This window comes from Enoplosus armatus, chromosome 23 (assembly GCF_043641665.1).
Source record: "Enoplosus armatus isolate fEnoArm2 chromosome 23, fEnoArm2.hap1, whole genome shotgun sequence".
Lineage (NCBI taxonomy): Eukaryota > Metazoa > Chordata > Actinopteri > Centrarchiformes > Enoplosidae > Enoplosus > Enoplosus armatus.
In genome coordinates, this window is record NC_092202.1 from 12539302 (window position 1) to 12609611 (window position 70310).

Below are 70310 nucleotides of genomic sequence, written 5' to 3' on the forward strand. Positions count from 1 at the left end.
ACAAACAGACTCTGAAATGTGCAGGAGGAACTTGTTCAATCCGCGCGTCTGAATCTCCAAAAAATGACGGGGTTTTTTTTTCTCCCCCCTGCGCGTCCACGGCCGTACTATTTCAGTGCCAATCCCATGACTTTCCCATTAATGTGTCATTAGTCCCCCTTTTCTCCACAGCAGTGCTCCTCGGCTCAAATGTAACTCCACCGAATCGAGTTTTACCGAACGTATCGCCACCCAGGAGCTGTTTCTGCAGCCTTTTCGGTGCGCCCTAATTGTCTTTTTCCGAACAATGTTCCCTTGTTCTCTGTGCCGACCCTGCGTGCTTTCTCTCTCCCATTACCTTGTTTTCTCGCAAGAAGATCTACCTTCCGACATGTCAGGCTGAGCCGCAAAGAAACACCGTCAGTCTGCTCGGGCCAAACACTGCGAGGGCAACGCGTTTTAAAATGGAAAAGATGTCACTCGTGTCCACGGCTCCATCCTCATGAAGACATGTTGATGCTCGGTGGGCTCAGTCAGTGCGCATCGCAATCCTTCTTCTCCTCTTTTTGTTTTTTTTGTGAAACACACAGGTTGTAAATCCGCAAATCCTTCAGCTGCGGATTCGTTGGAAATTAAAATAAACCCCCCCAAAAAAAACAAAACCAGGATCCAAATCGACGAGAAGTCCCAAGAGCTCAAGCAAACTGCGAGAAACAAGCCAAAGAGCTAGAAAAGCACCGCCGCTCTTCACTGTCGCACAAAGGCCAACGTGAAACTTGTGAAGTGATTTGTTTGTTTGTTTGTTTGTCTTTTTTAAAAAAAGAAAAAGAAGAAGGTGCGACTTGTGCGCAGAGGTCCCCGTCGTGAATTGACGCCTATCTGGCGCAGCGCATCATTCGGGGAGCGGGACGCGTCGCTTCTCGGCCGGAGGAAAGCGCTTCATTCGTTATCTCATCCGTCTCTCTGCCTCACGGTCCCACCGGTTTGACTTGCCCTAATGCTCGCAGCGCATTGACAGACCGACTGGCTTGTTTGAGAGAGGGAGGAGGGAGAGAGAGAGAGAGAGAAAAAAAAAAAAAAAAAAAAAAGGGGGGACGTGGATGAATGGGAAAAAAAAATCCCCATCCTCCGACTGGCAGGCAGGGCGCACTGACGGGGCGCAGTTCTTCCAGGCTCTTTCGTGGGGGCGGTATCGAGTCCCTTTCAGCACCTCCTCCTCTCTGAGTTTCGGGGGAGGGGGGCGACTCGGACCTCTGGACTCCCTAGCGCTCTATTCTGTCTCCTTTCAAACGCTGAAGAAGAAGGACCCCCCCCCCCCCCCCCCCCCCCACCACCTCCCTCAAATCTCTCTAGACGCTCAACCCCGCGATGGAAGAGCAAGAGCGCCCTCCGTGCATTTAGTGGGCATCACATGTGGCACTGGAAGAGGACTGAAAAGAATCCAGCTGGGATTTTAGGATATTATATAAATATCACAGCAAAGCTATAGGTCCCTGTAGGAGTGTTCAAGGTTTATTAGAGATGGAATAAGGCTCAAGGTACACTATGAGCTCATGATAGACATATTAAAGGAATATTATGACAATATTTGAAAGGATAAAGTAGAATTACACGGTCACACTATGAGGAACTTGTATATATATATATATTTTTTGGAAACTATTGCTAACCATATAAGAAAAAAAAAAATACTTCCTCCAAAAGAATGCTGTCAGGCATGATCATTGGACTGGGTTCACCTCACAAGTCTGCAGCCCAGCCTAAACAAAAGAATCCCCTCTCTCTGTGTGGGAGGACAAGGCCCTCTGTCTCTCTCTCTGTGTCCTCATGTTGACAGAGCAGGGAAAGAGTCCCAGCATCCAGCACCAACGCTTCAAAGTGGGCCGTTCAGCTTGATGAGGTACAGGACGAGCCGGGTGACAGGCCCCGCTGAGGGCCACACACACACACACACACACACACACACACACACACACACACACACACACACACACACCAGTGTTTACACTGAGGCCCCGGCCGCCAAGAACACTGACACTGATTCACTTACACACTATTACACACACACACACACACACAGAAACATGTATGAGGTTGGGAATAGAGGACTGCCAAATCTGTGGCTGGACTGCCCCCATGTGGTCGATACAGTGCATGACCCTGGCCACACTTTTATCCGTCCCACCCTTTGTGACCTTATCGTTTTCCGTCCAGAGCTGCACCTGTGAAACAACAAGTGTGTGACGCTGCTCTCACACACACTCCAAACCTCAAACCTACGACTGGGACTCAGACGTCCTGAAAGGAGCAATACACCGGTTTGATGCACATGAAGTTCAGTGTACTCATCAAGCACTACTTAGCCAATAAAAGCAGTTGTATCATGCATTTTGTGGCTCTGGAGGGAACTTTACAAACAAACAGATGATGTCATCGGGATGTCAGCAGGGTTACCTTGGCTTTGAGCTTGATACGGGAAACTTCACAGTGAGCCTGCAGTACAAATTGGAGGCGTGGAATTTGAAAGTGGGCATTCAGGAGGCTATTGAACTGCTTTATGGGAAATGTAGGATCCGTTTCTGGAGTTTGACCGATGCTAGAGACTAAAAGTCACGATATCTCGGCCTCTGATGCTTCCGGACGAAATGTATGGGAGTGCCATGTCGTTAGAGGACCCCTTTAAAAATGATGACATGGATTTGGCTGCTTTGTCCGTAAGAAGGCCAAACTTTTTCTCAGACTGCCCGCATGACGTTTCCATTTAGGGAATTCATCCTGTGCACAAGCTTCGGACACGGCCCAGCCTGCAGCGCTTCAGGATAGAAATCCATGGGTTCCCCAGACTGTAGCCACAGCATGCAACACACTTCCACGAGCACACGGAGAGAGAGAGGAACAAAGAGGGGAAGAGACCTTTAATGCGTTTCATCGCTCGATGCACCACGAACACCTCCTGCTGTTCCTGCACAGCCAGGGGGAGAAAGGTAATGAAAGTGAGAGAGAGATACCTCTCTCCACCTCTGTGGACAAAAGAAATAACCAGAAACATGTCTTAATCATTGGTTTTCATACTATTTTTATCCCTTGTGTTTATTTATTTTGTTGACTTTTATCTATTTTTAACATTTCATTGTTTTATTGTTGTAATTTTTAGTCCGGCAAAATTCTATTTATTGTTGTCTATTTTAGTTTTTTTTACTTTTTGGCCTGTGCTGTTTTCATCTTGCTCTGTGAAGCACGTTGGGCTGCATGTTTGTATGGAAGGTGTTATATAAATAAAGTTGAGTTGAGTTGAGAAAGAGGAGAGAACAGGGAGGGAGGAACCAAACTGATGGAAAAGTCAGGTCTACGAGAGCCGCAGACCTGAAGCCGGCGAGGCTTTGGCGTCTTGCTCAATGGCACTTCAGCAGAGCAGATGAGGTGATCTCACAGGCCCGCCGGCTGACGGACAATCTGCAAGTCAGACAAAAAGTGCAGACATTTCCCCTGCGTGGCAAAATTACCGCACGCTCTCAAACAAGACTTGTAATTGCAGGTTGTGAGACCCAAACAAGAAACAAATGCAGCGGGGAGGTTTTATAGAGCTGGTCAGAGAGAGAGCGAGCAGAGACGAAGCCGTTTCTGTTGCGCTGACCTCTCGGAACCTTGGCAGGGCAGATGACAGAGCTAAATGTAGTGGAGGCAGGCAGACTGGTTTAGAGACAACAGCAGTTCAGAGGTGGAGCTGGCATGAAAAACAAACCTTCTGCTCTGTCTGGGAATCTATCTGTGTGGGAAAACTGGCTGGTTTGTGTGTCGAAGATGACTCAGTTTTTAAAACTGCAGAGCTACTGTATAAGATACCACCTACACCAGGTCTGTCATAGTGCTGAATGCACTTTCTGGAGTGGTATGTGAGCGGAAGGAAGGAGCTCGAAGATGTTCTTGTACGCTTAATATACACTCACGGCTGCTATGTCTGTATTTATTGCTGCTTATTTATTCATGCTGACCTCATTTACTGCACCGACCTTCAACTCGTCTTCATAACCGCATCCTCTCCCTGGTGACTCTCTGGCTACAGTCTGCTCCAGCTGCCAGACCTCACCACACACACACACACACACACACACACACACACACACACACACACACATTTACACCAAATTAAGCTTCACTTTCACACAGCATGTATAGGTACATGGATGGTTTGCGTTATGCATGTCGTGGTAAGGGTTAAAGATTTACACGCACAGCCACAAACCGACACAGGCACCCATGGTGGCGGCAATACAAAAGACCTCAGACAGGAAAACATGCACCCTGATGAGAATGAAATTCACACCGAGGGTGGTACAGAAATGTGTGTGTGTGTGTGTGTGTGTGTGCGTGCATGAGGATGTGGGTCGGTGTCAGAGCGTGGCACCCTCGCCCGCCTTGCAGACAGTTGATAGATCTCAGCTGCACGTCTTTATCCTTCAGCATCTGTCTGTCCCTGTGAGCTTCCTTTTCCTTCTCTCTCACACACACACACACACACTGCCGCAGCAGACACTCCTCTGCAGCCAACACACACACACACCCTTGTATCTTCCTGTGACAGAGACGGGGGTGTGCAGATCACACATATGGATGGTACAGAGTGACTCGCTGATTCTGCATCAGTAAACAATTTGTACCTGACAGCTGATCTCCCTCACACACCTTCTGACATTTGCATACTGTGCAGTCTGCGTGTTTGTGCTTTCTTATACTTATGAGGACTACAGTCATTCTCTAACCCCTGATTCCAGCCCTTCTCCTAATTTACCCGAAATCTAGTTCCAATTTTCCCCTTAACCTCAAATCAAATAACCGTAATCTTGGAAGTGCATCATTTGTAAAGGAAGTGACTTGAACTCTTCATCTCACCCTTTTTTTTTAAGTGTGTTGTTGGACAGTATTATGCCACAATGCAGTGCACAGGCGATTGAGAAGCTGCACACAGCTGGAGGAAATTAAACAAGCTGTGGATTGTGGCAAAACACCACGGAAAACAAGAAAGTCTTAAATATTTGGATGAAAATGTTGCATTCTCTTGGTGAAGTTTAACTGAAAGTGGCATTCCAAAATCGCAGTTCAAGTCTTTTTTTCCCCTTGTATCTTTCTGGACGGGGAAGGGATCATAGTCATAGACCAGGAGTCACTGGGGGGGGGGGTGCTGGAGAAAGACCAAAGAGGCCATTCACACCTGACGCCATGAGACCATCCTTTGACAACTGAGCAACTCCATCCACTGGGGCTTTGGTCACACCAAGTAAGTGGACCTTGTGGTGAGAAATCTTTGCCAAAAAGTCTTATATCGAAAGCAAAACAAAGGTACATTGGTTTCTTGCGTAGCACCTGTAAAAAGGGAAATTAAAATGAGTTTAAAGTATTTGTTATATACCAGTGGATCCCATTCTTTTTGGCTGGCAACCCTCTTAAAAAAAGAAGTGTCTGCTTGCCGCCCCTTACAGGTTGCATACACAGTATTTATCAGTTATGAGCACTTAATCCAAAGAGTGATTTTCTCCTCTAAACCTCTCATCTCAATACTTGTCAGGGGCCTAAAGAAATAAAAAAAATCCAGTATTTCATAAGAAAGCAAAGATTAGTCATTAAAGTCAGAAAAAAAGAATCTAAATTGAATTAGCAGAACATAATTCATACCAACCTCCAGGTTTGTAACCACTGCTATAATATACTACGTAGCACTGATTTTCAGGCATTGATCGCAATCAACTGTATTCACCTTGTTTCTCAGGTGCTAAAAGACCAGTACTGAAATCACAGGCTTGATTTATACGAACTTGAATCCCTAAGTCCTATCCTAAAGTGACCCCTTAAGAGGTGCAGGCCACCCACAGTGTGTCTACTTGGATTTGGAGGATTTCCCTCATCTTTCTATCTCCAAGAGGCAATTTGGTTCAAGAACACACTCACACACCAACACACATCTATCCTCACTTGGACTTTCATATCCTCTGCCCCCCCCCCCCCCCCCTTTCATTTTATCAACAGGGAACCTCCTAATCTCCTCCCCTCCATCTGTCTCCTCAGGTCCCAGCAGAGCTCCTCTGACCGGGCCCTCTGCTCCACCCGCTGCCCTCTTGACACCACTCCGCCTCCAGCCACTGCGGAGAGGGGAATGCGGGAGGGAGGGTGGTTGTGGAAAGGTGCGCAGAATGGGCCGGCGCTGGGACGAGAATTGTCCATGCAGCCTGAGGGCAGGTAGAAGGATGAATTTAGGCCCTACTGCTCTACCTTTCCCCAGAGTACAATTACGCAAGCAATTACTCTCCCTGGGCATCACACACCCCGCTAAACCGCCAAGATCACATCCAATCTGTCAGGGCCGGCTGGGATACTGGATGCTTAACGTACTTCAATAGGCTCACCCTCATGATAAGTAGCTACAGGGATCGCCAGAGGGAATGTGTGGAGAGCAGGATGAGATGATGAGAAGAGGATGAGGCGAAGGAGAGAGGGATGGCAGAGGCACACATGCGAGTACATATCTTAAGTTGATATTCTATATGTATTAGGGCTTATATATTCGTGAGAGAAATATCAATGCGGAGCTACTCGTCTCTACCTGTCAGCAACAGTAGAATGTGATGATATGACACGTCTTTTCTCCGCATTAAATCTTCCCAGCTATTTCAGATAGGTGTCCGTGTGAGTGTGTGTGTGTGTGTGTGCCTCCACATCTGGAGTGAATAGACGAGGATCAGACTCCACAGCGAAATGGAACCTGGTGCTTTCCCCTGGCTTCAGAGCATGTGCAGGAATACAGGTGCCAATTATTTTCACATCTAATGTAAACCAGAGAACAAGGACGCGTCAATCACCGCTGCTGCCTTTTGGGATGGAAATGGGATGTGTTCATAGGAGCGCGGCTATTTTGGCTGATGATGAAGTGGGTTGGTTGGGACTTGTAAAAATATCCCAGCAGGCTTTGTGAGGGGAAACCTCATCTGAACTTCAGACTGGTCCGTCTATAATGAGCAGAAAATGTGATGCGATGTGAAAATTACGTTCGACTACTGACTGTGAGCAATGAGGGGTTTCATTTTTGATACATGCTTGAATTGAGCTCCTACCCTGACTAGCGTTAGCAGAAGAAGTCACTGATCATCTGCAGGTAGGAAATGCGCGACGCTAAAGAAAGGAAAAGGACAACAAGACTGTGTGCAGCCACTCCGGCACCTCTGTGAGGCTCTACCAGCTAAATGCTAAAGTGTAAATGCAAACATGCTCGCAGCGATGATGCAAACATGTCACGGTATTTCTTCCAATAGCTTTTGAGATATTTCAAGTCTGCAAACAGACTACAAACAGACCTACACTGCAACCCTAGCATGGCTGACATATTACAGTACACCAGTGAAAGTCCTGCATTCATCATTTTACATGAGTAGTGCAGAAATATTATCAGCAAAATGTACATAAAGTATCAAAGTTAAGCACTCATTGGAATAGCCTCTGTTAGACTGTCATACATATTACTGTAATATTTGTACTGATGCTTCACTCTATGAAATGGAAATACTCAAGTATAGTACAAATACCTCAAAACGTACCTAAATGCAGTACTTAGATGTACTTTGTTACTTTCCACCACTAAAAGTCAGGAAACTGCATCCATTTTTGACCATCCTTTTTCTATTCCCTCTACCTAGTCCCTCAACTTTATGAAAGTGCAACACTAAATTGCTGAAGTGCTCTTAAAAGCCGCCCTGCGTGTCCCCAACTTCATACTGCTCTGACTGGGGGTCAAACAGGCTGAAAACCTGCCTCATGCCTGGGACTTCAGGAGCGAAGACTGGAAGATAATCCGTCCTCCTTTCAGTGTCGGAAATAGGCCGATGACCGTGATGATGACTGTGGCCACTTCAGTACTTGCAGATACATCCATCTAGTAGCAGGTATTAGTAGCCCATTTATGGCCCCGGCACAGCCTAATCCGGGAAGCATGGCTTCAACAAGGCACTGATGATCTAATGATCGCAGCCCAAATTTGACCAGAATTTGGACATCTGTCTGCGTGCTTTACACTTAATTTAGGTGACACGTTTCCCAAAAGCCTGAGCTGCAAAGTGAGAGGTGCACCTAATAATGTGGCAGCTGTGTATATGAAGCACATAACCTATTAAGTCTGAAGAAAACTGGATGTAACAACTCTACTCTGCTGGTGTGTCAGAGCCGGGTCAGAGCGAAGCCCTGTGCTAAGCGCCTGTCAAACACATCCAAAGTCTCTCGGAGATAAAGGAGCCGTCCCTTTGACATTTAGAGAAATGCCATGTATGACAACCTCTAAAAGCTCCAGCAAATCTGTTCCCTCTGCTTCATGTTCTAAAAAGCCTTTTCCTTTCAGGCAGCACGAGAGTGACAAACCAGAGAGCAGTCTAGACATTTTAGCATCTCAAACTTCAGAGCCGTGCGCTCCTCTTTCCCTCCATGTTAATTCAGCCGGGGTCACGCCGCCGAGTGTTTGCTTGAGTGCTTCACTGTGGGATTAGGAGATTCAACAGGAAGACAGGCATTTGAATAATTGTTTTCAAATGTCTTTCTTAATATCAAGATCCCATTACTTACTATTCCGCGCACTCTCTGGTGATGAGCGCTGGGACCGCCAAGTTTGTGTGTGCGTGCGTCCGTCTAATGGAAGGCACTTATGCAAGGCCATGGAGACTCACTCAGGATGCGCCATAAATGGAAGTGCAGGAACACAGAAACACAGAACACTTGATGTGGATTGGCTCATTAACTGCACAAGTGGAAAGAGTACACTTCAGCCACCTTGGGATGAAGATAATGGCTTCGCTGTCATCTGTGCGACAGCACTAAGGTTTGGCGGACATGGCTTTTACCGTTTTCTATACAAACGCCATTTAGAAAGATGCTTAAAAAAATTAAAGATGACAATTGGATCAATGGAAGCGCTTGAATTTCATTGTTGGCAGGGTGGATTAGCCTCTGACAAATCATTAGGCAATGGGGCTTGAACACCGACAACCACCACATTTAACTTTGAAATCCATCTTATATCAATTGGTGTGGTTTTAGCCGAGGGGGGAAATGTTTTGACAATCAGAAAACAAGCTTAATTTAACATTTAGGAATAGAAACCCTACGCCTCAGAGGTATACAGCAATTACTTACAAGGTTGGCATGACGTGCCTGATATGGTTTGTCACAAGTTTATCATGAAATTCAACCAACTTTGCGGCTAAAAATAAAAAAAAGGCAAAAAAACAGGTGGACTAAAGATCATCGCAAAAAACGAAAAAGTCTGAATGTGCAATGGGTTAGAGCCTTGAGGCAAGTCTGATTGCAAAAGAAATTTGTAGCCAGCCATGAATACTGTATCATCATATTACAGCTGGGCAGCACTGACTCGATGAAAGCCCAGATTTTTTTAATCAGAGGATAATACCACGCCTGAACAATGGACACCTTTTCCACACTTTGTTATAGGCAACATTTTGTTGTTGTCAATCTACACCCCGTATACCTTTTTAGTAAGTTTGCGGTAGCGCAACAAGCTGGAAACACAACATGAACATGACCTTATAAAATTGATATTGCGTATGTGTTAGCAAAGTCACCTATTTACAGATCCAGCAGACACAGAGCGTTAGTGTTCATTTGGAGACACGCTTGTCTATCTGACGACTATTAGTCCAACACTGACTCTGTATTTAGCTTTGTTTTGCTCTCCACGTCTTCAGAGGAAATACAGTGTCTTCTGCGTTCTGTCCCTGACGGCCAACAGCTGACACCCAGAGGTGATGAGGACCTACATCTCACTCATCACCAGCCACTCACTTCACTCTCTGGTCGGGCTGAGATTAAGAAAAGCCGTCAGACAAACAAGTAGCAATCACTTACACCACTGGGTTATCTATTACACTTGTTTGGCGTTTTTTTTCCTTTCTCTGCCCCCAATTTTCCATCTTGTCGTCTTTATACCTACTTTCCTCTTCCAAGGCGGAGACGGTTGCTAAGCAACCCGCACAACACAACAGTGCAGCTCTCCAACTTGGCTCTCTGCTCGGTGTGCCCCTGTGGTTTCAGACAATCAAATCCACGAGTGTGCGCATTCTCACAGACTGTGTGTGGGAAAGGTGAAAGCTATGAATAGTTTCCATCTCATAAGCGAAAGCCAGAAGTCCCTTTAGCTTTAAAGAGCTGCCTCTTGACTCGAGAGTAACATCATCTTGCATTCATCTGGGATTTATTACAGGCCATCCAACTCTAGCCTGCCTTAAACAGAGAGGACAAAAATGAACAAGACCGTGAATCTGTGAAGAGATATACGTTTAATTCACTCCAGCTTGAATAAAAACACCAGAAAGCCACCAGTCGTAGACACAGTCATCTATCTAGAGACGTATGTGACATCAAGGCCTACATGCTTCCTAATGCTTCCTGGTAGAGCAAATTTGAGTAATATTGTGTGATAGTAGCTACACAATTGTAGCTGTTATCACTCGGCAACAAATTTGAGTACCAAGAAGTGAAACCTGGATCGGCGCAGTTTTCAAACTTGATTCCTCAGTGTCTAAAGACACATGGCTTCTGATCAACCTGCAAAGAAAACCCGACAGCAAAGTACACCCCACTGATGGCCACACAAGCATTGAGCAAACCACTGCAGTACATTATTAATGCAATTATCCAAATACAATGCGTTTTGTGCTGCCACGTCACCACTCACACAGGTACAAATGTAATCTGAGCACAGTCTTTAGAAAAAATTATCACTGCTGCACCCGCTGACTTTCACAGATTGTTATGAGGTTACAGTAATCAAGCTAGCTGCTTACAGAGTATACATTCGAAAAAATTAGAATGATCATCATGGCTTTACAAAAATATACATTTGTGGGCATGCACAGAGCGACACAGCACTTGGTGCGTCCAATAGTTTAAAAAAGAAGGTAAAAACAGGAGATCCCCATTAGTTTACAAAAGCAAAGCTCAACAACAAATGGCACTTACTGTAACTATAGCAGTTAGGAATCTCCGGGGCAGCATTACAGCCACACACACGTAAACAAATACTCCTACAGATACAACTTAGATTGGAGGTGCGATCAGTAGACAGACACTTCACACCACAGTCAAGGCTTTCTACTCGACCAAATTCATCCAATTCAGGAAGTAGATTCCCCATTGAAATAAAAGATGAACAAAAATTTCCTAAAAGATATTTCATCTTGACTGGATTAAAAAAACAAAGGGCCGCTCACTACTTAAATAACAAAACTGAGAAATATCGGGCCCCAATCCACTTCTTATGCAACCCACATCTTGTCTCACCCAGAATTTTAAAGAAAACCTCCTTGCTTTCAGCATTGACCACAATCTTGGCATATAGTTCTATTTCCCCAAATTAGCATTCCAACAATGAAGTCTCCAAAGACAGAACCCTGAAAATCTGTTCTGTACCAATCTGGTGTGCAATGTTTCAAAATCCTTTAATATTAACTTTGCCAGTCAGAGTACTCTGTAAATGCTGTAAACTTGCAGGTGATATGTTATGGAACTAATGTTTAAGGTAACCGGATGTTTAAAAATGATCCAGAAATGCTTTTCCACCTCGGGACTTCATGTTGCTGATGGCAAAGAGAATCTGACTAAGCCATAATCAGCCTTTATCCATACCAAGCATTCCCGAAATAAATATCACGCGGCAGGTGCTTTAGGGCTCCACCACCGCTGCACTTGGCTCTTGGCCCCCCTCTGTGGCAGGGCCGAGCGGTCCGGCCCACCACAGGGTCAGGGCGTTGTCTTGTCGGATCTCCAGCGGCGTCATCACGGCGTCACCGCCCTCGCCGTCAGAGGCCGAGTCGCCCTCGCTGTCGCCGGGCCACGGGAACTGACGCTGGCCGCTGGATGTCGCCAACAGCGGCATGAAGGGATGAATGCTGTAGAAGAGGAGGATGGAGGAGCAGAGGGGGGTGTGAAGAATGGTAGGAAATGAAAATGATGGAGTGACAAGGGTGCTCTTGCACCTGTTATGCATTTAAAATACATTTGGATGTAAACACCAAGAGGAAATAAGTGATCTAAAACGACTGAATTAATTGAGATTTGAAGTCATTCGCAGCTATGACACATCATTCTTAGTTCATCAGCAATTTCATCTCTTCTACACATTAGATAATGTGAATTGCTACTAAGCAACAGAGCCATTCACTGGATGTTTCATAAACGCATACTGAAGCTGTAATTATTGCTCTCTGATCTCACAAAGCTGTAATAATATATGTTGTGCAATATCACATCTCTGTAACTGGAAGCCGTTTCTTCTCTTATCTGAAATATTCTGGATGATTTGTTTGCATCTCTTATGTTTTTGTGTCAGTGATTGGGGGACCCAAACAGTACGACGCAGCAGGACAATCAGGCTGAAAAACAGCAACACAGTCACCGAACATGATTGAAGGACCTAAATGTGATGATTGCTTACTATTCACAGTTGGTGTTCTGCTGTCTGTAAAGTCCAATATAATCTTAATTCTAAATGTTTGTGACTGTTTGTACTATTTAATAGAAGTTAGTTGAAGACTAATGGACCTCCTGTGTGCTTGTAATTGACATCTGACAATTGGGTTTCTTCACTTTGTACGTCTTTTAATCCTTCTACTCCATGGCAAGCAATCATGATGAAAACAAAACTTGGTGATGGCAGTCAGACATAGTTTTGGGAAGGATCATTTTGTCTGCCCCATCATAACCAAACCTGAAACAGTAATTCATATCCGCTCCTCATACCTGATGCCGTTGGTGCAGTCCCAATGGGTCTGGAACCTGAGCTGAGGTTGCAGTAGCTCCTCATCACCATCAGGAGGAGCCGTCTGAGTGTCCCATACTGACACCATGCCCTCTGTGTCGCCGCTCAGCAGGTACCTGCCTGACCTATGTAGACATAAAAACAATAAAAAAAAATATTCGTACACAATTAACAGGTCACGGGTAATTGATCAGCATTCATACACCCATGTCAAAGTCCAACAAATGGGTCAGTAAACAGACAGACAGTCTTTAGGGCAGTATCGCCACCTCATCACAGTTGAAGCTCACACACACACACACACACACACACACACACACACACACACACACACACACACACACACACACACACACACACACACACACACACACACACACACACACACACACACACACACACACACACACACACACACACACACACAGAGAGAGAGAGTTCTAGTTAGAGAAGTAAACTTACGGGTCCAGGTCAAAGTAGATGCGCTGGTTAGTGGCCACGTTTCTCTTAAGTGAAAACACAACTTTGTCCGGCTCTCTTAGGTCCCAGCACAGGATTTCTGGATCCTAAACACACACACACACACACACACACACTAAATTAATGAATTTCTCACTTAGCTCTTAAACAAATACACATCATTCACCTGTATCGTTACACCTTCATAAATACCACCCCAACCAAAAAACTACAACTGAAACTAAATATTGAATAACAAATACTGAATAAACCAAAAAGGTAAAAACGAAACTAAAAACTAACTATTCATTATCAATAAAAAGGTCTGTGTATTTCTAGTTTTCTTAGTTGTGGGTTAATTTACATTCAGATCTTCCATTTGGATTGCTCATGATGACTTGATATTGATTTCACATAGATCTGCAGTGTACGGTAAATCTATACTCTTGACCCCGTCGCTAAATTGGAAATTCATCAACTGGCGGAGTGACTTGCATGCTACAGTGCAACTTTGGAGATCTGAACGGGGTGAAATAAGATAACAGGTTGTCCGTGGAACATTGTGGACAACTTGTGCGATGTCAAACTAGACGCGGGAGCAATCGGAGAACAGAACAAGCTCCTGTGATGGCAAACCTCTGCAGCCCCCTTGTGAAACACAGTGAAAACTTTAGACTTTCACTTTTGGGGGAATGCCATAATGCCTAATCAGATTCATTACATGCTGACTCATGGCATCAAGACAGGAACTTAGCATATAAAGCTCTTATCCAAAAGCTTTGATAATGCTTGTGTAAACCAATTTTCCAATGCAACAGAGCAAAGTCATTTGTTACCTGCTTAACACACAAAGCCTACTGTTGATGTGTGTGTGTGTGCGATTATTCAAACGAAGCAGCATTGTTACCCTCAGGCCTCTTCTCTGCATGCTGCATTATGCGAGTGTGTGTGTGTGTGTGTGTGTGTGTGTGTGTGTGTGCGCGCATGTGTCCACCTTGCGCCCGCCGGTGTACAGGTAGTTGCCATCAGGGGAGAAGAGCAGATGGGTGAGGCCTCCGTGGTGGCGGGTCGGCAGCAGAGCCAGCAGGGTGCCGTCTTGGCAGGAATAGAGGCCAGCGCAGCGGGAGTAAGAGCCACAGGCGTAAACAGACTGGCAGGGGCTGAAGCCAAAGCAGGAGATGATGCCACTTTGGCCCTGCTTCTTCACTGCAGTGAAGACAAGAGAGTGGCATTTGGCAGGGCTTTCAGCCTTTTAAAAGCTTCACAAGACAACTTCTACTCAAAGTTGGATTTTTGGCAACTCCGCCATTCCTGATTACATCTCTAAGAGGAAAAATATTTCTCAACAATGCACACACACAACTCACATTTGGATTATCTGTTTTGTTTTACTGTTTGCTTCTTTCCCAATCATCCTCTTTCTTTTGGGCTTTTAGCACATTTTTGGCACCTAATAGCAGGAGTGAGGGTTTGGCACAGTCCTGACATGTGTTACATAACCGTTTTTTGAGATTAACCATACATTTCTGCATAATTTACAGTTATTAATTATCAAGCCATAGCCAGAAGTGATCTATCAGGGCAAGATGTTGAGCTGCCAGCATAGCAGAGAAAAATTCTTATTATTTCAGGCATTTTGCATTTGTTGTCAGGTTTGTTTGTTTCCACGTGAAAAGTAAGCTCACATGCTGCACACCTTGCCACTGTTTGCAATAAATAATTGAAAGAAAATCAAGAAGGTCAAGTTGATCCTTGTTCAACTCAAGAGTCATTTTGGTGGTTTCGAATAATTCAGCTCTTTAACTACAAGACAGACTTTACAAAAAACCTGCCTGCAGCGGACTGAAACTTGTTTGAAGTGTGTGACAAAGATTAGGAATTCATTACAGTAAACATTTAGTTCCCTTTATTCTTTTTGTCAGAAGGACATAATAAAAACTCTCCTGGTTGGTTTGTTCAAGGATATTTCAGCATAAGAGATTTGACAACCAGCTGTTGAAAAGCAACTTTTTGTATACAAGAAACCACTGAGTGACATTATCCTGTTTGCAACGTCCCGGGTTACTCATTGTTTGTCGTGTGGGTTTGATTGTACAGGACCATAGCTTGTGAATGCAATCCTTTTTGTAATTTATTCTTCATTCTCAGAGTTTGGAGTGTCCTTGAACAACAGGGACACTCTTCAAAACAGTACCTGCTCTCAAAACAGAAAACACATTTTACATAAGTCATAATTCATTTGTTATCATTAACATTATATATTTCCATCACTTTCAAGAGAACTTTTGATGTAAAGAACCAAAACTAACATGTCTTTAAGTTTACACCCTTGTACGGTGATTTGCAGTTAATCAGCTACAGCACGCAAAACCAATCGTGTGATGCTTTAAAGCTGAAACCGTGTGAGAGCAGCTGATGACTGACCTATGGTGGGTCGCTCCTCGCAGTCTCTGCCAGGACGCTCAGTGTAGAAGACTCGGACAGTTTTGTCAAAGCCGCAGTAGAGCTGCGTTCCATCCGGCGAGAAGCAGAGGGAGTGGGCTGCCGTCAGTTCATCCAGGTGATTATAGGGTCGGAAGCTGGCTCGCAGCTCCCCGTAAAACGCGTCCCACACGTGGACCGGGTTGTCACGGCTACTGCTCGCTAGACTGCGAAAGAGGAGGGAGAGGCCAGACCGGCAAAGAGGGGAGGAGAGGGAGTTATTAAGACATACAGGGAAAGGGCTGAGAGACAACCGGGAATAGAGAGTGAATGATGCAAATTATGAAACAAGGGTGAATAAACTGCTGAGAATACTTAATGGAGTCAATCTTTATTGTCCCTGAGGGCAATTATTTTTCTTCTGTTACAGCTAGCAATTAAGAAATAACATATTTAGTGTGCAGTGAATGAACAGTGTGACAACCAGTATTTGTCTATAAAAGTAAAACAACTAGTGGGAGAAAAAAAAAAGAGTTGTGCTTGCTTCTCAGAGGATACAAAACAGATTCAAATGAAATGAAAAGGCTGAGATTCTTATGAAATATACATTATGTAAAATCAAAAACCCCCAAAAACTTTGATTCATTTTATTGTTTCTAACCTCTACAGTAACACATCCACCTGAATGTATCAATGCATCAAAACACACAGCATTGTGCTATGCCTCATTATGGAGACAAGACCACAGCACATTCTTATTGATTCAAATCAGGGCCAAAGACTGAGCCATGCCTTTTTAACTCTAATTACTGGGCGCTGAACAAATGCCGAAACATCACTGCGACTCAATTAGACAAAGGAAATTAGCCCCTACCGCTGCTGCCGTGTTCCGTTATGGCCCCTCTGAGCCGCAGCTTTATTCCAGAGCAGGGAAATGCCCAATTATAATGCTAGACTGCTGCTAGCTTGGAGCAATGCCTAGAACTCAGTGCAACTTAACCGAGCCATAACAGTGGCCCTTATTCCCTCTCTACAGGAGGGGCATCAACAACACACGGCTTTTGGCAGACAGAGAGTTCAAGGAGCGCAGGGGGAGGAATGAGAAACAAAATGGGAGATGTGAAAATAGGGGGGGAAAACAGGTTTGCTGCGTTTAACAATTACAACCATAACCTTTTATCTGGCTGCCTCAGCCCATAACGATCCACTCTGAGCTTGTCCGACCACCTAGCTATGCCCTGCAGGAGCTCCTCTCTGATATGTGGCAGTGATCTGAGGAAGATGAAGAATATCTGCTGTCGGCTCCTACTGGCGTCATCATCCTGGTGACAGACAGGTCTTTGCATGGCTTTGGCAGATACACACAGGCCTCTCAAGTGGTTCATTATCCACATGAGTCGTTTGTTGATCGTTGTGCTGTTTACACAACTCTCATCTCTGGACATGCAGCTCCTGACCCCCTCCACCCCCCCCCCCGCCCCACCCTGATCCAACACAGTGAAGGCTGTCTGGTGTTGGGGTGGAGGGGTGCCAACGCTGGGCCTTGATCAGAGGGATCTGTCGGAGGGTGGAGGCTGTAACTGGAGGAGGATGGGAGCTGAGGGAGGAGGTGTACACACAGTGAAAACTGTTGGCAACTTGACCTCAGCTCGTTAGCACGGCCCTACCTCTCTCGCCACAGACGATATGCATTCTCCACGGTGACGGCTGGGTGTTACTGATGTTGGCTTTGCTTCACAGCGCACGCACAAACACACAGTGATGTCATAATTACCCCATTTTAAAAGCCTGCTAGAGCGCGCGCCTGCACACACACGGCAAGAAAGAAAAAAAGAGAGATGAAAAGAGAAGCCCCAAGTCAGGGAATCATGAGGCCCTTTAGGTGTTGTCTGAACTCAGGAGAGCTGTTAGTGGGCTGAATCATGCTGAAAAGCACCGTGGGCCTCAAACAGCCGAGTGGATTGCGACGGAGTCAGACGAGACGAAGGCCAACTCTTCACTCATAATGAGAGACATCACAAAGCTTTTACAGCTTCTCTCCACGCTCACAGCCGGCTCCCACAACGAGTGCAAATACCACAGGGATCAAAAAATGAGTCACAAGCATACAACAATATCTCCCATATTCGGATAGTCGATTAGACCAGCTCACACACACAAACACACACAGTGTCCCACTTTAACCATCCAAGAACTAGATTAAAAACACCAATCACTGACTAACACCAGCTTCGATAAACATCACAGTACTTTTTCCGTGTATACACCCTGCACCATCTGGCAGGTTGACCTTCAAAGTGAACTTTAAATGTCTCGTCTATCCAGCTGTTAAGAGCCGGGGCTCAGGGCACGGTCTGACACAGATCAAGTTGAACTCACAAGCATGTGTCTGGGTCCAGAGAGTTCATCTTGGGGTACCAGCAGTAGTCGTAGATGGTGTCTCCCTCTGCCATTCTCAGCACTGGACTCTGCCACGGCATGAAAGAAAGAAAAGGCGACAGTCAGGAATGAAAGGACAGAAACACTCATTATACACAATTGTGATGGCCGATGGGATCCATCAGGGCTGATGCTGGTACTGAACAGGCAATTGTAAAATTCAATATCAAAAGCCAGTGGCACCATGTGAGAAATGGAGCAATCAAAGCTCAATTTTCTACCCTTTTCACAAATGGTTTGACATCTCTGTAATGGAGGAAAATGGATTATATTTCAATTATTTTTGTTCAGTGATCCCAATCTACCAGTCTGTAACACAATTAAGAGATTGGCTCACCACTTGATAGTTCCTAAAACCTAACTGACAGATTGCCCATTTCACCAACTGTTGAATCTTCAGTAATACCTCAAGCTGATGCCTTAAATTGATTGAAATGTTAGTGTTTTAGCCGATTGTAACACAACATATATGCAGAAATCAGGTTCAACAACAGCATACTGACGGCGTTTGTATAGAAGGTCAAACAACACACAAGAGGTTTTGATCCTACGTATGTAAAGGTGACTTAAAAGGTGTGCAAGAACCTTTTTGAAACAGCTTTAAATAAAAGTGTTTGTTCATGCAAGTTCTTCTTCAACTTGTTGCCAACATTCTTTTTCTATCCTCTACACAAACATCTGAGGAACCCCTGATGGTAAGATATCTGTGTGCTCACCATCTCAGGAAGTAAGTCCCAGTTGTAGCTGTAAATCTCTGGAGGGAGGTTGTACACACGGAGCACATTGTCTGCACTGTTGGTCAGGATGCAGGAACCATCAGGAGCCCTAGTTTAGAAAAGGAGGGAGGATGAGAAAAAGATGATGGTGAACTAACAGCGGTGAACTGAGAACATGTACACATTGGTTCTAAAGTACATTGGCCGTTAGGACTAAAAGGTGCTATTTATAGCATTCTTAAGGATAAATGTCACAACTGTACTTGATTGAGATACTGATTTATCTTGACCATGAGATTAAGATTGTTACTAGTGGCCTCACTTATACCAAAAGTATTGTCTGCACTCGTGTTCCCACTATGGCCTGAGGATGACAAACACAGTGGAAGTTATTTTCCTTGTTTCATTTGCACTGAAAGAATGATTTTCTCAGTAATTCAGGACATCGATATCTGTGCTTGATATCCGCCCCTAATGGCCTATTTATTTATAGTAATCATACTAATGACTCGCAAATTTAATAATGATGTGAAAGTTTTATACTTAGCACCTTCTACACATAATGCATTATGTGCCATGTTAATTTTAGAAGAGATTACCATTTGCAGCCTTTTAGGTAGTTCTCTGGAAGGTTGGAGTACTCAGTCCAGGAACCAGTCAGCATCTGAGGGTTCTGGGTCAAATCTAGGCTTAGGCTGGAAGCAAGATAGATAGAAGGGCAAGTCTCCAGTTAAATTTGTTTAAAAAGACAGGAATGGGAATCACACAACAAACTGAAAGACAGAATTTTCCTTCTTACAAATGTCGAGGGCATAAAATGAATGCAACCACAAACATGACTTGTGGTTCTGCTTAGAATTTGTTTAATCAAGTTAGGCCTGGCCTAGCCTAGGCTAGCATAGCCTGGGACAAAACTGTTGCTGTATATGAACCACAGCGTCAACTTGCCAAAGCCCAATAGGAAAACCTATGGTGAATTTGACCATTTCACTGGCAAGGACTGAGCTGCTCCATTTAGACACAGTGTCACTATACAGTGGAAAGGATTGTTAATTACATATCACACCACTACAGGTTAATTCCATCATTGTACATCCTGTGTCATCTTGCCATTGTGATGATTGACAGTATTAAATATTGCATATATGTGAGTAAAGCTTATCATTGACTAACTAATCATCAGTGTTTAGCCTGATTAGTTAACAGCTTTGTTGACACTTAGTGATGCCAGATGGGAGACATTTTATATATTTCTATACACATTAGATTATGGTGCACGGGCTGCCTTACTTACTAATATTAAAATATCATATGTAATACTTTAAAAAATCTAATTATGACATTTCAGGGGTGTCACTGTATTCAATGGTCATAGTTTGCTTTGGCCACTTGAGTGTGTACTGAAGAGCAGTAGCGCTTCTGGAGAAGAGAAGCTACCAAGCAGAAAGCGGTACAAATAGGAAAATACCAGCTAATAACAACAGGAATCATCAAGATGATTCACCAGTGGCACAGATTTGCAGCGCTTTATCAAGCTTTATTATTTTTCATACTATATGATCATCTTGCAGTTACCAGAACCTCTTGCTCTGCAGGACAGCTTCTTTCTCTATTTCAGAAACATGTGTTTAACACATCTTCATAATCATTACATAACCCCCCCCCCCAGCCCCCCACAAAACTCTGCTTGAGATAGCTCACTTGATGGTATGTCTCTTGTATATTTATCCGTAGTTATGTGGAAACAGAGGTTAAAAATAAACCTGACTTCTTCCTCCACTTACTGCTGTCCTTCACTGGGACTGTCTGCAGATCTGTTACCGTTGTGCTCCTCCTCTGGTTTCGCCTCTCCTTCTTCAAAGGGGGCATCACGCCCCCCATCTCCATTCTGATGGCATTCTTCCTCACCTCCCCCACTGACAGCCACCTCTTCCTCCTCATGTTGCAGTGTTGCTCCTGTTCCTAGCATCAAAGAATACATGTGTGCAGGTTAACTCATTAATCTTCAAGATAAACCTGAATCATAACCTGTGATATACATCCAAATGTTTTTAATCGAATGAACAGATTTCTTTCCCTTTCTTGTATTTAATTTGATACATGCATTTGCAGATACCCTACTTTGAGTTGGTGGGGCTGGGTCTTCCTGCAGCAAGTCAGCCTCTGCTGGTGTTTCTCCATGCATCCGGATGGGCTTTGCAGCCTGCTCCAGCCCCTGTTCCCCCTCACTCACTCTGGGCCGCTTAGCAGACGGAGGCGCCCCTTCCTCTGAGGCCTCACGTACCTGTAAGCTGTCACCTTCAGGTAGAGATGGCGCCTGTTGAGGGGGCTCATTATCTGCTTCTGCGTCCTGCCCTGTTCCCGCCACACCTCCGCTTTCACCACTTCCAGCTGAGTCAGACATCTCTTTGTTTATCAATCTGTCCTGTCAAGTCCAAGTGCTCTGTGTCAGATGGTTGGCTGTCAGACGTGGGTGAGGTAAGTGCTACTAGGATAATGCTTCTTCCTGCAGTGTGGGTGTTTGAGTCTGCTGGGGGTCGAGGACATCACAGCACCAAATAGCCTAGAAAACAGTGGGGCGGGCACAGATTGAAGGCAGGGGGGGGGACAAGGCAGGTCAAACCAATAATGGAAGATGGAAAACACGTAGGTCAAAACGATGCAAAAACACATTTGTCAAATAAGAGCAGTGCATGTGACGTTTTTTTGTTAAGAGGAATACATAAGTGACGCCAAACGGCACGAGCAAACACCCCACTGACACCTGTGGCTAATCGTGACGTGCCTACCACTCCAAACTAGCTTAAATGTTAATTTCGCTAAGTTTACGCTACAAATTACATCACAAACCTGTACGCGTTTCACCCCATGCACGCTCTGCTGCCGTTGTATAACTTTAATTATGTTGTAAAAGAAGGCAAAATGCTTCAATGTCCTTTAACCGTCAGTCCACAACAGAAACAGCTACCACCCCACGTTAGCATTAGCCTATGCTAGCAGTCTGATGCTAACGCTACCTACCCGTGTTGTGGCGTGCCTGGCCTTTGGTTCTGCTCGTCCAGCTATAAACACTTTTCTCTTCGACGGTGTGGAAGTTTCAGCAAAAGCAAAAGCGGGAGAGTAGCATACAAAACTATTCGACGTCCTTCTACGTCGGGACTTTCTATTCACCAATTCATTACGAGTTGTAAACACTGGGGGCGGCCATGTGTTCTAAAGTATCGCGAGAGTTGCGCCAATAAGCGGTGGTGTGCTCATGGCTGGCTCATTCTAATACATAGAAGCATAGTGCTGTGTTTATATCATGTTTGCTGTTCACTCCTTTCTACTTTTGCACTCACACACAAATCCACTTCATAGATGATACAACTCAATAAATACATTGTCAGTCACTGCTAAATGCTATTTATTTAGTATTTATTTTGTTCTTCAAACAAACAAAAGCCAAACTATTTACACATCTTTCAGTTGTTCTTTTCCGAAACAGTTTCATTACATGTGTGCTGTTATTTTAACAACATTCAAAGACTTATGAAGCAAAGGAGCTGAGCTGACTGGGATATAACTTTCATCATATATTTTACCAATATTGTTGGAAGTACAGTTTCCAGAGCTAAAATAAACCAGATGATCAACTTCATACCCTCAAGAGGACAGGCCGTGACAGGATCTTTTTAAAGGCTGCAACCAAACACCTGGGGCTTTCTGAAAACACAATATTGCAGTTTATCTAATCATAAAAGCATGTGTAGTGCAGTATGTAAAGTGCAAACAACTTTGGTTTACTCTTTTAAGACAGACTGACTCACCAACAACTAATACCACACAATATCAGCTTTTAAAAATGTCAAACATAGGTATTTTTTTAAGTCATTCACTAATAAGAGACTTTATAGTATACTCGTATGGTTAGAGTTAATTTCTTTGTTTTGGCAACTGATTACGACAACATTAAACTTAGTAACAATTTAGTATTAATTCAGTATCAATTCAGTATCAATTCAACAGTTAGGACATACTGGAGCGTACTGTGGCTACTTCAGTTTACACAGTTAGCTATAGCAGGTAACTATCCACCACAACCTCAGCTAAACAAAATGCACACATGTATTACAAGTCTGAGCCGATAGTATTCAATTAATATCAGTTGCCATTTGGATTAAAAACTGCATACTGTTCAGTTATCAAGGATACAAAAAAACTACTGGTTGACTAAAAGCATCAATCTCTCAAATCCAATTAGATATACATACATGGAACAAGACACTTTCCAAATTTCCGGGACATGGAGTTTCCTTTCAGATAACACACAACTGATTCCTTATCTATTCAGTGCCATCAGAGATGGTCAGCAGCACTACCAGGTGCACAGACAACCTTGAGGTTTAGTGTCAAAACCCACAAATATTACAAATCATGCAAGCTTGCTTGTACAATCATGCTTCTAACACAAGCCTGATGTGACATCTCAAAACTGTAAAAAGTACCAAGTAGCTTCCAAAATATTTAAGTCCCCCAGAGTGTAAAAAATATAACCAAAAAGCCCAACTTGTATCTCAATTTGAGGAGGACCTGTCCCTCTGGTTCAATTTTGCAGAGAGCAGTATATCCAACAATAGTTACCACACAGCAACAAGTCTGTGCTTTAAGCAATTTCTGTGCATCCCACCCCGCCAGCTCAGCTCCAGACAGTACAGACTTCAGCCCTTTTATTAAGCCTGCACCTTCAGCAATAATCTAAACAGGAAATCCGAACAAATCCACTCTTCATTTTTAAGGAAACCAAAAGGGCAACAAAAGCCAACCACCAGCAAAATCAGATTAATCAAAGACTGCTTGCTGCTCTATTCTGTAGCTAACTAGTAACTTCCATGGTGATTAGATGTACATGTATCAGGTTGCTTACAGAAAAAAACAGTCTTGTAGAAAGCTTTGACTTTAGAGGACAGTCAGCGAGGTGAATTCCAACTTAAATTCGTCATTTAGAACATTTTCAGATAGCCGTTCAAGACTGAACTATACAATTTAAGGCATGTTGAACAGAGAAATAAAACAAAACCCACTATGAGAGAAAAATCAAAACACAAAGTTTTACATTATTTACAAAGCTCAGCGTTTATACTGATGAGCATTGATGCTTGTGTGTGTGTGTCTGTGTGTGTGTCTGTGTACTTTGATATTGATGTAGCCCTGTTATGTGTGCAGACATGGTTCCAGAGGAGAGCCAATGAAACTGAGCGTACGTTGCTTTTGCTGTAGGTGTGCATGTAGTGTGTCTGCAACTCCTTTGGACTCTAGAATCTATGTGACATGTAGCTACGTGTTTGTGTTTTGTCATGTTTCAAAGTCTTTTTTTTTTGTACAATTCTTTCAGTTCATCCAGTTCCACAGCTGCAGGGATTTCCGGTGGTTTAGATGTAATCCAGCTGCTTCTGTCCCCGCTGGTTAGAAGACCTCCACGCAACTACCTGAGAGTTTCAGGCCAAGGTGGGTGATGACATCTGAGCAATGCGTGCCTTTTTTATCCTCCTCCTCGTCAGAGAGCGCCTGATGAAATCCCGAACCTAACACTTCCAACACAGATGGGATCCACGGTCAATGAAACCTGGAGCTTCATCTGGTAACTGTCCAACTGATAATGCCAATGGCCTGCCCAGTCCGAGGTCAAGACAGAAAAGTTTCTTAGGGTTTAAGTTCAACAAGGACAGGTTTAGGGTTAACTGGTTCATGGGTTGGCTGTAGATTAGATCCTCCTTGCAGAGGGCAGCAAATAAAGCACAGCCAGACTCCTGTGAGAAGACAGAAAGAAAGCACGAGACCATCATCACCCTCACTGTTCAAACAATCCAGCTAGAAACACAAGATTGACCAGGAGTAAATGGATCAAATTAACTCATTAGTATACAGCTCCAAGAAGAAAATAAGCAAGAATATCTCACCAATGCCAAGGATTATTTCTCCTGCAGTCACTACAGCTCTGGAGGCAGTCATCAGGTTGGGAGACGAAGCTGAAGCATCCTTGCAAACAGCTCTTCTAAACCTATGTCTGCCTCTTTACTGTGCATGTTGATCAAACCACTCTTTGTGGTGCTCTTTCTTGCGACTGCAGCATCCATTTTGATAAGCAACTATCAGTCAGTCTTGGAGCCACTGTGGCATGTCCAACACCTCAGTCAAATGTCCGTGTGGTTTTCCCTTCCGTCCCCGATTATTTCAGGGTTACTGGCAAAACTAAGGGAAACTCACAGCGAGTCTTATCTCAAACTATATTCAAAAAGATTGTTTTTTTCTTGAAGAACATTCACTCCATATAATCAATGTCTCATGAATTTTTCCTTCATCCATTTGCAAATTTTCTTTCTACTCTGAAAGGTAATACAAAAATATGGTTATATACAGGAGGTGGGAGAAGACGTGCTTCTCGAGTCTCTTATTTCAGTTTGGGAATATCTTTTCAGTGACTTTGTCAAAGTCGTAGCAATCCTCCTGTTGTAATTGTGCTCCCATCCCCAAAATGGTACCTCACAGCTTGAATGAACAAAAGTGCATAGGTGAGTTGGTGAGGGCAGGGTGTGAGTGCTTACGAGGGTTTGAGGTGAAGACAAGTGCACTAACCAGGTGTACTCATATCGCCCTCTCAGTTCCCCTCCATGGTTTTGCAGCCCCGCACTGTTTTCCACAAAACAGAGCCCATCCTCGATTTTCCTCCGCTCCGTGGTTGATCATCAAGTCTCAGGATCCACGACCACACACACAAAAAGGTCCCGTTAGAGGATCTTGTCCATGTTGTTGTGATGCCTGCAACTCTTCCTCAAACCAACACCACTCAATGTCCATATGGCAGAAGCGCACTTGCAAACCCCACCCGTCTTACGTGGGAAAAAAAAACAAAAAAAACGAAAATGAAAACAAAAAACAAACAAAAACAAAAAACTGCACCCACAGATATCCATGTGGTTTGTAAACAACCAAAGCTCCAGTATGGAATAGAAAGAGTCCTTTCTTTAAATTCTTAGTCACTATTTGTACGACCAGGATTGTAGAGGCAGTGTGTTCAACTGTATCCATCCATCCAAGTTTTTTTTTCTTCTCCACTGTGTAAATAAAAAAAAAGTCCTCGCTAAACTCTTCGAAGCTTTTTTGTATTTTGTTTCCATTTTTGAAATCTTCTGAGGAAAAAAAAAAATAATATCTGGTATCAGCACGGGTTTCTTGTCATTTTTTTGGAATACATTCAATATTTTCTTAAGAAAGAAATAATACACACACTTCACATGGCGATAATGAAACAAAAAGGAAAAAAAAAATTAAGGAAAAAAAAATTAACACACAACAAAAATAGCAGCCCCAAGTGCTCATTATCTTAGTCCAAATACTTTTTAAACTTTGTATATAATGTATATATTCATATATATTTTTCATTAAAAAAAGAAAACTCGTCATTATCAAATTGCAACAACGAATAAGTAACACAATATGCTAACATTTCATGCACCGTTCTGTGCACTTGCACATTAAGATGCTGTATTTTTTTTTTCAGAGTCAGAAACTCGACACCTTTCATTCACAAGTTCGAGAGCTGACAAAAGGCAACGTGATCACACCCCAGGAAAACAGACTGGACTAACCTTCCGATGGATCACCCCTAGACTGAACTAGAAATATTTACGATATAAACTTACATACTTTACATACACTGTGCTGAGCACTGACACACATCGCACTCGCTCTCAAAAAAGAGTTAATGTCTCAATGGCCACGCACCCTATCCAAGTTCTTAGGCACAAATGTGCATTCATACACATACAAAAAAAGCACATGTATTCAAAATGAGTACCTGTAGTCTTAACTCATTTCTATGAACAGGAAATGAACATGCACACTGAAAACACACTCACTCACTCACACACACACACAAAGTCTCATTCTGATGCACACACAGTAATGTCCCTCATGATTCGCCCTGTCTGCTAGTCCTCACAGGTCTAGAGACAGCTCCCCATGTGGAGAAGCTAAGGGAAATAAACTAGTGGTGGTCATCATGTGATGAGCGCAAAGCTAACATTTACAAATGTATGCATTTCTATTTCGTCTATCTGGGGATGAAGAGCTGGTGAGAGAAAGGATGTGTTGTGCAATTGCCCCCTCTCTCTCTCTCATTCATGCATTCATTCACTCAAAACATACAGATCAAGTCCCTGTTTGGAGAAGGGAAACACACTCACACACTCTCTAAACATGAGAATACAAAATTACCATTTGAACAAAAAAGACAAAAAATGGCCTCTTATGTTTCATACATCTTGGTAAGCAACAAAAGAAAGAAAAAAAAACAAAAAACATTGTGCAGACTGGTATATTACTGACACAAACCAACCATCACACATCAGTCACTCTCACAGTCATTCATACACATTCACAAAAATATTCACTTCTATAACTAACCCCATTTGTTTGATTTTTTTTGTTGTTTTTGTTATGTCTTTTTTAGGCAAGTGCAAATCTTCAAGTTTTTTTATAATCCATTTTTCAATAGCTTTACTTTTTATATAAACGTAAAAAAATGCTAAACAAGAGAAATATCAACAGTGTTTGTCTTTCGAGAAAGGATTTGCTCTCTGATAAGGTTTCAACTAAAAGGTCCCCCTGACTTTGAAAACCTAACAGCCCGACCATTCACCCCACCGCCTTTTTCACCGCCCTCTTCCAGTTCTGATGCACATGCACACAGATAATGTGTATGCACACATACCGTATGCGCACCAATTCCCAACACACACACACACACACACACGAAAAAAACTATTCAAATCCCATCTCAATAAAGTGCATTAGTTCAGTATAAGGTGCTTAATCTTTTGAGTGCCAGAGGATACCCATCTTCCTTTTAACCTCACCCCTCATCACCCCCATCTCCCCTGCTCAAGTGATCAACTGGTGCAGCAGGGAGCCCGTTTTTTTTTTCTTGCCAGAGGGAAGGAAAGAGTGGGAGGCGCAGATCCAGGCACCGCCACCCTGCACCCTCCCCTCATGCCTGCTCCCTTCCTACCCCCACCCCCACTCCCATCCCCGGTTCCCCCAGCAGTGCACATTCGTCATCAGGTTTGTCTGATTAAAAGACAGAAGGCCTCAGGTAGCTATTGCTGCTGCGCTGCGTCACATCAGTAATCCTCCACCATCTCCATCTCATTCAGGCTCAGACACTCGCCCGCGTTGTGGAATGAGTACCCTGCATGGAGGAGGGCAGAGAGAAGAGACGGAGAGAGCGGAGTAAGATCAGAGGAGGACGGGACAAGTCAGAATGGCTGGCTTAGACAGTGTAGGCAGGGGACAAGCCAGAAATTATGTATAAGAAGAGCCCCCTGCTCTGGAAAGGTTAAACCTTATTTGTAAATGGAAGTAGTAGTTAACTCATCACGATGCATAAATATTACATTTACATTTGCTTTGTGTACTGTTGTTTAATAATTAAAAAGGCAGAAAAAGTAGATAGTGGTCACATCTAAGCCAAGTAGCCAACATGCATCCATACAGAGGAAAACGAGTGGTAGTGTGCACACTGAATTTTATGCTACCCATTCACTGTTTCAAGCAGCACAATCTTCACCAAGCAAACCTGTGTTAGAAACAGCAGGGTTTTACATCAGTCAGCTCTTGGAGGGCTTGTAAAATACAGCGTGCAGACAACCCTTTTCCCCTCCACTGCTTTCTATTTACACAGAATAAAAAGGCTGCATGTATACCACAGATTATAATATCCAGTTTTACCTATATCACATTTGTTTGGTTACCCGTTTACATCTAGTGTGCCATATCCCATATGCACCAAACAGCTCACGGGTACATAAATAAACTCCAGACATAAGCCTACCCTGCGAGCACATCCTATTCACCAGCTGGGTGGGAGCAAACAAGTCATCAAGAAGATGTGATACTTTCTGCCGCTGCTCCAGAAAGATGCGCTTTTATTAGGCCCCATTTGATTCCAGGTGATGAATACATTTTCCACTTTGGCTAGTTTTTGTATATTAACGTGTATTAACTTTGATGAAGAAGTGTCTTGCTGGTGTATTTGTTGACAGGATGTTTTGTATAATCACATTGCTGATCTGGGGTCAAGCTATTTAAAGATTCTGACCATTTGCAGACAAATGAAGTCAAAAGGAAGAAATATGAAATTCTGGCACGGTCATGTACCTAAGATGCTGGGGTCAGAGTGCAGCATCATGGGCTGTTTCTTCTTCATCTTTCCCCCCTGGTTGTCATAGAGACCAGCCTTGCCCATGTGGTTGGTTTGAAACATGGACTGCAGGGTGCTTGGATTCATACCTCGCATTGAGTCCTAAAAAAAAAGACAAAAAAAAGAAAAATGAAGACCATTGTACAGTTGCTAGTTTAAACAAGAAGATATTCAATCAAGAGTTCATCTTTTTATGAAGAAATGTCCTTTCTTGTCATACCCTTCGGTTACTGCTACTGCTTTAATGTTTTCAAAAGACCTGATTGTTAACTTAAATTTGACTTGACTTGCACTCATGACAGTGATGCTTTGTTGGCATCTGTGCTTTCTGGGAGTTCTCCCAGTTGCTTTGAAGGACCTTGTGTCCCAATTAATGATTTTTGTTGAGATATTTGATGTTTGATATTTAGCAACTCAGTTGACAATTATAAGATATAAGACATTTTGGAGGAGCCTTAAAGTCCCATTAAACGCTACACTTACGTTCGGTAATGTTATGGTTAGTTAAAAAAATAAAAATAAAAATAGAGAGCTGCTGTTGTCGCAGCGTGCGACACAAAAAGACGCAACCACAATCTCTGCTGTCTCCACTAACAACTCAACTCCATGTTTGCATGCACAGCACAGAGGCATATCTGCATTTACCTGCAGAGGGAAGTTCATGTTCAATCCAGCCACTTCCTTTGATAACTGGGACACAAAGAGGAGTAGAGGAGGACTTTACAATGGTCACAATGAAATAAGACACTCCAAAGGTTTCTCTTACAGTCAGTTTTAGTTAATAGTATTATGCTCTTATCTCTTTATCAATAGTCAGTGTAACAGGACAAATTTCTCAGATTTGTCACTATTACTGGGTATACAGTACTTCCTAGTCATGGTTTGTTATAATTTGTTATGTTTTTTAGTACATATTATTACTGCAAGTATATGGTTTCTTTTTGGGTATGGCGCAATTATTAATTTAAGAGTTTCATGTTAGGGCAGAGAATGAGAACTGTATTCCCCAATTAAATGACACGTATCTGATGTTACATCAAATACGGGCACAGGCAGGAATGTGGACAGCAACCTTGATTGCTGCATTAATTCCTGAGAAAACTTTTGGTCAATCTGACAGATGCAAACTCATTACAAAACCTTCACTTGAACTTAAAAGCAGTCTGAGTACCGCTAGAAAATCTAAATAAAAATACTATCTTTAGTAGCCATTTAAGAAATTAAGTTAAAAACTAGACTTTTGGAGCTTTGGCTTACCTGCTGCTGCTGTCTCTGTTGGTTGGCTTTCTGTTTGGCACGTCGCTCCAGAAACTGTTTGGCGAACTCTTTGGCTTCCACTGTGTCCCCTAGGTAGGACCGGATGAAGTCCAGCACTGCATAGGGAGACTCCACCTCCTTAAGGTATGCCACGATTGTGGCAACTTAATAAAAGACATACAGTTTAAATTATTAAACATGCTGAAAATGTGGGGAAAGATAAATATAAATAAAATATAAAATGTGTTGCAATCAACTATCCAAGTTGAGGGTAAATTCTCCTCACACTTGACATTGCTAAATACATAAAAGCTAAGCAGCCTACCATCCAGAGAGGAGGAGGAGTTGTTGGCAGAGGTGTTGAGAGCATGAAGCATCTGTTCACACCAGGTGGTGAAACCGTCCTGAGGCTTCATGCCCTGCAGCAGCTTCAGCAGCTTCTCCTCCTCCTCCGTCCGCTTACGACGCATCATGTACTGCTCACTGCAAAGGACAGAGTTCAATGCATGTTAATTATGTTAATCAACTGAAAGACGCACACATAACTTAATCTTACAATGTTATTTGCAATAGTATGTGTAAAAAAAGGGAGTCATGTGTGATGGTACAGTATTTTTAAACAGGCCCTCCAATGTTCCTTTGCCATGCATAAATATGCATTTTAGTTTATTGACCCTGGTCTCACGTACCTGAGAGAAGGGCTGCTGCGGCTGTTCTTCAAGCCCATGTTGTTGTTGCTGTTGCCACGCAGGCCGGCCTGGTTCTTCACAGCCTCGTCCCACATGCCCATGCTGCTTGAAGAGCCTCCACTGCTGCCCTTACCCTCCATACCTCCAGGCCCACCCCACATGCCAACACTGTCCACCCACTGCCCTCCCATGGAGGAGCTCCCCATCGACATGCCAGAGTGCTGGAAACAGATAGAGAAATCATGTCATTTTCTATTTGCATTCTGTACAATGGGCTCTCCATGACTTTCTGTATGAAAGTGTAGAAACATATAATTTAAGTTGCTGAAACTCACGCGTTCTCTCTGCTGCTGGGCTCTCTGTTGCTGCTGTTGCTTCAGGAGCCTCTCTGCCTCCTGCTGCATTTCCAGCAGAGCCAGAGCCGGGGGCTTTCCTGCCTTGGAGAGCCCAGAGGAGGGAGCCCCGCTCCAGCCTGAGCCGCCTGCCCCAGGACCCTGTTGCTGGGGGTTCTGCTGTAGCAACTTCATGATCAGTTCCTGCTGCTGACGACACTACAGGAAGATAATGACAGAGGTCAACACTTTGCAGCAGTAACGCTCATTTATTACTTGGGGAACTGCCACTGAACAGCCATTCTTATTGCATTTCATCTTCAAACTGTTGCATTTAATTTGATGATAACAAACTATGATCTCTAGCTTAATGATACTAAGCATATGTAAACTGAAAATACAATGAGGGCAATGAGCCATGCCCTTAATATGAAAGGTTAAACAATTCTTGATACCAAAAAAGGACATTTCAATTTTCAATGTACAAATCTAAAAGAAAAGAAGAAAAGTCTTGATATTTGTAGCCTACGGCAACAGACCGAGGAAAGGGAAATGCAAAAATATCTCCTTCCTTCATCTCACCTGCTTGCGTCTGAAGAGCTCCTCCTCCTCCCTCCTCTTCTGCTCCTCCTGTTGCCTCCTCTTCTCCTCCCTCCTCTTACGCTGCTCCTCCTCCTCACGCTTCACCCTGAGTTCAGCGTCTCGCCTCTCCTGCTGGAGCTGAAGGGAAAACATCAGGAGTCAAATAGAGTAAAAGGCACAAACTGAGATTATAATATATATATATATTAATTTGTTCAATCCTGGCCTTGACACAGTCCTTTTTTTATTACAGTTATTGTGACAGCAATAAAAAGTGCTTTAAAATCATTTTAGTTGAAACATTTCAGCTGTTGAAAACAATGAGATACAATACAACTGATATGACTGACCGTGTAAAACATCTACATATAACATAAAAAACTGGCAGACATAGAAGATGAATTTGTGTTCTAAGGCTGAAAATCTCACCACTAAACCCACCTTTTGAAGCTGTTCGAGAGTTGGACCCTGAGTAGAAGGATTCATTGTTATGTCCCAAAGACTGGCTTCACCGCCTGCATGGAGATAAGATTGGGTTATTTCAGCATCATTAGGTATAGTGTTCATGTGTTGTCGTTGCCTGCACATGCACAACCAGGTGCAGTCTAGAATGTACCTGACGGCTGTGAAGCTGAGGTATGCATGTCCCACATGGACCCTGTATCTGGCACTGACATCGACCTGTTCATCGAAGGCATCATACCCTGCTCACTGCACCTGCAACACACAAAGCAAAGCGCAACACAGAAATGAGTCCAAAGTGTAAAATGACATTGAAACTAGGACAAAATGCAGACATGTAAGATGAAGCCTCCACCCCCTCCCCATAGGCCTACCTGTTAATGAGCTGGAATAGCTGCTGCTGTTGGAGCTGCTGATAGAGAGCTGCTGCTGCCAGCTCCTGTTGCTTTTTCAGGCGCTCCTGGTCCAGGTTTCCCTGTTGAGAGGAGAAGAGCGACCACCAGTGAATACAATGCACCTTCAAATTCAAGATACTAAAACACAGCTATTCATACACAGTGGGCTAAGTCTAAGAAGCAAGTGCTTGTGGTAGGTTTTTCCAATCACATATTTAAATGCAGCCATCTAACAGGGAACTGTCCATTCTTTGTAACCACAGACGGTCCTCTACAAACTAGTCTGGGTGTTTTCAGCATATACAGATATGTTACAAATTGACTATACAGGAATTGATCACTTCCACAAGATGATGTAAAAAAAAATAACATGCACAAAACTCAATGATCAACTGTGCCACGTTCATAGGTAATGAGGAACATGTGACAACATCTGTAGTGTTACACTACAGCTTTAAATGCTGGCATGGACCCTGCCCTGTTATGCTCCACTAATTTGAAGCTTACACGCAACCAGTGACTTTTACTGGAGGCCGCTGCATAATATGTTTAAGACATTGTTTTTTCTTTCCCACTTACAGGAGGGAATAAAGATATCAACTGTAACACATTTATAATGACAACAGAAAGTTTTGTGTGTTAAAATCAAGCGGGGCCAATTTCAGAAATGGAGCCCCTCTTGTTAAAACTGAATTGGAATTAATCATTTGTCTTTTACCGTGACCTGTCTATCAATCTTCCCTCTCCTCTGCATCCTCCCTTCCCCATCCTCTACGTTGGCTGAGCTCTGACTCACAGTCCCGGCGGGCCCCCGGGTGGGCTGCGGGCGCTGCGTTGGTGGTGGCTGTCTCACCAGCAGGGGCGGCGGGGAGGGCCCTGGGGCGAAGGGCACGCGGCCCCACATCTTGATGACATCCCCCAGGGGTTGGAAGCCCTCGTCGCAGCCCCGCTTCACCAGCAGGGTCATGGTGAAATAGCCAGCCTGGAACCACTCACACATCTCCACTGTGGTGAATGGACCTGGTGGTGGGTAGGACAGAGAGAGAGAGTTTAAATTGCAAACCCAATAATTATGTAGCTGACATTGTGTACCTCTTTTAAATGTATTCAGACAACAGCAATATTTATGAATCAATATGCTATAATTGCATTTCTGAGTGTACAAGTGACTGTGTGCCAGTGTACCCTGGATCTCTCCCTGTGGGTCCTTGTAGAACCACTTCATGGCGGCCTCGTGTGACAGCGGCAGAGCGGCTGCTGTGTTCCTGCTCTCCTGCTGCTGCTGCAGAGCCTGGGTGAAACACTCCTCCTCCAAAGAAGTGTCCTGCAGTGATGCCACCATCTTCTCTGCCTCCTATACACATACACACACACAGGTTATCATTACAACCTTTACCTTTAGCTTGGGACTTTTAATTCAGCTTAACCATCAAAATAATCACTGGTTGTAGCCCACCTCTCAGGAAAACAGAGTGTTCACTTGAGTTAAATGTACTTCCCACTACAATTATATAATATTTCTGAGACAGCTGCTTGAAATGTGCCTCCTGATGTTCTTACCTGCTGCAGGTGCTTCATGCCCTCATCGTCCTCGGTGTCTCCTCCAGATGGAGGGAGGAGAGGAGCAGCAGAGGAAGGGGGTGGGGGAGGCAGATTGGAGGAGATGGGAACGCTGGGGCTCAGCTGGGCCTTGGAGCCCCCTACCGGAGCCACATCTGACACAAAAACAACAACAAGAAGAGGAAACATAAGTAAAACAATGGGCCCTATTTTTAGTATTTCTATTTATGGGATGGTGATGTTGGATGAGGGGGGGTAGAGCCACCTACTGGCTCTGTATCTGATACAGCAGGAACAGCGGGTTCAGTAAACAAGGTATTAAATGACTGGAGCTAAACATATTGTGTATCAAATCAAAATATCAACGTGGCTAAATTTCCTCCCACACACACACACGCTGTCCTGAGACTAAAAGAACTTGGCAGAATGCAAGAAGGTGAAAGCTCTAACGTTACACAGCCAGGTCAAGACTCTTAATGCAAATCTGAATTTTTCAAACTGATCCACTGACAGAAAGTGACAAAAAATGTGTATATCTGGTGTAGATTTTGTAGCATTTACTTTTCAGTAGTTGCATTTGTCAATGTGGCTGTTTCACAGTTGAAACCTCAACACAGCCGATAATCTGACTAAAGCAGGGTATGAATAATGGTGGCATTCCTGTAAAGCTTTTACTGTAAATCAAATGCAAGCATGTGATAAACAGTCACGACTTTGGTTAGCCACTGAATTGAAACTCACTGCTCAACAAAAAGCAGGTCTGAAGCTGGATTTACATCAGAACATCAGTTATTAAATCCATACTACATATTCATAAGTTTGATGGTGATATTTAAAGTTTGACATCATTTCAAAATACATTTTCCAGCAAACCAGCATCTTCAGGTCGATATTTTCAGTATATATTTTCGTATTTTCTCCGCATCAAGCAGTCTTGTTTTACACTTACCATTAACTTTTCACAATACAACATGGTTAAACTGATGAGTACGATAAGTACGCCTCTTTACAATAAGTCGAAATCGCCTACATAAATAAATAGGTGGATATATAACACTGCTGCTAACTGAATCTATCTTTGTGTTGCACCATGCCTACTTAAACACAGAAGACATGGAATGAGGTGTACCTTCACTGGGTGTGCTGCTGGCCTTGACAGGGTGGCTGTTGTTCAGCTGAGGGTTGTCCACCACTGGGCCAGTGTTGCTGGGCCGAAGCTCCAGGAATGGAGGGGTACAGTGGACTGGAGGAGAGGAAGAGGGTGATGCTGGCTTCGTCTCACAATCCCCTACAGCAGAGCCAGCTTCTTTACTCTCTGTGAGGTGAGAATGGAGGAAAGGAAAGAAAACAACATCAAGAAAGATGTTACAATCATTAGTAATGAATCCCCCCTCCCCCCTGGGCCTGTGATCAATTAGGAAACACTGTATGGACAAAGTGCGAACAATTTGCTGTTTTGCATGCTTCTGATACAAAAGGCTCATACATTGTGGCCCCTTTTATCATGTTTTATAAAAAGTTAAATTTTGCTTTTAAATCACTTGGGCAACAGAACAAGTCTGTAACAATAAGGCTGGCATAGAAAATATTCCATGACACCTATAGGTGATCAGATTGTAACACTGCACTGTTGCACAGTTATATGAGGCCAATACTGATTTTCAGAAAGGAGATATTTATGCATTTCCCTTTCCTCTGTTTGTTGCCTTGGGCTACACAGACTTTTTAAAAAAAAAATCAAATAACCAATATTTTTTTTCAGGCTCTGGGAAATTGTCATTTCAGTATTATCTGACTCTCTTCTCACCCTTGTCTTTGTCTCCTTCAGCACTGTTCCTCTCAGTGTCAGCGAAGCTCTCCTCTTCTTCCTCCTCCTCTATCCCCGTAAACTCCAACTCCTCCTCCAGGATTGTCTCCTTGCCACCCTTCTGACAGAAGACCAGGATAAGTCAGAAATGAAAGAGTGTAACAAATGCTCAAGGACATTCATAAGGGCTGACAATGAAAGAGATTTCATACAGTTGAAATACAAATGTTTCAACACCGTCTGCTATTATGAATGCTAATATATGTTAATAGTAATTTACCCCCACTCCCAAATAAAAAGAAACCAAACGAAACCCACCTTCATAGGCATGAAAGCCCCAGAGGAATCAAAAGTGCCCATCTCCCCGTCCTCCTCGTCTGTACACCACTCGGGCAGGCCGTCCCGGTCATCCTCGAGTCCCTCACTGCCTGCACGCCGGCGGCCACCACCATGACCCTCCGAGTCCCGGAAGTCGAAATCAAACTTCCTCCGACGACTCTCACCTGGACCATGGTCCCGCCAGCCTGCTGAGCGAGGACCACCATCTGACAAAGAAATGGACCACCATCAGTGAGGATACTGTCCCAAGTAATAATCAGAGGACTCTCAGAAATATTAATGAAACTTAGGAGGTTCCTACTATAAAAAGATACAGAAACAAGGTTGCGTAAGAGAAACATGTTGCCAAGTTACAGGAGTTGCCCAGACAAGCATGTGGTTATGTCTATCTGTTATACCTCACCTCCTGGGGGTGTTGCTCTGTCATTAACCAGCTGCCATTTAGAGTTTAAGATTAGTTTAAGCGTGTCGTTGGGAAAAGGTCATGTGGTCAGTTATCCTGACATAAACTGTGGAGGCTTTAAAGTGCAGCTCTGTTTCAGCCAAAACTCAGATTCTGTTTTGTATAAATCACTTCCCTGCCACTAGATGTCACTATATCTCCTCTTTAAGTCAGTCCTGCTGCACACATTGCCACACAACAAGATTTAATGGCATGGAGTCAGGAGGAGTATCAGTGTCACTGTCTCCAGGTATAATGTAGGATTGAGCCAAAAAACAAACAAAAAAAACACATGGATCAAAGTTGTTCAATACGAAGTGGCCACATATGAACAGGCTTTGCTTAGTAATTAGTCAAGAACTAAATCGGAAAATTTAAATTTAACCAGTTTAGCTGCATTTCAGCTGAATCCACACTTGTTTTGACAGAGCTATTGCACTGATAATAATGGAATAAACCCATTCTAAACTGCAGCTAAAATAAGCTAACGGCAACACATACTAGTGAATAGTGGACTGCCGATCATGCATTTTAAAAAAGGAAAATAAATGATGAGACCTTTGCTTTTTCTCATGTTTAGCTTTCATTTTCAACACAATCAACAGTTTGAGGCAGCAATACGATAAATAAATGTTTATCATACCGTCCCTGCGGGGTCCAGTAAGTCTCCAGCTGCTGCCCGGCTCCCCCTCGTCCTCGTCCTGCTCCTCCCGGAGGCTGCGCCAGTTATCGCTGTCAGCCCTTGTGAACTCCTTCCTGCTTGGACCCCCGGGACCTACAGTCTCTTCAAAGCCAGGACGCCCCACCTCCCGCCGCAGCGGCTTCTCAAAACGACGCTCACCCCTGAGGAAAAGAGGGAAATTGAGAGAAATCCATATCAGTTAAGTGATAAACAGAAGAAAATGAGCCCAAAACAGTAGTTTTTATCCAAGAGAAATATGCACAGCCAAAACTTGCATCTCGCCACCACAGATACCAATTCACACATTCAGGCTCATGAAGACAAACTACTGAAATAATAGGACAAAGAGAAACTTTAGTTCAGTCTAAGCAGATAAGAGAAGATGCCTGCAAAAGCGAGATAAATCATCCCATGAGAGACAAAAATCTACAAAAATACCAGAGAGGACTATTGAGTTTATTACACTGGATGACAGTTTCTCTTGGCAGTAAAGATATACGACTTGGAGCCATGATGTATTTGACCTTCAGGTAGTGTGTGCTGGGTTTTTCTTACCGGTCATCCCAGCTCTGGCTGCGGTGGATCTCTCGGACGCTGCGGCCAAAACCCACCTCCGCATCTTCAATACTTCTTTGGTAGAATCCACCTTCGCCACGACCTCGTCCTGATTACACACACACACACACACACACACACACACACATACACACACACACACACAGTGAAGGAGGTGTTTAAATGTATTATAATCATCATTTGAATGAGAAGCCTTGTGATCAGCCATTTGGGATTGTTTCACTCACTCAGCCTCATAATTTTTAAATAATTTAACAAACTCTTTTATAACTCAACAAAATGTCTTGTGCCAATATTCAATTAGCCTGTATCCCCACACACACCAGCACATGCACACACGATGAAACCCACACAGCATCATTCAGTTGTTTCCTTGGCTGTCCTGAACCGGACGGCTAGTGTTTATATTGGCCATTCATATGCGCAGAGTGGTTGTGTGTGCACAAGGTGAGTTCATACGCCCAGTGGTTTTAGACAGGTGTGGCTCGACAAAAGGAGGACTATTTAGACAGGCCAAGAGGAAGTGTGCTGCATCAAGATGGTGGAAGAAAAGAGGGAAATAAACACTTCAGTGGTTGGCTTGAATCAACTGTTTTACTTTCCCTGGATAACAGCCATTGTAGTTTCAGCCAAGGGTTTTGGGCAGCACTTCTGTTGCTGTTGGACTCATGTTAGCTTTAGCACAAGTGGTTGTGGATTTATCATGAGTGGCTGAATCAATGCTGTACTTTATTTGTTGCCGTTTTTTTTCCTCTTCTCATGGGCACGGGGGGGGGGGTTTATTCGTCTTTAGTTTTTACCTCGACCGCCTCGCGTGGCCCCTCGTCCTCGGACCACTCCAGCTGGGGGGGCTCCACCCACCCCTTTTCCCATGAGCCTCAGCACCGCCACACTGTTCACAGACATGGAGAAGTTCCTCTGCAGAGAGAGAATGGAAAGAGCAAAAGGGAGGAATGTGAGGAATGTGAGCTCACAGCCACAGATGTCGACCAACGGAACAGTTCGCTTTGGTACTGAGGTTGGATCACGATGAGATTATCACATGACAAGCTGAAACGGTTCAACATTTGCAGGTATCAGTGTACTTGTGATTGTGTGTTTGTGGCAGACCTGCTCCTCCTCAGTGAGAGGCACCAGTGCCAGTGGCTGCATGGGCTCATCTTGCAGAATAGCAGCAAACTCCTTATCCTGCATGTCCTCTGGGACCTAAAACAACAACAACAAAAACAGGCACTTAGTAGGACAAAACTTTCAAAACTTACCAAGATTTCAAAAACAGCTGACCTACAGACAGGTGTTCATTTTTGAGGATGGGAAAGTAGATGGAAGCAATCTGCATGCTGGTGTTTAGGAAGTGCTTGATCACTTTTAGCACCAATGACTTCCTCAGTGTTGCTAAACATTAAAGACCCTTCTTCTTATTCTGTGATTCACACAGTCCTGAGAGTTTTCCCACTAACCTTGTTGTCTTTGATATAAAGTGCTAACATCTCCTCTCGGCCGTAGCGGTACTCGGCCAGCTTGTACTTTGGCATGGCGGGGGAAGGAGGGGGGGACGTCACACTCCCCCCACTGGACAGTGCACGGAGCCTGCATGAGGAAGAGCACAGGAACCACTAAGAATTAGGATCATGGAATATTTCTTGTATGAATCTAAGACATCTCAGTGATGGTGTTGAAAGGTAGAACTTGGGTGGAATGTGTTTTGCAACTTTAAAAAATGCAAATGTGTATAAATATTTAACAGTATCAAATACACGAGAAATCAAATAAACCAGTAACCAAAGCTACTGGTCAGGTGTCCACGTTTCAACATGAAGGTCCTATTCTGAAATTACTGACTGAACCGTTTCATGTTTTTCTATCTACTGACTGGAGCAGACATCAATTGTGGAAAATCATGTGTAAATAACTTGGTGTAAATTCCCGTTGGCACAGAAAGCAAAAAAAAGGGAACTATTGTGTAACCGTGATAGAATTCCTTTTAATCTAAATTGCAGAAAAAAATATCTAATAGTATCCATCTTGCAGTAGGGAAAAAAAGACTTTTCTCAATGTTCTGTAACAAATCAACCATCCTCCTACGCAGGTCCCTCTGAATACACTTGGCTCGACATAGATGATATATTAGCTTTCCAATCTCAAGATTTCATTTTAAAAAGCTATTACTAGCAGGCCGGATTCCAAGGCCTGCTGTTCAACAATGGCTCCATTCACATGCCTCTACAGGCTAAGTGTGTCATTGAATCACAGCCCCACATCAAAACCATATGCAACTCTTGAGAGGTGTGGAGGTGCATGTGGGGTATAAGAGGTGAAGGAAAGCATCATGAAAGACCAGTTGGTAGCATGTGGCATATCAAAGAGGGTTAAAAATAAGTGGAGCAGCGACTAATATGCATAATAAGAGCAGAGCTGAGGAAGCATGCCAGTGGGTGGGGTACTAAGAAATATTTTAGCATATTTGTATCCACTTCACTTGTATTTACCCTTGCAAAATTTAGCTTCTCTCTCTCTAACAGGACAAAGCATGAAATCTATATGATCTTCCACACAATCGATACATTCATAATCCTTTGAGTCTTACAGAGCAAAGGTTGGCCTAATATTTGTCACATAAAACTAAATGTGAGGCAGACTGTTTTAACTTTGAATCCTACCACAATGACTAACATACTTTCTCTCTACTGCCAACAAAACCTCAAAAAAGGTCTAAATAATTCTGTAACGCTAACAAGCACTAAAAGACTTGTAAACATGCTGGCCAGACAGCTGTATGTGGTGAGCACATGAACTGGCCACTACATGGCTGTATTAAAAAAAGGGTACCGGGATAAAAGTGGGCCAGAAGGGCCACTGAGAGGAAAGCAGCTGCAGATGTGTAAAGAGAGAAATATTCTGCGAGGCTGGCAACGCACCAAGAATGCACACAGCAGTCACAGGCCGTTACAGATGGAGTGCTACCAAACTGGAGACTAATCGCTACACAAACATACACTGAAGAGGAGGAGGAGAGACAGCCAGATTGACAGGACGCCGCTGTGACAATACCTATATTTTGATTTAAGGTAAAAACTATCTTGCCACAGTTCGTGATTACAAGAGAAACCTGTCTTTGAAAGCTACAACTGAAAACATTAAATTGCATACACCACCCCACTGAACCCGGGACTATTACTGTAACTGCCATGTGGTGTTGTGATTTACTAGTACACTTTTCTTTCCCCCTGGTGGCAGGACCTAAAGACAGTGATGTTGGTTGGTCTCTTAGTCCAGAGCAAAATATGCAACTAACTAACTATTTTCATTATCGATTAATCTGCTGATTATTTTCTTGGTTAATGACTGTTCATAAAATGTCAGGAAAACGTGAAAAGGCAACATTTTGCAGAGCCCAAAGTTTCCAAAGATAAAGTTTACTATCATATAAGACAAAAAAAAAGCACTCATCAGCTCTAATCTCCACAACTACGGGCTACTTTCCATGAAATGTAGTACGGACAATCCTGGTCCTAATGCGGTCAATGACAAGAGAAAACTTGAAGAGGATGAATCGCAGTTTTGTATTAACCCCCCGAGCTTTTCCTTTACTGCCACCGTCAGGCCAAAATGTCCATTTCACACACAAAACAATCTCATAACAAAGGCAAACTGCGATGACATGTAATGGCCACATTCAAGTAGGCCATATGCCATCCAGACATAACAACAGAATGTGTAGATTTAAGCCAACATTCCTGTAAAACAGCATGGAAGATAAGTCCCAGAAAAAGTAGACCTTGAGTGGAGTTGAATCATAAAACACATTTAACTTAATTAAAATCTCCAAATGTTTCTAACTGTCATGAGAGCAATCACATTCATTTAATTCAGGATATATGTCTCTAGTGGATTAAGTGCTACTTTAAAAACCTGCTGAAATAATAAATCAGACGAGTTACCATTCTGGGCCGAAGTTAAGAGTCTCAGCAGTCATATTCCTCACGTCCACACAGAACTGAGTATCTGAAGGAGGAAAAAAAAAATCTGTTTTATTTTCTGCAGGAAAAGAAACGCAACTTGTAGTACAAATGTATGAGCAAAGGAATAAACATGCCCCAAACTGCCTTACCCTGTCCAGATAATCGGAGCAGGCTGGACTGGGCTGGACCAGGCTAGAGCTGGCTGGCTTTAGTTAGGCTTAGGTGACTAGAAGGCTGAGTGGTGCTTAAGCTGTGGTCACAGAGCTCCCCAAACACACAGACACAAAGAGAATAGCTGCCAGTTTCAGGTGCTTGAGGAATACCAGGTTATCAGGTCCTAACTAGGTAAGGAAGGGGGTTCGACGACAGTTTGGAGAATGGAAGCTCCTGCTACTCACAGCCAAAAAAGGTTGTTAAACATAAAAAAAGAAACAAAAAGAACCTCGGAAATTAACAATGGAACAAAATAAAACACTCTTGCTAGTAATAATGTTTTCTCTCTTTTTTTTTTTTTTTTTTTTGTTTTACAGCAGTTATACCTCACATTAAAGTTAAAAATATGAACTGATTCATCAAAAAGGTAACGCGGGAACGAAATAACAGCCAAAACAATGAAACAGGCTGCTGGAACAGCTGCCAAGAGCAGACGCGACTCGCACTCCTCTTCTCCTTTCTCTCTCTCCCTCCGTGCCTTTCTCTCTCTCTCGCTCCAACTGAAAAGTGGATTGATGGAGACCCTCCAGGTAACTCCTTTATTTCCTGTCCTCCTCCCTTTGCACCACTGGAAAGGAAGCAGAGGAAGATAGAGAGGGATCAGAGAAATCGCACGGTTAAAAGAAAAAAGAAAGATGGAAAGAACAATGCTAGAAGTGTACACTTAATAAATTAGCTGCTGGTGAGATGCATTTTCACAGCTTGGCAGTCCGCCTATATTGTGGTAGGAAAGGAAGTGTAATTTGATTTTCCGTTGTGTAGCCTTGACACACTATTTTCACAGCGTGCCTTAGACTCACTGAAAGGTACCGGCCTAGTTTGATCAATCCGTTACAGCACACTGAGCTGAGACAAAAACTCTGTGGTATTCCTACACTGAATAAATGAAAATATTTGTCGTCTAGTGCTCAATCATGTTTCTGCTGCTCACAGGAGATTTTCCATCCAGAAATCTAGAGAGTCTATTTCAGTGATGTTGTTAACCAGCTGCTTCTAAAACCATGCAGCTGGTTGGGGATGGTTCCTGAAAATGTCATGGCAACTAAACCAATATCCAGGCAACTACATTTCACCAGTTAACGCTCATACATGGTTAGCATGCCTCTATGAAAGACCTAGCATTTAAACATTGTGAATAAGTTCTTTCCTGTTATCTTCATTATACATGAGAAAGCCACATCACTTTAAGTAAAGTTCATAGCGACAGACTATTCACATGTTATACCAACGTTTATGAAGCTCATTGTGGTTATTTTAAACCTAGACCTTATTTTCCTACTTTTTCACCATCATGAAGTTTTCACATTCCATTTGCACGGAGCACTGCTCCTCTAATACACAACCACCAGGCCAACACTCTCGAATAGCTGAATTCAAGATGTGATTTAACACATATCCCTTTTAACACTGTGGGGGTGGGCGATGTGCCATCATACACAAGGACACTGATTATGTTTCCCAAGCACCATCTAGCATTAGCTTATGTTGTTGTTCAGAGTTCTGGTGTGCTTCTGGGTTTCAGTTCTCAACATTTATTTTTACTATCTGCTCTAGGCTAATCCAAGGACCAGAAAAATAGGTACAAAGCTACATTTAAATTAAGACTACCTTTTATCAAGCAAGACATTGGTGGGCCTTTTTCTTCTGTGCATGAAATAACTTTATGAACAACAATCTGACACTATAAACAGAAGAAAGTCTGAGCCATGTAGACGCTATCAGGGGACCATTCATTCCGGAGACTTAAAACATCACCAGCAGATTTCAGCAGCTGTGCCCAATTACAATCACTTTGTAAATTGAAAAAAAGAATCCATTGCTTAGGGAATGGGTGACATGATGATATACAATGTGAGACAATACAAAGTTGTTTAAGGTCGGTTATTTTGTCTACTGTTTGAATGGAAGTATCAATCTCTTTAATATCTATGGCTGTATTAACCTATTGTGTGCAATGTTGCAAACTAGCAGGACTCCTACTGGCTATATTGGAATTTCGAGATAGTTTTTGAAGGCTAACAAAATAATTATTGTTTTATCTTTGTTAAAATGACAAAGTTCTAAAATTTTGATAGTTTTCAGAAAGACTGCTGAAAGACAAAAACTCAATGAAATCTTTGAGGAACAGAGGCTAGTTAAAAGGGTAATTCCAGTATTTCAAAACCTGGTCTAAATGACAAATGGGTGCGAATCGTTTGGAATTGGACCAGTCGATTGCCTCAGCCCGCGACGGCTGCAATGGCTGCGATGTAATACACACCGTTATATTCCTGTAACAACCCACCTCTCGTGAGATTTCAGAACGAGACTTCTCCTTTAGCGAGGCTTTGATCTCACGTAAAACAAAAAGGATCTTACTCTTTAACTCTGTGGGGATCCTTTCCATAATGTTGTCAGACACTCAGAATAACAATCTGAGCCCATCAATGGCAAAAACAAGCACTTTCAGTGGACATAAGGATTACTTTGCAGCCTGTTTCACGGCTACCGACTGAGGCGATCTACTGGACCAATTCCAAAATGTTTAGTACCCATTAGTCATTTAGACCCCAAATATTTCTAAAAATAGGGCCCGGATTTAAAAACACCAGAATTACTCTTTAAGCGAGAGGGGGCAGACATATCGTAAATACTACACTGGCATCCCTGGTACAACAAATTTAAACTGTATGATGTGAATTTAAAAATTGATACACAAAATAGATGCTATTTCAATTAAATGCAAATATCAATAACTAGTTAACTTTGTCCAGATGTTTCTATTTTCAAAGATTACATAACTTTCCAACCTACAAGTCAGTGTCACCTCCCTGCAGCTGCATAACACAAGCCCCCAGCACTTCCATTCTCGCTAAGTACCATTTTATTTTTCATTTGATTCAGCTTTCTAATTATGTAGAAATGTGTTTTTATGTACCCGATGTTTGAAGTTAAAACTTGCCAATCACATTAAAAGAGGCATTCAACTCCTGTGTCTGATAAATGATTACTAAAAAGAACACTGATTGGACCAACAACAAATGCGTAATTCTAGATGACTAACATGTAACATGCTTAAAAATAGCGTCAAATGTCGACAATATTGACACACCATTTGCCCATGCTGCAGGGCTCTTATGAAGCGAATCAACAGTTACTGCGACATAATAATGGTAATACTCCATGTTATACTTTTTAGCATTGCCCACATATACCTGCTTACTGTTATGTTGTAAGAAGTGGAAAACCAAGATTTCGATAGTGTGGCACTCATTGGCATCACTGGTTATATCAGCATTTTGTAGCTTCACCATTTACAGTAAATCATTTTGAAATACAATATAAATTAACAACATTTTTTTTTTTTAATTGTTGTGAATGAAACTGGCAGTCTAATGTGGTTTTTACTGCTCCTGTTGGAAGTTCTGCAACGTACTATGGCTCATTGAAATTGGTTAACACTATGCAATTACAAAAAAATCAGTACGACGTGATAGCAATACAATACTTTAACAGTCTACCATTAGATAACATAACCATCAATACTGCAACACACACATGTTTAAGACAACAGACCATTGGAAAATTGGGTCCAATTTACATCCAACTGCAGTGTGGGTATAAATAATTAATTTTCATTTTGGGTTCATCTGCTTGAGATGAAGTTGGCCCTGTGTGTGTGTGAACTGAAGGCATGTCAACCTATATAGTAACTTAAGTTACAAAACATAATCCTCAGGGTGGTAAATTGGAATAAAGACTCCTGTTGAAAAAGGGATTGTACTATTTCCTGGTTAGACTCCTGGTTGCCACAACTGTTTGATAAAGTCCTTCAGGCTACTGAGAATGCCTCATAAATATCTGGGAATTATTTGACATTGGTAATCACACTCAAAGTAATGTTCTGTAATTTAGTGTGTAATGTGCACTTTGCAGTTATTTATCAGTTTTAAGGCACCAAAATAAGAATGCAGTTACGGCACTCATGATTGATCATCAATAATCAGTCACCCAGCAGACTTTCAACAATGGAAGAAAATAATTTAACAGAGAACTGCAATACTAGAAGAATATTCAACTTTAACCAAAACATTTTTATCCAGCTTGTGGTTATTTTGATTTCAAAGTATGTCATTAACTTACTTCACTCCATACTTCAGGCCACAAATATTAACATTCAGGCCACAGCAGGCGAAATACTGGCATTTTAATATCTAATACTAACTGCACTGAGAAAAGTGAAGCAAGGTCACGCAAGAATTAAGGCGCTTGCAGAATATGAAATTTCGTATGCATCTGAATATTTGCAAATGTTGTGCACTTCAAAACGTGGCGGGATAACGATTTCAAGCTGCGTGGATGCAGACTAAAAAGCTATGCTAAAGCTGGTATTCCACGTACACCAACTTGTAACTTTAACAACCTGAACAATGCTAAATTGTTTGGACGTAAAGATGGCTAACATATAGACAAAATAGCTCGAGTTGACATTAGCTCACGTCAGTGGTTGCGAGCTACATTAGCGTATTCATTCTTCGTTCGTCTTTCAAGCTTATTACAGCATATCGATACGTGGGGAAACGAAGATAAGTCAATCGTTACAACAGTATTTTCCACACAATATCATATTTCTGTTGCATAACAGAAATGGGTTAGCTAGCTTGCTACCTAACCTAGCACAAGGTATGCGTTGATCGTGAAGGCCTTCGCTTGTAGGTTCAAATGACACCAGATATGATGGCGGAGGGGGCGGAGTGTTAGGATCAGAATCCCCGGCCTGCTCCGCCAATGTGCGGACGACCACCTCCACTCCGCTGTCGGTGTTAAGCTAGGGCTTATGCGATGTAAACAAAACAAACACAATGACAGAAACAACAGAGTTTTAGCCGCAAAACGGCTTACAGCAAATGCGTTTCTCAAGACAGATCAATCCAAACAATTCGAGCTGCAAGAGCCGAGGTTAGCTTGTTAGCTCACATTAGCCAGCTAGCTAAAAGACAAGCTGCAAAGAGGAACCATGGCTTACCTTCACTGTTTATAGCTACCAGACTGGTTGTCTGCACGGTGTGTCTACAGCCAATATATCGTATGCATTGGTCTCTTTAAACACTGTAAACGTATTCATTCGACAGAATCGTACTTTCAGAAAGTCGCGCTCTGTATTTTATTTATTATTTTTTTCCCTCTCCTCCAACGGTCGCAGCTGCGTATCAGTATGTGTCTGCTGGCTCCTAGTCGCTGCTCTTCTTGTTGTTTGTGTTTCGGAAACATGGCCGTCCGTGTGATACCACGTGACTGGGCATTGACAAGCGGCTAACCAATGTTGTAGCAGGGCAAACACACCCCTATTTACCAGCCTGGTTGTGTGCAGCACTTTGCAACGGCATGTTCGCATGCAGACCGTCTTAGCTGGATGGGCTTAATTAGCCAGTAAACTGAGGAGCGGGGACAACTTTGACATGAGATTGCATTGAAGGCATACATTGAAAACGGCTAGCTCAATACATATCCACGAGGCAGCAACGTTTAGTACCACAGTAACGAAATTAACTTCTGACAAAGTTGTTTTATAAACTTTGGGGTCAGCAGCATGATGCTTGAAATATATAATGACATATTTTGAGTTATTAGCTGTCAATACCCTTGAAAGTGAACTGAATGACTAGAATGATGAGCGGCAATGTCGGACTGGGCATGTGCAGTACGTTTGTGGAAGGCAGTGAAGGGTTTGGTCAGCAGGGGGCGCTGTTGAATAATAGTGGTAGTATATAAATATACATCAGCAAATGATTTTGGACATGTGCACGCAGCCTGCTCCTTTGAAATGGGGCCATTCGTCACATATTGTAAACATGCATGAAGGCTAAATTAGCTCTGGCAATACATTTCATGCGCTCTCGAAAAGGGGGTGAATGTGGATGAGAAAAAGATTGAGGAAATGTGCAGATATTTCAAAAAGAAGTTGCAAGTGTGTGTCACATGGAGATGTTAATTCAATGTAAATGAATACTGAAAATGTAAGTAACATGTAAACGTAATAATGTAATGTAAATGTAAATAATTATTAATCTTAATATGAAAGGCTGTATTAAAAACCATGCGCTCCCAAAGCACCAGGTTCTGTGTGTGTCGGTTGGTTTGTGGTGATTGTATTGCCTTGAATTATTACCTAATCTAATCATGAGGCCCTGAGGGCTCCTTTGTAAAAGCGTGATTTTGAGACCTTTATTATTTTAATTTATATTGTAGTTAGATGGTGCATATTTCAAAATGAACTGTGTTGTAATGAATTTACCACAAACTAAATGACACACAACCTGTACAATGTGCAGACAGTGGAGGGGCAGAGGGTCAGTAGGGACTCAACAGCACATTTTTACCTCATGGCCACCAACAACTTAATCCAGCCGTGGAGGTATTTCTAACACAAATGGGGTGGATAAAACATTGACAAAGGTAGCATTTGTTGCAGGGCAGCTGTATTGAATTGTATAACATGGCATTCATATGTGTATGTTCTGAATACAAATACAATAATCCTATCTAACATGGATAATAACATCAGTATTAATACCTCTAATAATACTGATAATGATCAGTATTCATAGCTGTATATTCAGCAACGGATGTGGAGTTGCAGTTGCTTAAAATGACCATTAGAGGGCAACACACACTCATCACTTAAATGTTTATATGTGCTTAAAACTATTTTATTGTCATAAAGCATCAGATAATTTACATCCCATGTGCAAAATTGCTTATGAATATAGGAATAACCTTTTTTTTAAGTAACTTTAATACAACAAAGAGAAAACACAAGTAATACAAGAACAAAGACAAACAAAACAGGGAACGATATATTATCAATCTGAAGTCACCTCAGATTGTTTGTAAGTGTAATGTTCAGGTGTAAGTGACAATAAAGTGAAAATCAGCACTTTAAAAAACGAAATACTTATTGTGAAGAAGAAGAAAGAAAAGGTAAAGAAAAACAGTAATTTAGATGTCTGAAGCCACATTTGAGAACTTTTTTAATCCTCATGATTTACACTTTACTATAGCTCACCCTGTTCTAAAGGACAAAGGTCGGGGGGGGGGGGGGGGGGTCATTCTCAGTGTGGCCCCTCCTCAGGTGTACCAGCAGGTCCTGGCACTCAGGCTGTTGCGGCGTGAGTACAGGTCTTAAGGGGCAGCTCGACCGCGCCCAGGTAGAAGTCTTCGTTCCACTGAGGGTTGTTGTTGATGAGACGGTGAGGTGGGCCAGGCCTCGCTGCAGGTGCTGGTGATGTGCCTGCTGGATTGACACGCACATGTGCATGGTTCATGGGAGCTGGGAGTGGGACCCTTAGTGCACTTTTTGAAGCAGTGTTCAATTAAAGCATTTTGCAGAATACAGTCTTCCCCAGCTGCCTTCATTCTCAGGTTATGTAATCAAGCTGGTAGAGTGGGTGCCAGCTGGAGCTGATCATGTCTGGTTTGATTCTCAGGCTTTTCTTCCCGTCACCGAAGGCAGTGTTGCATGTTTGTACAGAGGTGACACAGATCAACTTTGTGCATGCTATGGGTGTCAAAGGTGACCAGGAATCTAATGTAATCTGGCTTGGCCTAGTTGTTGTACAGTGGTGGTAGTTTCATAATAGACTGAACAAACATGGGCTCGAGGGGTGTTTTTTTTTTTTTTTTTACATTGTAACTGAAGTGGAAAGAAAACAGTCTCTCAGCGCAAGCATTACATGCATTACAGACAAAAGAAATCAACACTATGAAATTAATTTGCATACTTTCTGCATGATTTCATTCAGATTCAGATAGTCTATGGAATACATTTTGGGCTAGACTTTTAAAGCCCCTGAAAACCAGGCTTCACATCTTTAGAATTTCTCTATAACATTATATATTATATATTCATGACTAAACAAGCAATATCAAAGTACAAAAAAAGTTGAACCCAGGGCCTCTGCGGCAAGGACTCAGCCTTTGTACATGGGACGCCGCAGGGCGCCCCACTGACATGGTTTTTGTAAATATATTTTTGTTGGAAAGATTCATGACCTGTAATCGGTGGGTCCTGCCTCCTAATAGTTTTTACTCTTCTTTCCCGGATGATCTCAATCAACAAGTTGCCTTGCCCAGTGCATTCAAGTGGTCATCCGTTTCTATTTTATTTCTCACCTCTAGTAGGAGCTCCACAACCCTTGGTTAATGAAGCTGAACTTGTCCTTGCTTGAACTGACCCGCGATGGTCCTGGCAGCTTCACACTGCGTACCCCCAACTATGAGTGATGGGTGGTGTTCAAGTCTAATGTCCAGCTGGGCTCCACATCTGTAAAAGCTCACCATGACGAAGGCTTCACTAGATTCATACTGAGTGGTGGACAAGGTCACGTGCGCCTCCAGTCCTCCACAGCCACGGGTGGCCTCTGCAGCATTTGAACTTCAACAGGACCATACATATAGAAAGAAGTGTACATAATGCATAAAGATGCACAGATACCAGAGCATCACTTTATTGTCTTAAATAAGGTAAATACAGTGATCAGAGTGAATTTACGAGATAAGTTACAGCGTGTGCACAGCCTGACAGAGGCCTGCGCAGAGATGCATGGCTGCACAGACATTGTAGGAACAGATAGGTCCACTATCCAGCCAATAGAGCCACACTGAGCTGCTGCTTGCTTTGCATACCGAGTCTCTGTCCAACAGTCGCTACACTTTATTCGATCATGACGCCAACACCAATATAGGATAACATATTAAACGTTCCTCCTCACCACATGGAATTTCTCCCTTCATAGGAGGTGTTAAGCTGGACCTGTCAAACCCCCGATGATGAGGGAGTTACCTGGTTTCCTATTGTTTCCATCTACTCCAGTTGTGTGATGCTGCGTCTGTGTTGCACCTGTGTCCTGTCCTTCTCCCTGCTGACGGCGTCCACCCTGGTGAGCGCCAGTGTTTCTGGCAGCTTCAAAGACTGCGGCCAATTCTTCTACATGCAGACACCACCTGCAGGGATGAAGGGGGCCAGCCTGAGGAGGATCTGCCAGAAGTATGCGGACAGGCTGCGCTATGCCACGTTGTATGACAGCAGTCGCCGCCTTCCCTTCTACTCAGCCTACGTCTTTAAGAAGTCTGACGGGAAGAGGAGGATGGACACACCGTGGATGTATGAGCCGCAGGTAGAGAGGGCAGCACTAACGTATCAACAATAACAACTGGAGTGCAATCCTGTTTGTATTCACTCTAGTGCCCTTTGCAGTAAAGATCAGTCAGTATGCTTGTTACACAGGGACATTTTAAAGGTTGGATATGAAAATACCACTCTCATGTTTGTAAGATAAATATGTAGCTGGAGCCAGCGACTAGTTAGCTTAGCTTAGCACAAAGGCATAGTGGCTGTACAAACATGAGATCTTCTCATCTAACTCTTTGGGATACAGTCACTTTCAAACTGATAAACACAACAATTCTTTTCCCTACAGCTGGTTTCTGATGATGAGAGTGGCAACATGAGAGCACTTCCCCTCACTGAGGACACCCCCCCTCTGATAGAGGACAGCCAGGCTGTGCTAGAGGACTACACTGATGCTGTAGAATACAGACGTGGCCCACTGAATCCTGACCTGCACCAATCAGAGCCGGATGACAAATCCTCCACATACACTCTGACCAATGTGGCCCCATTATTCCCTCACTTCCTGGACACCTGCTGGACCCCATACTTGGACGTCATCCGCCGCCGCCTCAACAACTTCTGCCACGGCAAGTCTTTCATGGTGACAGGGGTGACCATTTCTGGGGCGACCATCCAGCGAGAGCACAGAGACCGTCTGGCAATTCCAAAACACTTATGGCTGGCTTACTGCTGCCCACGGTTTGACCATAACTCTCCCTATGAGGTCAGGTTCATGTTCCCTAGTTATGGGGGCTATGCACTGAATGAACAGACTGACAACAGTGTGGTGGAAGTCCCTCTGAAGACTCTGGAGAGCTTCCTGAAGAGCCAGACCGACACAGACAGTGACCTGACTATATTCTACAAGGGCTGTGTGTCAGAAAACGCCTTCAAGAAGAAGAGAGACCTGACCAGTCTTTCAGTATGATGGAACATTTTGAACTGAATGCACAGTCATGGATGAAGCCTATGCTGAAATACTGTACTGTACTGTACTGTATAAACAGGACTAGCTCAAATAAACTTTAATAGAAGCAGTGTTAAGCAGTCCTGGCTTCACGTTTTGGAATAAATTACATTGGAATTGCATTATGGAGGGAAAGGGAAATTTTATGATAAACAAAGCTCTTAATTTTCCCTTAAATTGGGCAATGGTCTCTATAAATGATACTATGGGATGATGGGCCATAGTACGGATGACCACTTAGCACCACCAAAGGAAATAAGATGTAACTGCACATTAAAGGGGCACCCGAGCAATTTAGTACCACACTTTCAGAAAGTTGGGGGACCGCTTATACAAAGAATTATCAAAACCGAGGCCCAACCAAGGCCCCAAAACTAGACTAGATTCATACATTCAAGTATATGTGGATTTCATGGTCCAGATGTTCAAACCAAATTCAAACCATGTTTAGTCAAATGCTATGTAGGACCAGCTAGACCCAGCACCAGTCCAGCTCAGCAGACAGGGCCCTCACCTACACTCTGACTACAACGTACCCCTGGATGCTGATTTTCAGCACACTCGAGGCTGCCGTCTTTGCAAAACATTTGCTTACAGATAACAATAACGTCTGCCAAGGCACCGCGCGTGTATTCAGTGGATTAAATACAAGGGGTCATGCCATACAGTGTCAGCTGGCTGATTGCATCTAAATACCTTTGGTGAGCCAACTCCTCTCAGCCTCCACGGTCTCCCATCCAATCGAGGCAATTTCATGTGTGAGATTAATTTAGTGTTTACTTTCAAAACATCATTTTAGTCATGTCTGCAGTCTTTGGGGATGAGCTGCTGGCTTTTTATGCACTCCACCCCTGCTGCACTCCAGCACAAAATGTCCCTATGTTCTCCTATATATAAATTCCTCTAAAGTAAATTCAAATATAGATGTAATATTTTGCCCCATTGTTCATGATGATATCAGTGTATTCTGTATCTGCTCATTGCAGTGGTTCATTGAAGGCATATCACATTCATAATGGGTGACATATTTAAATCCAAGATGCTTCTAAAAAGATGACCATTTCTACCTTCTTCCCCACCAGTGACAGTAACACTGATGTCTTTCTAGCTGTTCCACTAGCTGTGGATGGATCTGCTGAGGTGTAAGAAGTGCATTGTTTTGCATACTGAGCCCTGATTACAGAGAGCAGAGTGCGGAACCTGTGTTAGCCGTTTTACTGAGCTCCGTAGGCAGATATAGGTGCACATTCAGTCACCTGTAGCAGCTCACATACATACCTGACTTCACTTCAACGGCTTTAAACTCTCACCAGAGTGACATCAAAGCCCTCCTGGACTATGGCACTTTGGGCGCAGGTGGTTTTCTTTCTCGTCAATGTAATAACTTCAGCGGTAAGAGGGAGAGTGGAAAAGGAGCTGTCTCCAGAGTGCAGAGAATTCCTCTACATGGGAACGCCGCCGTCTGGGCTGGAGCACCACTCCCTCCAGTTCATCTGTCAACGTTACAACAAGAAGCCACGCTACGCAACGCTGTACAACACTGTGGACCACATCCCCGTCTACTCTGCCTACACTTTCAAACGCTCAGATGGGGAGAAATGCGTGGACGTCCCGTGGATGTACGAACCTCAGGTAAAGAAAAAAAGACGGTTGGGCATGAGGCGCTAAAGAAGTCTTTTAATAAGTCTTTTAACATGAACAGCATGCTGGATTGTTTCTGTAGTGAAATCACGTTGGTATTCTTGTGCAAAAGCTTCAATTCATGCAGATATTGTGTAGTCACTTTCTACCGTCCTGTCCTCGCCCTCTCATTTGCACTGGCTTTTTTTCTGTCTGTCCTACACAGCTATCCACGTCCTCTGACACAGATGAAATGCAGCCTTTCCCACGTGGTTACATGCACATGAATTTTGAAGACGCCCAAGCGGTACTGGACGATTATACAAATGCCATCCTTTATGAACGGGGGACTCTCAACCCAGACGAGCATCAGGACGAACCCGATGACAAGGCCTCCACCTACACCCTCACCAATGTCGTGCCCATGGTGCCCGACTTCAACAACAGAGTCTGGAACAAACAGGAGCACATCGTTCGCAAACGGCTGAACAACTATTGCCGCGGAACAGCTTACGTTGTCACCGGTATCACCACCTCGGGGAAGATGATCCGCCGGCAAAACCTCAACCGCGTTGCAGTGCCCACATACTTGTGGTCAGCTTATTGTTGTGCTGACTACGACCACAACGCACCTTACAGTGAGCGCTACAAGTTCCCGTCTTTCGCTCACTATGGCCTCAATGAGGAGGAGAACAACGAGGTGGTGGAACTCTCCGTCCAGAAGCTGAAGGAGTTCCTCAAGAAGACAACCTTTGTGGACCAGAACTTTCAGATCTTTGTGGGTGACTGTGTCCCACCAGCATCCAGTAAAACCGAATAGGCAAATATTTTGCTATAAGGCAGCTGTGTGCCATTTTGCTCTAACTAACCTTGGTCACATTCTATTTCTATAGTAAGAAAAGCACAGGTGTTACTGCTAAATGGAATTCAGCCATGATTCATTTTTACTAATCACTTTTCCTGCTGTGAAATGTCAACATGTCTTCTGTGGCAGAGGTCTAGCCTATTGGAGAAGCTAACATGGAATTTTGTATCACTAATAACAACTTAGAGACTGAATTGATAACAGTGCTCTCACTGTATTTAAAACAGTTGATATAGAAATAACTGGACATTAGTCTCCATGATAATGTCACAAAAATGTCCTCTTTGCCTAATTTGCAGTAATAAACCTTACAGTAATTAAGCTGTCTTCCAAGCTTTATTTTGTCACATTCAAGAACATTTCTGTGATACTATACGGATTGCTTATTATCGTTCACAAAAGTAACATTTAAATGAGCCTACTTTAGAATGAATGCTTTAAGGCCTCTTTTGATACTGATTTCATACTTCTCACCTCATATATTTTTTTGGATCTTTTTCCTGTTGGCCCACATGAAACAATCACATAATAGATCACAGCACCAGCATTATAATTGATCTTCACAAAATTCACAAAGCTTTTCGCGGTGCCACTTTCGCTGTTGCAATCCTCATGGCACATATACTACAGGCGACAGAGATTCTAGACTTTTGTTTTTTTCCCCTCCAAAGCCACAGCAGAAACAGGAGGCTGCTTTGCATTTGTGCAAAAAGAAGCGAGGTGTAAATACGAGATCCGATCTCTTGGATTGACATTGCAATGCATTCGGCTTCTTCCTGAACTTTAAAAAAAACAAACAAAAGCTGAATGCAAGACGTCATTACTAAAGCTATTTGTGCACAACTTGAAGGAAAGGTCTCATTTTTTCCCCTCTGCAGTTCACAGTAATAAAAAGCTCTAAATGATTGATAACAATCGCTGCTTTTGAATTACTGCTACGACACTCGTGGCACTTTAAATATATGGAAAAGACTGTACAATGGGAGACCAGTTTGCTCGAAGTACAAATGAGGCAAGAAGGGAAATGCTGAGTGTGATAGAGCTGGGACAGAGGCTGCTCTTGTTAGACAATAGTAGACGTGCAGTGGTGCGTTACAGGTTAGAAAGAGACACAGAGAGGTCTGAAAGGACATAGAAGTTGTAAGATTGAGGGAAAGGGAGCTTCCGTGATGATGCCTACAGCAGAAAACTTTCTCCCAGCAGCTGTCGTGACCGTGCTGACCTGTGTGCTCCTACAGGGGGCCAAGGCAGGAGTGGTGGGGGACTTCAACCACGCCGAGCGCTGTAAGGACTCCCTGTACATGGGCACTCCACCGCGAGGCTACCTCAGCAACTCCTTTAAGAAGATCTGCCAGAGGTATGAGGATAAACCCTGCTACGTCACCCTCTACGACCCCCACAAACACATCCCCATCTACTCTGCCTATATGTTCAAGAAGTCGGACGGGGAGAAGAAGGTGGACTTCCCTTGGATGTTTGAGCCGCAGGTGAGCGTTCTTTCGAGCTTAATCCAAGTCGAAATGTTAATTTAGATTTATTGTAAGTCTGTCAGGTAGGTAGGTAGGTGTGCTTTCTCTGTGCATGTAGATGCAGAATACTATCTATTTTATATTGTGCTATATTATAGTTTCATAACATACCACATGTACATCTATTTGTATGCATTTATCAAGGGTTTCATTATGTTTTAAGACAAAGAAAACAAATATTTCATATATTGACACATAAGGAGCAGCATAGACAGCATTACTGTTGCTACAGGTAACAAAGTAAGCTTGCGATAAGCCACTTTATTGGCTATGAAAGGTGTTTCAATGAGATAGTGTTGCAGTGGCCATTTATGCTCTAGGACGTAGTTATGCAAATCTGTCACTTGCAAATGTTTAATAGCCTAAACAATTACTTTCTGCTTTAACATTTCAGAAGTAATGACATTTTCAACTAAATTGTCATCAATATTGTGCCTCCGCTCCTTTCCCTCCCTCTGCAGCTGGCCTCAGACAAGAGCAGCAGTAACATGGAGCCCTTCCCTCAATCTTCAAGCATGCACATGAACTTTGAGGACACCCAAGCCGTCCTGGAGGACTACGCCGATGTGGTTCAGTACGAACGCGGCCAGCTAAATCCTGACGAGCATCAGGCCGACCCTCTGGACAAAGCCTCCACCTACAGCTTGACAAATGTGGTACCCCAGATCAGGGAGTTCAACCTGGGTCCCTGGTCGGAACACCAGGACCTCACCCGCAAACGTCTCAACAACTACTGCCGTGGCAAAGCCTTTGTGGTCACCGGGGTGACCACCTCCGGGCACACGATCCGTCGCAACAACCTGGACCGGGTGGCTGTGCCGGAGTACATGTGGTCGGCCTACTGCTGCACCGAGTTTGACCAAAACGCACCCTACTTTGTGCGCTACAAGTTCCCCGTGTTTGGAGCTTATGGGCTGAACGATCGTGTAAACAACCACATGGTGGAAGTTCCCCTCAAGAACCTGGAGAAATTCCTCAAGGGGAGGATGGATGTGGACAAGAACTTTCAGATTTTCTATAATGACTGTGTGCCAGATAACTGAGGTAAAGAGGGTGTGATCTCTGTTGGTCAAGTTTAAAGTGTGTTAGAACTTTTCTTTACCACTGTAGAAAGGTTTGAGGTTCTTGCAGCTCAAAATATACACAGAACTAAAGATGTGGTCAAATAATATTATATATTGTGAGCAATAAAATGGGAATTGATTGGAGTCTGTCTTATTAAGTCCAAATGTCCATATAACTATTATTTTCATGATCAATTACTCTGCAGATTATTTTCTGGATTAATCATTTGGTCTGCAAAATGGAAAGAAATACTGAAACATGTCCATCACAGTGTCCCGGAAACCAAAGGTGACAAATTGCTTTTGTGATCAGACCAACAGTCCAAAATGTTAAAGACATTCTGTTTACAACCATAGAAGACAAAGAAAAGCCATAAATCTTCGCATTTGAGAAGCTGGAACCAGAGAATCGTTATCAGTACTGGTTGAAAAGTGACTTAAAACATGAATTGAGTTTCAAAAGACCAGTAATAGTCCAAGCAAAATAACAAAAGTTCTATATTAGTTTTAGCTTTATAAAATCCAGTGTTAATTGATCAAATCCTAATCCAGAATCCTTGATTATTGAGCCTAGTTTGCATATTCGCACCATGGAAATAATTTGATGCAATACATAGGAACACAAACTAAAGTATTTACTATTCAAGCTGGGAAAGAAACCACTGAGGGAAAGACTTAATATATGTCCAAGAAGATTTGGAATTCAACAGGACAATAATGAAGAAATCGATCATCAAGTTTTATCAATTTGTTCTTCAATTATTGATTTCATCCACAGGATGGCACTACAGCTCATTTTAAGACATACATGCTGACAAATCAGTACAAAGACTGTCTTGGAAATCCCACATTTGGCTATAGTTCGTCCTCACAAATACGAATGAATTCGTAAGTCTGAAACAGAATGTCTGTCACTTAGTTTGTGTTCCTTTTTTGGCAGTCTGAGGCATACACAGATTATAAAACGAAGACTGATCCAGAGATGATACTCTTTTCCACGCCACCCAGCCTCGCCTCTGCAGCTCTGTCTCCTCCAGCTGACATCCATAGTAGTGGGGGTCCACGACTAGCAAGTAGCTCCCCTTGTCCCCCGTGCACACCCCCAATATCCCCTTAGAAGAGTTGTCCCTGTCTCCTCCCATCATGACTGGAGATCCATGCTTCTCAAAGTGCTGATGGAGCTCTTCCACCGCAACATGTTCCAGCTCTGCCCCTCCACCTCTCACATGTACCAACTTACAAGGGACGTCATAGAAATAGTCAAGGGCCAGGGAGGCTTCAAATGTTCCTATCCACTCCCTGGAGCGTGAGAATGAGCCTGGTTTGTCCCCCATGGTGACCAAGGCTTGCTGGATTTCCGGGAGGCTTGGTGGAGGCCTGCGTTTGTCCTTAAGTGGAAACCAGTTATGGCAAAGCCAGGAAGCCATCGTCTGAATGGTGCGATAGCCACATCCCCAGCCTCTGTCATCCTGTCCATCGCAGCCATAATGGAAGTAGAGATAGTTTCCTTTAATCAGAGAACATCTCACAGGATCTGCAAATGGATTAGGAAGACCAGTGTGGACATTCTTTGATAAGGTTTTGGTCTTCTTTATAATCCCCCCCTCCTCAGCTCCACTTCCTCCCCAGTCAATCGCCTCAGATCCCGCAGCTACAACCTTTTTATCCATGTTGTTTTCACAATTTGTCCCTACCGAGCACACGTTTCGCATTTAACCAAATGCATTTGACTTCAAAATGTTTCCAGCTGTTCATAACATGGATTACTCACCCGGTGCGGGTGCTTCCAGTCGTCTGTTGTAACTGCAACAACTGTCCCTTCGGTGCACTTGCAATCATACTTGAGTTCCGCCTTAGCATGGTTCCCACCAACGATGATGCCTTCAGGAACTTTTCGTCAGGAAATGTAACTTTTTATTCACTTGAAAGTTATTTTGGAACATCAGTGGAATCTTTTACATTACTTAGTGCTGGCTGCTTAATTGTGGAAATAAAGCGGAATAAAGCTGCAGTAATAAAGAGCAGTAGTAGTAAACATCATATTTTTCATTATAATATAACATCTCATCGTTTCAAGTCGTAACTTAACCTCTTTATGTTTCTGGGCATTTCAGACCTACAATGTCTTTGGCAGTCTCTGAAGATGTAACTGTAAGTGCACGCGAGCACGCCGCATCAACGCACCTGGCTGGTGGCTCATATTTCTCACGCTAATTAATAACTCGCCAGCTCGTTTCTTTTTGTTAATACTTCCAGAGAAAATGGCGACCCGTGTGAAATATGCAAGACTCGTCCCCTTCTTCGTGGTTTTGCTATCCGTCTGCGGCGTTTCTGTCGCCGAAAAGGCTGATGTAGGAACTCGGGAGAGCGTCGGACTTGAAATAAAATGCGGAGAAGTGAAACTGACAATAACCGTGAAGCGACAGTTTTTCGAGGAGAGGCGTATTCCGTTCAAACCCGAGTGTCTTCGACTCGGGGCGAAATCAACACAGCAGAGGTCCTGCGGACCCAAGGGGGCGATGTCTGAATGTGAAATGGTCATCTCTGCAGGGTTACAAGACTGTGGGACTGAGTCCAGCGTAAGAGAAGGGGGGGGTTAAATCAGACGGCGGCGAGGCGAAGTGAGACAATTCAAATATTAACGTTTCTCTTGTGTAGAAAGAGCAACATACTCAGTCAAAAGTATCACAAATTGCGCTAAAAGATACAAATGAGTACAGGGAAACTTATCAGATACTTATTGTATTATCCTGATAATATGATGCAGTCCTGTACAGCACCATAAATGAAGGCCTCCTACATTATTACAATCTCCCACTTTTAGCCTACAGCCATGATATATACGCCTGTGCTTTGCCTAAAGTGAGAAAAATGCCTTCTACTGGAGCCACTCACTGTAATTGTGTTTGAGCCCCACTACCTCACTACCTTTAGAGCTCCAGTATTAAGACTTGTATCCATGTTTTATGTTGTTGTTTTTTTACTCCTCGTGTCTTTGGATCAGCTATTTTAATTAAATTTTTTTTTTTTTGCAATCCTACAACCATCTAATTGAATGCAGTCTAATTCACACGCGTTAGTCAGGTGTGTAGGAAACTGAAATCCTGCAAAAGAAAGTAAGCACTGAATTTATTGAAAATGCATCGTTTCAGTCATAGACCATTGTCAGGTTACTTTCTTTTGCAATCATGATACCAAACATAAAATATAGTGAATCTAGGCAGATTGAGGCCCATTTTTACATTTATGGGTTCCTTCATTTCTTTTCAATTGCTACTCTCCAGGTTCATGGTGAGTGGCTTGTGTACTCCAATCAGCTGGTACTGTTTCCTGCTGCGGTTCCCACCTCGACAGGCAGTGTGATAGTGAGAGGGGCAACCATTGCAATACCTGTTGAGTGCCATTATAAGAGGTAAGGCAGCTGCCATATTATTGTGTGAACGGGAGTACACATTTCCCTTGGTTCAGGTTTCTTATGCTGCGTCATATTTTATAGGAGCAAAGTCAAGAGTTGCAGTCAGATGCCATCAACACTTTATAATTGTACAACTTGTGCCTTATCTTTGTGTGAGCACAGAAAGCAGAGCGTGAATGGAGAACCATTAACCCCAACCTGGCTACCCATGACATCCACCGTCAGTGGCTTTGGCCTTCTGCACTTCTCCCTTCGTACCACGGCAGGTGAGACCACTATCTCATTGAATCTAGACTGTATGAGAGGACAGTAATATGTGGACATATTGTTTCTATATGGAGTCCATGTGAAATTGTGATGGGAAAAAAATGAATCTGTTTCTTTTTTGCAGATGACTGTACTTCTCCACGTAGTTCCCCAGTGTATCAGCAGGGGGAAGCAGTGTTTTTGGAGGCCAGCGTGGAGGCCCCTCTGCACCCTCCTCTTACTCTATATGTCGACTACTGTGTTGCTACGCTGAAGCCTGACCCTCTCTCCTCGCCAAGCTACAAGTTTATCACTAAGCATGGGTGAATCTTGACTAAGAAATAAGTAGCCCTTAAGATAATACTCATTTGTGGATAGTTCAGTACATAAAAATCACAGCTAGGTTGGACACATCATATCTAAAATTGATGCCATTCGTGGAGTCATTTCAGCATGTGTTGCTCCTCCATTACAGGTGTCTCATGGACAGTGTATTGCCGGGGTCTTCATCTAAATTCCTCCCTAGGGAGCAAGATAATAGACTATGCTTCAGTGTCCAAGCCTTCCACTTCAGCCAGGAGTCTAGGGAACAGGTAACCTCATTAGACAGTAGCCAGTTCATTACTTTCTGACTGAAAATAAATGTCATAATTTTAACACAAAGGGTGCTATTTGTGTAGTTTATTGTACTTATTTGATTACTCTTCCTTTTACATCTACATTGTATTGTTTGTCAAGCATTTAACATGTGTATTTTTAAGATATTTCTGATGTTGTTGAAATTAATCCTGGATCATGTACTTCATTGATTTGGCTTGCTTCTTCTAGATGTTCATCAGCTGCCACCTTAGGGCCACTTTGAAACCAAACTCACATAGCCACCTTGATAAAGCCTGCTTCTTCCATCGGCCTACATTCAGGTTAGGCTGCCAAACTGTTGGTTACCTTCAGTTGTTAAATCAGTTCCTCATGATTTGGTCTTCTATGTGATTTCCAGTTTTAGCTTCCACTGATGAAAAGCGTGTTTTATCAGCTGGGACGTCACCGCTGAGGTGTATCATCAGGATGTTTCTCCTTCATTCAGCTGGCGTGCCGCAGACGGAGACAATGCTCTGTGTGAATGCTGCGACTCTGACGCCTGCTTTAGACAGACTGAAGAGGAGAACGGTGGCCACACAACTCAACAAGATACAGGTTGCTCAACCCTTTACAAGAAAAGTGCTACCTACATCATTTTGGAGGTTATTTTTTACCAGTTGTGCTGAGTGCAAATGCTAGCATGACCATAACAACTTGTTTATCTGATGTATACATAACAGTAGCCTCTGCAATTATGTATTTTTGACAGAGAAGAAGCACGAGGCGGACACAACAGTTGGGCCACTTCACACCCTGCAACGCTCCCATTGGACGGGCCGTCTGTCAGTCAATCACTAAAGAGCCTTTTTCCAACTTTAAAATTGGGTGGGGGAGTTTGACAATAAAGCATCGACCACATATTGTTTTTCTCATGACTAATAAAAGTTGAAATTTGGATTCTAAGAATATATAGTTGGAAGCCATGAGTAGCTAGCTATAGCTCTACTGATTTGTATATGGGGGCACCAACAACAAAAAAAAACATTTAAAGCCTCTACATGTGGATTTATTTTTTGATTACTTTGAATCTTAGAGGCCTTTCGCTGCAGTATTTACTATAGCCATCACAGAAGCTCCCCCACGCACCACTACCACTGCCAACAGAAGATGTTAGCAGAAGAGATGAAACTGCTATAGTGTAAACCGAGTAATAGACTTGAATCAACTAGTGTAAGCAACTTGAGTTATTTTTCTCTCTGGCAAAAGATCTATTAATCATCTCAGACTCTGTTAAATGATACCTCCTAATTATGTTTCTGTAAACTTTAGTAAGTAGTAATTCCAACTACAATATCACACGCAAACCGTCTGCCATCGCAGTGAGCCAGTGCTGTTCCTGTTTTGGCTGACGATGCTCCTAAACCCAAACAGGTCATTCAGTCGTGCATACTTCCATACATGGAAGTTATACCTGATCCCGGGAGAAACAAGTGTATCAACACAGACCAGTGATGGTTTCATTTTGGTACATTATACTGTAAACATTCATTTGTGAATGATATGTAGAACAATTATAGAATTATACGTGTACTTTAGGGGCTTTAACCCTTTCGTCTTTAGCTATCTCAACACTTTTAGATGTATTTGAGAAGAGGACAGAAATCCTGTTTATAAAAGTGTGTCTCGTCTGAGACAGACCAGGTAGTTTCATCATGACTGAAGAATGGGTAGTTTTTCATGCAGCCATGAAAATTTATAGCCATGAAAACAAACCCATGAGGAATTTCCACAAAGAGCTTGAAGAACTACAATGGAACCTAAAATATCTCTGAGGCAACAAGCACAATAGAATAAACAGACAGTGGAGTAAGAATGGGACAGCTGTGCAGCCATGTACTCTATGTGCTTTACATCCCCTGTCTGCAGTAGAAATACTTGTCTAGTCCCGTGAGAGGAAACGTAACAGACCAAATGGGAAACCTGGTAGATTTTAGGACTACAGTACTTCTTGATCAGTATCCCTGAAAGTAGGCCACTGTATTGATGTATTATATATATATATATATATATATATATATATATATATATATAGTTAGTTTTTGTATGGTAGGTTTCATGGCAGTAATCAGAGTTTTGATACTGTTTTAGATTTGACTGTGTGCATCCAGTTTGAGTTATTGGTCATTATGTGCCTGTGACAGAGCCATGCAGATTCAGTAGTGTAGTATTCTGCCAGCTGTGCCTCCCATGAGTGGCCAACTGAAGTGGTTATTAATAAATGGTTTCTGGTATCATATTTAAGGCAAGTTTACCTCCTCCCTCACCCCTTACATCAGTTGTATTAGTAATGCGGTTAGTGCTTTCTTGTGTTGGTATATCAAATGTTCTGACGAACATTGATGATGGAGTGATGCAAGTGTTGGTCTTGGCATGGACAATCTGATAATGTTTTATGTTTGTGTTTTGATGTCTCCTTTAGTTGGCGCCTCTCAGCATAGAAAGGGAAATGTTCCAACCTTAAGGTCCTCCTAGGGACAAGCCACTTTTTCCTGCATTACTATCCCCTGCGGACTGCTCCAGTGTGCGAGAGAGATTGCAGTGGTAGAAGGATGAAATCAACAAACTAACAATCTTGACATCATTGACCAGAATACTATTCAGATTTTGGCTGTGCTATGAGATCCCATTCCCCTAGCCCTAACCAAGGTGCTTTTGTTGCCTAAATCTATTTAGTGGTCCATAAATGTCATTTCTAGTCTGTGATGGCTGTGCCACCATATGAGGCACTCCTAAAATCTCTTCCCAGGCAGTTTAAGACCTATCCACGCCTTGACTCATGAATCTAACCTCTCACATGATGGCCAGTTAAACGCACCTGACCCCAACACATTGCTTTGCTGTACAGACATCCCAACAAGTAATTGATAAATGTCTGAAATCAGGTTACCATGCACATAAGAGGTAAGTATGGTAAGAGATAGCATACCTAATGGGAAGTATGTTCCCGCACAGTGCAGCCAGGCAGTTGAGTGGAGCGGATGCAGAAAGAGAAATAAACAAGGTGGGTGAGATAAGAAAGCAAATGGCATTTTAGTTGGATGCAAAACAAGATGGGTTGAGTCCAAACAGTGAGGTTGCATTTGAATATACAGTATGTATTGTTTTTGCTGTTGTTGCAAATGGAGAAATGAAAAGAGCAAGGCACATGGGAGATGTTGAGCCTAGAATAATGCTTCAGTGTTTTTACTCCACTTCCTATGGCTTTACATTTTGAAAGCACACATATACTGGAGTAATCAGATTATCACTTAATGTTGGACAATTGTCCCATTGTCTGTCAGGCTTATGTTGCCAGTAAGTTGTCTGGGGTTTTTTTCTGCTGAACACAAACGTGTAAATAACCCAACCAGACTGAGAGAAAGTCAAAATCAATGTGTGCAAATGTAAGGACACATTCTTTGTGATATATATTTATACCCACATAGTGGAGGTGAAAGGTTGAGGCGGAATGTGAAACCTGCAGTCTCAAGCAAGTCAGGGCCAATAGGGAAATAGCAGGCAGGACAACCAAAGGGGGGGGGGGGCTGAAGTGGAAATGACAAGTGATGAGAAGCTCATTGGATAACAGGTGTGAGGCTAGGGGCAGCGACGCCAGAAAAAAATACCACACAAGGCATCTTGGCCACAGGGACAATACCAGATGCAAGAAAAAAAACCCTGATGATACAGCCAGAGAATTGCTCAGAGGGCAGACCTAAGACATAAGGTCAGCATTTAAGGCAGGTACGGTTGAGTGCTTTAAACTAAGAATTCGGAGTTAATCAAGTTAATCAAGCAGTGGTTTCCAGTATTGCGTGTACTGTACTGTATTCTACTCGTCTAAAAGGTTGCTACCAATTCAAACAAGATGCCAAATCAATCTAATGAAATATTTGGCTGAGCAGAAAACAGTATTCTGGGTCTTGAGGACCAGAGTTTGGAACCAGTGGACATGTAATGACTACTGATTTAATAGTTTTTAGCCATACTGTCATGGCTCTGCTTGGGTCCACACTCAAATGTCTTAACAACTTTTTAATGGATTGCTGGATGGATAACGGATAATGTGATTGCTGTGATTGCCTGGCTTTTCATCTAGCGCCACCAGCAGCTCAAAGTTTTCATGTATCCTGGGAAATATCTCAACATCTACCAAATGGATTGGCAAAAACATTCTGTACAAACATTTATGGCTCCTATACAATGTATTCTAATGACTCTGATGATCCCTTGACTTTTCCTCTGGCGCCACCAACAGGTCGACGCTTGTGCTTTTAATGGAAATGTCTCAACAGATATCAGGTGGCTTTCCTTGGAAGGTGGCACAGACATTTCCCTCTCAGGAGGATTTGTAATAACTTTTTTCATCCCTTTGCTTTTCCCCTGGCGCCATGATCAGCTCAAATTTGTAATTTCTCCAATTATTTGGTTCGTGACTAAATTCCAACGGTTGACACTCCCATTCCGTAGCATGCTAACATGCTGATCCATTATACCTGCTAAACATCAGCATGTTAGCATTCTGGCAATAGCATGTAGCTCAAAGCTGTGCCAAAGTACAGCCTGCCAGGGCCGCTAGCATAGCAGTAGACTCTTTGTCTTGTTCTGACACACTTGCCTGCTACTTGACGGCAGGTGAATGCGCACTTCAGTGCTTAAGTTGGCAAGTATGGGTATTGGGAGAGACCCTTAGTCTTGTTAACCCAATTTTAGTCAGGGAAGTTGAAACAAATTTCTTTACATTCTTCAGAAATAGTTGCAAGAGGAGTCTAAACAGTTACACAGCTATTGTCTTTTTTTTTTGCAACCAGTGTTGTGTTGTTGGCCAGCAATTAGCTCCACTGGAGTATTTAACTGGTTAAATGCTTTACTCAAGGGCCACATGACAGCCTCTGGGCAGGGAGAAACTCCAGTGATGAGGCTCCTATCCAGGAATGCTCTCCACACTTGTGGCCATCACCATGGGATCACAAGAAGTTCAATAGAGTGATAAGATTCTTGTCACTGTGGATGCCTGTAAGCTGAAACAATAACTTCCGACCTCGTCAGTGTCTACTGCCTTGGCTCCTGCCTTGGCTCCTGTGTCCTTCACAGTCAGTCCCCCCATTCTTTTATGTCAGCTTCCTGTCTTGTGTCGCGCCAGAGGAGTAGACCTAGCTGGCTGCGAGCCCAAAGCCTGGATGAGAAAGTGAAACACACACAAGCACACGCACACAAAAACGCACACTCCAACGTAACCGCTGTGCACTTTCCCTGCCCTCTATATAACATGATAAAGCCTCTCCCTCGTTAGGTTGTTTGCATCACCCCTGGCCATCTTTGTTCATTAACGAGTGTAAGTGTAAGTGAGGCGCGGGGAAAGAGCATTTGGGTTCATCCCCAACTTTACATCACCCCTCCTCTTTTAAATCATCCTAAATTGAATAACTGTGTCCCATTCCAACCAAGGAGTCACTGTGACTGGACTCCCCTGCCCCCGCACTCCCCACACATCCCTCACCTCCCACCCCAATCCCCTGCCCTGGTCACGAAGCATGGCTCGCAGCACGTACCTTGTCTCCCTCTCCTCTCTCTCTCATGTTGGCTCAGACATAAGCAAACAGCCCTTTGAGCACACAGTGCAACAATCTGTCAACATTGTCTTCAGTTTAGCACTGCGGTGACCATGTAGCATTAAAGCTGACTCATTACAGAAGTCACAGAGTATAGATATAAATATCTAAACATAGAAAAGAATGTCTAGAAAATGACCCTCACTTATGAGTAGAATGTTTAAATACCTAAAAAAAACAAACATTGCAATCAATTTATGTTAAATGTATATAAATGTATATTGCTCACAAGGTAATGTGTTAATGTAAATAATCACACAGATCAATGAATTCATCCTTCATTGTTGAAATTGACATCAGACAATATAATACTGTCAATCATTTCTTTTTGCAATTCAGACACTTTCGGCGATTTTCTATATTTCGCCTTGTGTACACACGCATGCGTGCCGTCCATGCACCTTACATAGGCTTATGAAATAGTAAACATGGGCGTAAGTGTGGTAACTTTTGTCAGAGTTTCCAGGTATTTGTGTGTGTGTCACTTGACATTGCATGCTGGCTCCTGATAATGTATATGCAAACATACTTTTACTTCCTGTCTGACGGAAAAGCCTCCTGTAGCTCCTGGAAGACACCCCCTCATGGAATGATATCTAACCGCATCCATAAGTCTAATAAAAGGCAATATTGTGCAATGAGTCAGTAATGCCATACCGGCTCTTATGTTTGTCCAAGGCCTATTTGTCTCATTGTATTCCGAGGAAGCCATATTATGCTACCATGGATGAACTCCAACACTCACTCTGAACATGGACAGATTACTTGAAATAGCTTGCATCTTCCTGTAGCAGATTGTTTTGATGATGGCACAGGCAGGTCATTGCTACTCCATGTACCTGGATCGGGGTCAGTGTCATTTTGTCATATTAAGTTCATTAGAATTTCTTTATGTAGGATTTCACAAAGGAGGGGGGGGGGCAGCCTTGGTTATAACATTTGTATTCAGTAGAATTACAAGTTTCTTTCAGGCAGTTCCCTTGACATGTTTCTCTAAAGGCACTGATACTGCATCTTCCAGATGAAACAGTAATGTTCAAGATCAGCACTGCCGTCGATTGTCTTTTTATTGTGAGAGAAGTGGGTGATTCTCAATGCAGTTGAGGACATGTCACATTATCTGGGCTTCATTTCCTCCTTAACTTTAGCCAGAGGGACAATTCAGCTCATCTGCCAATACACTCAAGCATGATTGATAATGATCAGGACGTCTCAGAGGAGATCATGGGAGGGAAGCGCTCACAACATCTCCATAATGCTGTGAAATAATGTCAGCCACGTTGACTTCTCACACATTGAGTACTCTGTTAAAGTGTTTGCCTTTATCTCCACTTGTTTCACTCCTTTTTTCAACTTCAATTTGCACAGCTGGTGTTTAACACAGCAGGAAATACTGACTGGGAAATAGTGAAGTCAGCGAATCTGTATCTACTAGTGTATTTTTCTTTTGACAAACTTTGTGCAGCGTAATTGCTCATACCACCTCTAACCTCAGGTACAGACGATATACACCAAGGAGGCCCTAGCAAGTGCAGAGGAAGCTCATTTATCTTCAATAGAAATATATATATATATATATATAAAGAAAGGTGACAGATAAAAGTAGAAACCAACATGAAGTTCTCACAGTAAGGTGGTGGGCCACCACGAGCCTCCAGAACAGCTTCAGGGCTCCTTGTCATTGATCAAGTCCAAGTCTCTGGACTCTGCTGGTGGGGTGAACGCCGTTCTTGTTAGAGCACAAACACGCCGCTCCATCGGCGTTCAAGCATATGAATCACGTCATTTTCATACTCATCGCATCATTCGGTGAGCTCTCATGTCCTGCATACAAGCATCAACAGTTTGTCTCTCCCAGTCCCTCATTCAGGTTTTTCTTCTCTCACATGTCCGCACGCAAAGTCAACATATCCCTGACCATATATAACTTGTATATAAGTGAGTAATGCCAGCTCTCCGCGAATGAAAATGCATGCTTATCTCATCAACTGGTGAGTACTAAATCTGTGGGACGAATTTAAATTGAAATGAATACCCAGTAAAAGAATCACAAGAAACCACATCCAAGGACTTACTAGAGTGTGCCCAAACAAGTAAAGGGTCCGTTATTGTCCCCATCCACTGACATCATCTTATAACCCTCAGCATCCGAAACTGCTATGAAAAACATTGTTGTCCAACGTCCTCATCCTTATTTTCAACACATCGGTGGAGTTTAAAGTGCTTTTCCTTTCACATGCGGTCACTTCTGCTTCACAAAGGCACACGCTGGTAACTGATATATCAGCGTTCCAACGGCCTTGACACTCGTGAACGCCAGGGTAAAGACACTTAGGTGGGAGCTTTGGATGATCACGAGCTGGAAACATTTGAGGATGTGTGTCACTGTGGGAAAAAGGGGGCAGGGGGGTGTTTGAAGTTATACCTGTGCGTCATTTACCATATTGTCCACCGACCGGACTGGCAAGGTGGCGTCCGGGCAGCTACAGGATTGCCTACAGCAGCTACAACAGACATATCCGTGCCCACTGATCTACATACCGCTTTAATGTCAAAGTCAAATGTGTTGGAAAGTTCAAGAATTATAACCTTGTCAATCGTTGATTTCTGTCTCACATCATTTGACCACTGTGGCCCCTGAATGCGCCCTGGCAGATGGCCGATGCCCGCGATGGGCCTATATTAAATACCTAATGATTTTGACAATCAGGACTAAATTTCTCAAATTTACACTACACTTTTTTTTTATATATACTACTGTAATGACTTTTTCTGAAAATACAACAACAAACAATGGATGGGAAGTCTCCGCACGGCTTCTTTTTTTTTTTCCCTTTTTTTTTTTTTTTGGAGACATTATTTACTT

The 70310-nt window shown here is 43.0% G+C and overlaps 7 protein-coding genes and 1 long non-coding RNA gene across 8 annotated transcripts in view; 3 read left to right on the forward strand and 5 right to left on the reverse strand.

Moving 5' to 3' along the window:
• The window catches only part of efnb3b (ephrin-B3b), a 71877-nt gene extending 71813 nt beyond the window's left edge, over positions 1-64 (reverse strand). Inside the window, exon 1 of the mRNA XM_070929904.1 lies at positions 1-64. This exon is cut by the window's left edge and continues 350 nt beyond it. The gene's annotated coding sequence lies outside the window, so the exon portion shown is untranslated.
• An 11446-nt stretch (positions 65-11510) lies between these two features.
• wrap53 (WD repeat containing, antisense to TP53) lies at positions 11511-21970 on the reverse strand. Its single transcript, XM_070929906.1, has 11 exons — positions 21841-21970; positions 20941-21382; positions 20604-20781; positions 19419-19514; positions 18820-18928; positions 18044-18132; positions 15668-15891; positions 14238-14449; positions 13247-13350; positions 12766-12909; positions 11511-11915 (listed from the first exon to the last, which is right to left on the reverse strand). Exons 2-11 carry the CDS (start codon positions 21221-21223, stop codon positions 11690-11692), a joined length of 1665 nt encoding a protein of 554 aa, XP_070786007.1. The 5' UTR covers positions 21224-21382; positions 21841-21970; the 3' UTR covers positions 11511-11689.
• Positions 21971-22208: 238 nt separating this feature from the next.
• Positions 22209-25769, reverse strand: LOC139305803 (uncharacterized). The gene is made up of 2 exons (XR_011599341.1): positions 24759-25769; positions 22209-24608 (listed from the first exon to the last, which is right to left on the reverse strand). It is a non-coding gene; the product is annotated as an uncharacterized lncRNA (long non-coding RNA).
• A 2148-nt stretch (positions 25770-27917) lies between these two features.
• Positions 27918-42464, reverse strand: gigyf1a (GRB10 interacting GYF protein 1a). The gene is made up of 24 exons (XM_070929673.1): positions 42294-42464; positions 42124-42187; positions 39643-39772; positions 39293-39388; positions 38983-39100; positions 38162-38270; positions 37568-37767; positions 36462-36688; positions 36144-36264; positions 35466-35651; positions 34337-34491; positions 33962-34130; positions 33573-33796; positions 32756-32856; positions 32536-32636; positions 32361-32434; positions 31920-32057; positions 31341-31556; positions 31006-31226; positions 30642-30799; positions 30317-30480; positions 29705-29749; positions 29017-29161; positions 27918-28048 (listed from the first exon to the last, which is right to left on the reverse strand). Exons 2-24 carry the CDS (start codon positions 42156-42158, stop codon positions 27981-27983), a joined length of 3201 nt encoding a protein of 1066 aa, XP_070785774.1. The 5' UTR covers positions 42159-42187; positions 42294-42464; the 3' UTR covers positions 27918-27980.
• Positions 42465-53813: 11349 nt separating this feature from the next.
• On the forward strand, positions 53814-54915 carry LOC139306297 (endonuclease domain-containing 1 protein-like). Its single transcript, XM_070930239.1, has 2 exons — positions 53814-54107; positions 54322-54915. The coding sequence occupies exons 1-2, from the start codon at positions 53814-53816 to the stop codon at positions 54913-54915; spliced, it is 888 nt and encodes a 295-aa protein (XP_070786340.1).
• A 1217-nt stretch (positions 54916-56132) lies between these two features.
• Positions 56133-57628, forward strand: LOC139306299 (endonuclease domain-containing 1 protein). The gene is made up of 2 exons (XM_070930240.1): positions 56133-56447; positions 56951-57628. The coding sequence occupies exons 1-2, from the start codon at positions 56133-56135 to the stop codon at positions 57530-57532; spliced, it is 897 nt and encodes a 298-aa protein (XP_070786341.1). The 3' UTR covers positions 57533-57628.
• A 685-nt stretch (positions 57629-58313) lies between these two features.
• Positions 58314-59416, reverse strand: ufsp1 (UFM1-specific peptidase 1). Its single transcript, XM_070930103.1, has 2 exons — positions 59325-59416; positions 58314-59022 (listed from the first exon to the last, which is right to left on the reverse strand). Exon 2 carries the CDS (start codon positions 58978-58980, stop codon positions 58465-58467), a length of 516 nt encoding a protein of 171 aa, XP_070786204.1. The 5' UTR covers positions 58981-59022; positions 59325-59416; the 3' UTR covers positions 58314-58464.
• A 398-nt stretch (positions 59417-59814) lies between these two features.
• LOC139306234 (zona pellucida sperm-binding protein 3-like) lies at positions 59815-62701 on the forward strand. The gene is made up of 8 exons (XM_070930185.1): positions 59815-60132; positions 60838-60965; positions 61131-61234; positions 61360-61537; positions 61690-61807; positions 62043-62134; positions 62299-62408; positions 62563-62701. The coding sequence occupies exons 1-8, from the start codon at positions 59815-59817 to the stop codon at positions 62649-62651; spliced, it is 1137 nt and encodes a 378-aa protein (XP_070786286.1). The 3' UTR covers positions 62652-62701.
• The last annotated feature ends 7609 nt before the right edge of the window (positions 62702-70310 follow it).

Bases quoted from the DNA above. Each gene is read 5' to 3' on its own strand.
- wrap53 (XM_070929906.1), bottom strand. From the start codon at position 21,223: ATGTCTGACTCAGCTGGAAGTGGTGAAAGCGGAGGTGTGGCGGGAACA. The intron at 18,133-18,819 runs GTGAGCACACAG...ATGCCGTGGCAG, and splicing joins GGGACTTACTTCCTGAGATG to AGTCCAGTGCTGAGAATGGC. The intron at 12,910-13,246 runs GTAAGTTTACTT...ATGTCTACATAG, and splicing joins ATCTACTTTGACCTGGACCC to GTCAGGCAGGTACCTGCTGA.
- gigyf1a (XM_070929673.1), bottom strand. From the start codon at position 42,158: ATGACTGCTGAGACTCTTAACTTCGGCCCAGAATG. The intron at 32,435-32,535 runs GTACATTCTAGA...ATCTCCATGCAG, and splicing joins CTCAGCTTCACAGCCGTCAG to GCGGTGAAGCCAGTCTTTGG. The intron at 31,227-31,340 runs GTGAGTTTCAGC...ATCTGTTTCCAG, and splicing joins CCCAGCAGCAGAGAGAACGC to CACTCTGGCATGTCGATGGG.
- LOC139306297 (XM_070930239.1), top strand. From the start codon at position 53,814: ATGGCACTTTGGGCGCAGGTGGTTTTCTTTCTCGTCAATGTAATAACT. The intron at 54,108-54,321 runs GTAAAGAAAAAA...TGTCCTACACAG, and splicing joins CGTGGATGTACGAACCTCAG to CTATCCACGTCCTCTGACAC.
- LOC139306299 (XM_070930240.1), top strand. From the start codon at position 56,133: ATGCCTACAGCAGAAAACTTTCTCCCAGCAGCTGTCGTGACCGTGCTG. The intron at 56,448-56,950 runs GTGAGCGTTCTT...CTCCCTCTGCAG, and splicing joins CTTGGATGTTTGAGCCGCAG to CTGGCCTCAGACAAGAGCAG.
- ufsp1 (XM_070930103.1), bottom strand. From the start codon at position 58,980: ATGGCTTCCTGGCTTTGCCATAACTGGTTTCCACTTAAGGACAAACGC.
- LOC139306234 (XM_070930185.1), top strand. From the start codon at position 59,815: ATGGCGACCCGTGTGAAATATGCAAGACTCGTCCCCTTCTTCGTGGTT. The intron at 61,808-62,042 runs GTAACCTCATTA...TGCTTCTTCTAG, and splicing joins GCCAGGAGTCTAGGGAACAG to ATGTTCATCAGCTGCCACCT. The intron at 62,135-62,298 runs GTTAGGCTGCCA...TCCTTCATTCAG, and splicing joins TTCCATCGGCCTACATTCAG to CTGGCGTGCCGCAGACGGAG.